Consider the following 72,089-nt stretch of genomic DNA (forward strand, 5'->3'; position numbering starts at 1 on the left):
CAGGAAAACTGAATAACTCACCAAAATGGCTGAGGCCACCACCTTACATATCCTCGTCAGCTACTGAAAAAGGAGCATGTTGGGGGTAGTGGTTTGGGATTTCAAAGAGAAGAAGGCAATTCACATGGAGATGGAAAAGCAAATGTTTGGTAAACAAATGTTTGCAATGCCTTGCAAAGCCAATGAGATGTGAAGAGGACTTTGATCAAATGGGCCTTGCTGGGTTCCTCCCTGTCTACCACACCTAGGTCATAGTTATCTATGGTATTAGTTCCTTCCTGCAAGATGCCTTCTCTCCTAAATTCTTAGGTGGTTAGAGGGAAGGTCAAAGTTTCTTCCTGAGTCTTTTGTTCTTAAATATAATCAATCCAAAGAGACACATTTTGGGGTAGCAAATTCTGCTTCCCAATAGATTCATATGTTTGAGCTAGTCAAAATAGGAGTAAAAATAACAGGACAGAATAGAGGTTACATAGAATTTTCAAATAAACACCTTCATTTATGGTACGTAGTCCAAAAATTATGGGAAGCTGAGGCCCCAAAGCATTATGTTACAATGCTACCTGGAGGTCGAGCCACAGCAAGAGGAGAGACAAAGAGGGAGCAGGGATGAGCTAACAGGGTGCAGAGTTTTTCACTCTGAAGAAGATGATTAAAGATTTAAAGGAGAAAACACCTACAACCCTTGTAATTTCATGAGTGATAAGTGTGCTAGGAGAATCTTTTGTTCTGAGATACAGTCTTTCACCCCAGTTCCTGACACAGAACTTCTAAGATTCCTTTGGAATCTCTTATTATAGGAGTGTCTTTTTGTATGTTAATGACGTGACTGGTGGCTGGGGGTTCTAGCTTCAGGATGGGGGCTGGTCTACAGGTAAGACCGAGTCATGATTAAGAAGGCTGCAACTTTCAGCACCACCACCAACCTCTGAAGAGGGGAGAAGGGCTGGAGACTGAGTTAACCACCAGTGGCCAATAAATTAATCAATCACATCTACATAATGGAGCCTCCATATAAACGCTAAACAAGGGTGTTCAGAGAGTTTTTGGGTTGGTGACACATCCACATGGTGGGAGGGTGGGGCACCCCAATTCCACAGAGACAGAAGCTCCTGTGATTGGAACACTTTCAGATCTCACCCTATGAACCTCTTCATCTGGCTGTTCATCTGAATCCTTCATAAAATGCCTGTAAATGTAAGTAGATTGTTTCCCTGAGTTCCATGAACTCTTTTAGCCAATTATTAAACAGAAGGAGGGAGTGTGGGAACACTCAATATATAGCTGGTTGGTCAGAAGTACAGGTGGCAACCTGAGATCTGCCAGGTTGTCATCTGAAGTGGGGACAGTCTTGTGGGAGTGAGCCTTTAACCTGTGGGTCTGCACAAACTTTGAGTAGTGAGGGTCAGAATTGAATTGTAGGACACCCAGTTTTTATCTGGAGAGTTGGAGAATTGGTCAGTGTGAGAAATTCCGTGCACATTTGTTGTCAGAAGTGTTGTGAGTAGAGAAACAAGTTTTCTTACATTGACAATGTAAATGCTATTCATGGTGGAACCACATATTAAACAATTACATTTTCTTTCTTGTACAAATTTTTGTTCTCTGTTGCCTTAATAATTGTCTTGTTTTGTTTGCTTTTGCTCTCAAACTCTTCATCAATGGTCTAAATCTTTCTTAGCAATTTTGGAGTCATCAGTTATTTTAAGATTTTATTTGCCTGAGAACGTCTCCCCAGGAACCTCTTGTCTTGCTCCAGTATGGACTTGTCCCCATGCTTGGTTCCCCTCCATTCTTCCTGAGACCCGCCTTTAAAATGGTCCTGGTGATCCTTTGCCTCTCTCTCATTGTGGATCTGTATTGTCTGTACCCCATGTCTTCCTTTATCATTGTATACTTTCTAGCTCTAGATGAGTAGTTCTCAGAGAAAGAGTACATAGAAAGTAAACTTTTCTGGACTTGGCTTGTCTGAAAAGTCTTAATTTTGCCCTTGCACTGAGTATCCAGATAGAGTTTTAGGTTAGAGATAATGGTTTCATTGCCTTCTAGCTGCCAAAATTACCTTTTAAAAATCTGAGACCACTTTAATTTTTAATATTTTGAATTTGGTATCCTCCTCTCCCACTTCCCTCTCTAGAAGCTTGTAGGGTCTTCTCTTTATGCTCAGTACTCTGAAACTTTATGAAGATACCCCAGATGCTTGGAAGGCCCTAATAATATGAAAACACATGTTCTTTAGTTTGGGGAATTTTTCTTCAATGATTTTGTTAATGATTTTCTGCCCTCCATTTATTATTTATTTCTTTTTAGAGTCCCTATTACTTGGCTACTGGATATCCTGGATTGGCATTCTCTTGTTTTTCACCTACATCTTTTTTTTTGCTCTACTTTTTGATATATTTTATAAGTTTTATCTCCCAAGTCTTCATTGAATTTTTAATTTCAGATGTAATGTTTTTAATTCCCAGGAGCTCCTCTTTTAAAATTTTTGAGTATTTTTTTAAACAACGTTCTGTATTTTTTTAATGGCTTTTTAAAATTCTCTTAACTCTGAGAATATTGATGCTTTTGGGAGAAAAGTTTCCTCTCCTTGTATTATTTTTTCCTCCAACTAGATATTTTGTCTGTGTTTTGGTCTTATCTTCCATCTTTTCTCAGATGTCCCAAACTCCCTGTTGTATGTTCATGTTGAGTAAGGGATGAAAAGGCTGATTGGAAACTCTGAACAAATGAATGGGACTTGTTGACCACAAGCTTTACTGTAGAGTGATTGGCTGGCCCAATTATTTGAGGCATCGGTGATATCAACATCTTTCGATCTTTCTCTTGGAATGTTCAGATTCCTGGAAAAAATTATACTTCTCTTGGAGTGTTCAGATTCCTGGAAAAAATTATACTTATCTCCTGCCTGGAGGGTGAAGACCTGGGTGCCAGTGCTCTGGAAGCAAAGTGAGAGAACAGTATTTGTTCACCTAATTTTCCTGTTTTTAGTATACTCTTCCTGCCTCAAATGTAGTTGATATACACCCAGCTTAGAGATCCTCTTTCATTCTCTCCAGGGAATACAATTCCAGTTTTTCTTAGGGTGGGCGGAAGTGTTTGCCCAGTTATGCAAAAGAGGAGAAGTGACCTGAAAATCTGAATCTTAAACTTACTTCTAGCCCATTTTTACCTATTCCTCCCCAGAAGTACCTGGTATTGCAAATCCTGAGTAAAAGTCAGGTTAGTTCTTGACTTTTTCTTCTGTTTGTGGAGGATTCAGTTTTCTCAGATCTGCTATGTTTTGATCACTCTTTCATCTATTGTCCAGCTTCCCAAATGTTTTATGTTTTCTAATTCTCCTTGTTACTGTGGATTGGAGCCTTGAAAATAAATTATAAAACTTCCTTGACAGTCAATTTAGAAGACTTTTGGGAAGGAAGTAAAGGAAGATGCATTGATTCAATCCTTTTCCCTCTTGATGACTTTTGATATAGGGCAGCAGTTTCAAATTTGTTTTTTTGAGTGGAGTCCTGTGTTTAACTGAAAACTTATACAGAAGCTCAGTCTATAAAGTGGATTAAACAGAGCTGTTCTGTTTGAAGACAGGATGAGGGCCTTTGTTTCTACTTTCTCAGTTCTCCATTTGCCTCTTCACTACTATAAGAAATCCTTGGAAAGCATGGTTTGTAATCCACTGATTTAGAAGCTGAATATGATTTCTCTCTCCAGTAGATGTTAGACGTTCAAGTGACGTTTATGGCATTATGGAAAGAGCATTAATTTATTCCTTAAGAGATTAATTTTATTGTTTTCATTTGTGCAAATAGTGTAAGACAGAGAAAAAAACGGTTCTAAAGATTTTTGAGTTGGAATACAATTGGACTCTGGACCTCATTGCTAACTTTATAATCTTAAAAATAACTTTAAAATGCTATTTTTTAATTTGATATGAAAGTGTGGAAGTTTACCTTAATATTAAACAATATTTAACTGTGCTTACACATTTTGATAATTGAGGATGCTGGAAACTCCAAATTTATTTTCAGATAGTTAAAATTGTATTTTATACTCTGTTGCTATTAGATGTAATGTTTTATCCAAAATTGTTTACCTGATTATATGAGTAAGAGAAGGTTTGTACAGTTAGAAAAATATTTAGAGCTTATTCTGTGTGAAATCATTATAAAATTTGTATATGATCCAACCTAATATATATGTGCAGTCTAGCTATTAAAAACATTGTTGTTTCCTTCCTCCTCCACCTTTCTGTGGCACAGACCATCAGTGACCTGATGAAACCATGGATGAAGGTGGTAGTATTCACACAATGTAGGTCACTCAATGGTCCGGGGAAAATGGACACCAAGATTTACAAATTCTGGAAAATGAAATCTATGTTATCACATCTCTAAGTTGACCTGATGTATTTTTAAAGGTAATAAGAAAAAATAAAATAAAAATAAACTAATGAGCAGAAACCAAAACACTCCTTTACTAGTGTAGAGAAGCAAAATGAAGGAAGTGCAAATAGGTCTCTTGAGAATCGTCCCCTTGGAGTCTGACATTCTGCTGTTACTTGTTTGACACTAGCATCATTTCATGGAGGAATCAGTCATCACCCTAAAAAATATATTGCCAGTTGTGCTATAGAAAAGGACTCACCAGCTTCATTTGCAGGAATGGGACACCTTTACAAAAAAGAAACATGATGGAACTCCTGTGAGAAACACGCAGTATTTCGATTGCTGTTGCCTATTGGAAGGACTCTGAAAACAGGTAATAGCATTGTCCTCCTTGTGACCTCTTTTGGAGGCAGACTGTGAATGGGACATGGGACCTCTGTAAGACATATCTAGTGGAGCACTGAGAGATGGATGAACAGGTTCCTGAGGATGGGTACTCTTTCAACCTTCTTACAGAAGATTGCTGAAAGAGGAGAAAACATTAACTTTGTAGAGCTGTCAACTGTAGAAAAGGAAAAGTCCTGGGAAAGACTGTTTCTGGAGAAGTGTATGCTGGGATGACTGTGCAAGTCACATGAAGGTTGCCTGTGAGCACACAAGGACACTCAATAATATGTGACCACAACAAGGTGTGAGTGCCATGGCCTCAACTAGCTTTTTGACATTATGAAGCTGGCCTTTTGCCAAAAGATTTCTAGAAGAGCCAAAATGTTGTGAAACAATCAGAAGCCACTCATTGCTGCTGTCCTCAAGAAGAAATCAGAGGAAAACATGCAAAGGACTAAACCATGTCACTGAAGTTGTGTTGCAAACCATTGATCAGATTGAACTATCTGCTCTATGATAATCTCTTGAGAGAAATGATGCAGCTCTTCAAGCAAATGCCATATTTGGGTGGTGCCAAATCTCGTTTTCCTGAGGTCCCCACCAAAAATGTTTATCTGTTTTTATTTCTCTCCAATGTTTCACACAGACCTCTCATTTGTGGAATCTTGAGTGTGACCATGTAATGTGGGATCCAAGGCCATGATCTGTAAGAGGTCATGAGGGAGGACCGTGACTCCAGGGTCCTCCCCATCTGAAAAGTGGTCTCCATCCACTGCTTCTTCACCTGCATCCCTGCTTTATTTTACCCTCCTTCTCTCTCTTCCCTCTTTCTCCTTTTGCTTTTCTTTTTGTCATGTTCATAGGCATCCCTGCCTTTTAAGCCTGCCTTAGTTGGATCTTCATGGCTTCCAGAGCCTGGATGGTTGATCGGAACAAGTATCACGTTGTGCGGTTGGTGGTGGAGGCAAAATGTAACATGCATTAAATCGCTTTATAAATGGTGAGGCGTTCTAACAGGTTGTTTGTTACTCTCCCTAGCGTTGTTATAGGATGTGACTCATCCTACACACAGCAGTCCCTCCCTGTGGGCTTGTCCTGAGCTTTGTTCTGAGCTCCTCTTGTCATTCCACTGACTATTGCTTCCTTGGCTCCTACTGTGAGGTCTGTTCTGTATCTGATCTCCCAGTTGCCCTTCTCTGTCTTTCCCTTCTTTTCATTATGACTTCTTTACTCTTTCTCATTTTCTCAGAGACTTCTTAGGAAAGGATTAATTTTGGTTTGCCAAGCACATTGAAGCTAAGGTGTTAATATCTAACAGCTTTAATATTAACATGTCAGAAATTCACGTTTTAACTGGAGACTCCTGGAACTTCAAGGTGGAGCCTGCCAGCAAAATATTAGGCATGCTGAGAGGCCAGTGGAGGAGAAAAAGGAGCCTTTTCTTAGTTCTTCCAGGACTTGTGCATGGGGATGACTTCTTACTCCACCCATTCAAGAGAGGAGTCTTAATATAATGTATACAGGCTATTGAATAAAATATTAACCCGGGTCATGAAGGGTCAGGGAAGGTTTGTGGTTAGAAGAGGGAATCAAGGATGAGGGCATTTTAAAGGGAAAGTAAGAATGAAATAGTACAATAAGAAATAAAGTGCAAAATATGGGTATTTCAATCACTACTGGAGACTCTGTTTTGTTAAAATTTCACTGCATCTGGCTCTGATAAAGAACAGGCAAGTACAGGTTAAACAAATAGAAACAAGGTGTCATTGAGCTGGGAGTGATTTGCACGGCAAGGGAAATCACAAGAATCCTATTTTCAAATCTTGGGGGACTAGGAGTGTATACTGGTAGCTAGGCTTTTGCATGAATCCAGGGAGAGAGCTTTCTGGATTTATGGTCTCAGCAGGGTGCCTTAGCCACAGAGGCTGTTTTTCCTTGTGGATGTGTTTTAGAACTTCAGAGTAGGAACTGAGTCTGCGTAGAACTTCTCTGGAGAAGATGCCCTCCCCACCCGTATTGATCTTCATGGTTATCTTTTTCCTGGAGTCACTGCTGCAATGCTGCAGAATGGCTTCATTGTTGCTGTGCTGGGCAGGGTGTGGGTGCGATGCCGCACATTGCCCACAGGTGATATGATTGTGGCCTATCTGGCTGCCTCCCAGTTCTGCCTGCATGGGATGGCCCTCCTGAACAACCCCACGGGCTCCCTTGATTTTTGTTCCAAAGTTTACTATTTCAACATCCCGTGGGACTTTATCACCAGTCTCAGTTTCTGGCTTACTGCCTGGCTTGCTCTCTTCTACTGTGTCAAAATTTCATCCTTCTCTCATCCCATCTTCTTCTGGCTGAAGTGGAGGATTTCTCAATCAGTGCCCAGGCTGCTGCTGGGATCCCTGATCATATCTGGTGTGACAGTCATCTCATCTGTCACTGGGCATAGCATTGTTCCCAGAGTTCCCATGGAAATCACACTCTGGCTGATAGAATATGGACCTTCTCTCAGCCCTTTTTTCTATCTGAAGAGGTGTTTGTGTTGTCTATTCCCTTCCTCCTGATCCTGGTGTCCACCCTCTTGCTCATGTTCTCACTGCGCCGGCACTTGTGGCAGATGAGGGACCACAAACCTGGTCCACGTGATCCCAGCACCCAGGCTCACACCATGGCCCTGAAGTCACTTGCCTTCCTCCTTGTCTTCTACACATCACATTTCCTGTCCCTTATTATTGCTGTTATGAAAATCACAAGCCTTCAGAATCACTGGCACTGGGCCTGGGAAGTGGTGACCTATGCAGGCATCTGTCTGCACTCCAGCATCCTGGTGCTAAGCAGCCACAAGTTGAGAAAGGCTCTGAAGATGCTGTCTTGGAAAGCCCTGGAGAAAAGGTGGTTCATCTCAAGTTATCAGTATCATTAACCACTTTCAATGGACAAGCACAGGAGTGTCAAGAATGCACACGGTTTATGTGTTGTCCTTCTCTCTTTTCATTTCCTTCTCTCTTTCTCACTCTTTTCATGCCACGTTAATTATTTGTTGATGCTTCCTTGTTCCTACCACCTCCTTCACTGCTCCTAGTACCTATTCTGAGTCTGAAACCACTTCAGGCTCGTATGATGGCTTTATTTCCTCACAGGGCTCTCTCACCCTCTATATGAGCAACCCTAATAATATTCTCCAAGCATCATTGTGTTCTGTACTCCCTTTACAGAGATGTGTAACGGTTGTCAGTTTTCTCTATAGTGAACCCAAAGTGTTTCTTTTTAATGGTAGCATATATTGTCCCACGCCATCCACTTTGCAACATCAACTGGCCTCCTCCTCCCTGCTCTGCTCTCAGCTCAGTCTCTCTACTTCAGCCCAGTAAAGCTTCTTCCCTCTCCTCTCGTGTTCCTCCCTCTAGCCCATGGTATTTGGTCCACTTGCAGCTTCCCTCTTTTCTTTCACCAGTCTTTGCCATTCCCTTCTTTTCTGCCCTGCTTAAGACCCATTCCACCCATGGAGCTTTTTCAGTTTGATCCCATGGAAAGCTGAGGGCAGATATGAATTTTTGGCACTATATATCCTATCCATGTTTTTTTGTGTTTACTCCATGTTGAATTAAAAGGAATTATCTGATGTTTAAATGCTTCTAGGTTTTGGCCAACAGAAGATAGAGAAGGAAAACAAAGGAAATTCGCTGCAGTTAATTTTGATAATGCTACTCTTCCTGTCCTCTCAGCCAGGAATGGACCCTGGATGCCAATGCCTAGAATAGTATTCTCCAAATCTGGGTGTTTGATTACTGGAGTGTGTGTGAAGTGATCCTTTGGATGTGGGAAGAAAAATGTTACAACTTCAATTTCCATCTATTTTTATCTCATTCTTTTAATCCCTATCTTTTAGTGTATGTTTATGATATACATAATGTAGTCAAGTAGTACATGCACTTAATTAAATAAATAGATATACATATGGTGGAATGCATATTCATAATTTTTTTTACTGATGGAGTTCACCATGAAAAAATATGGAGACCAACAGACTAGAAGAGATTGGGAATAGCACCAGACATGATTGAGAGAGATTCGTATGTTTGAGCTAACCAAAATTGGAGAAATAAATAACAGGACAGAATAGATGTTACAAAATTTTCAAATAAATGACTGCATTTATGGTAAGTTGTCCAACAATCTTGGGAAGCTCAGGCCTCAAAAAATTATCTTACAGTGTTGGCTGGAGGCTGAGCTATGGAAGAGAGAGAAAAAGAGGAGCAGAGATGAGCTAACAGGGTCAGGAGTGTTTGCTTGGAAGAAGATGATTAAGACTTTAAAAGAGGAGATTCCCAAATTGCTGGAGAGGAGCACAAGGGATTTCTCAGAGAGTAGAGAGAAGGCAAGGCTGGGTAGAGAAAACTGTGGGAAGCTGGTATTATCAAAAAGAGTTTTTCTTTTTTCTTTCTTTCTTTTTTTTTTTTTTGGCAGCAACATGAGTGAGCTGATGACTTCCTACAGGGAGGGCAATAAGAAATTGTGAGGATTGAGTCTTGAGGCTTAACCCACAAGAAGGTTGAGTAGATTCGGCAAAGGCAGGAGCATCAGGGATGTCACCTGGAAGACTTGCTTTTCCCTTTTCCAGAACTTTACTGAATGTCTTGGGTGGAGAGGGGATGGTGCTGGGACTCTCACGTTCTGCAGTATTTCCATAGCTGTTTGACTTGTGCCAGGTCTAATGGGCTTATCTCAAAAGTTCTCAATGGGTTGATGATCTCAACCTCCCTTTCCTAGGCTTTAGCTCGTAAGAGCCCAGAAATGTTTGGTGGCTCCATCTTGACCAAAGATGCAACCCAATATCTCATCCTACCTTTCAAGACTTTCTCTCCCTAGCCTACCTTTTCAGCCTGACATGCCACCATTTCCTTATGTGAATCTTCTGTGGTAGCCAAACTTATGTAATTATTCCCTAGACATAATCACACTTCCACTTCTTTTACTGATGCCATGTCTCCTTCCTTCCAACATACAAGACAGCATCTTTGTTGTCCCACAATGAAGGGGATGCTGCTGCTACTGAACTGTTCTGAGAATTCTTGGTCTGAGAATAGGATGACATATAACATTTAGAACCACAGCCTGGGAGTCCTCCTTTTTTATACCTTTGAGAGAGAGTACTGAGTTGAGTGTCGCCCGTGTAAGGAACATACTCAGTATTCCTACCTCTACCACCCTCCTATAACACATATAGACTAGCTGTGAAAATTTTAGAATTCTCAGACTTGGCTTCCACCTAAGAAGATAGATCTGAATATGAGAAATCAAAATGCCACAAATGAAAAGCACTAACAACAAAAGAATCACCATGAAACATATTGCATATTTAAATACAAATAATTACTCATCCTTTAGAATTAACTTAATCTGCATATAGAATATGCCCAGTAAATGTTTGTGGTTTATAATTAGTTCATGAAAGCACTTTGAGGGAAGACACCTAGTTCATTGTTGTAGTCACAGTACCTTTCGTAGGGTCGTAATGACGTACAGGAGATGCTTAACAGGTGGTTGTTAATTGAATTGAGAGTAACAGCACATCTTTCCCATTGTATGAGCCATCAAAAATGTAGGAGGTAGATGTAGGAGAACAATTTTGCCTGGACCTTTGTTCAAAGTGGACTGGGAACTGGAAAGAGATGCTGAGTATTCTGCATTCTATTCTCTCTTTGTGGGATTCTATGCATGGAACTGGTAGGCTAAGGTGCTGGCCAGGAGGGGAGTATACTACAAAATACTCCCTCACTCTCATGTTATTTGATCATGAGCCTTCAATATTGCCATATGTGACCCAGAACAATTTCTGCTTGCCTATTTCCCCATTACACATTAACCTGCTTACACTCACCTGGACAAGTAAGCATTCACCTGATTGCTGATTTTTTGTTTTTTTTTTGACTCTTTGAATATCATTCCTGTGGAAAATGTGACCTTTGCTTACCCCGCCTTCCTCTGGTTAAAGTAGATGGCCCAATATTTGGTGCTCTGGACTCTACTGCATCCCTGACACTCTCTTGAATTCTCCTTGGACTACTTGTCACTCCACAGGATGAATGGCATGGAAGGTAGTCATTAAAATAACAGTCGTCATAATCACCATAATTATTTCTTACATATGTACAGAGATTTACAGTTTCCAAATTACTTTCATATATATATGATCACATTTATTTGTGATCCATATCTTATAGATGAAGAAAGAGGGTTTCAGACAGGTTAAACGACTGGCCTGAAGATCCATAGATAGTGATTGTGACAAGACTCAAAACCCGGTCTTCTGACTTGAGCTAGAGATGAAAAAGATAAGAGTAAAAGATGTGTTGCCAACTACGGCAAAGACCTCTGGTCTTGGAATCAATTTGGATCTTGGTCTTTCCTCCATGTAACTGTGACTTTAGGTGTGAGTCTTCATCTATAATTTGAGGTCTTATTTCTTTCATCTGTAAGATTATTTTAATGTCTTCTTTCACTCTAAAAACTGAGATTGTAGTCTTAGATTCTAGTCTAATCCTGTAGATTAGGACAAATGATACTTTTCACATCTTACAGATGGACAAACTGAGGCACAAGGGGCTAACTGACAACACACCCACTAACTCACAATGAGGGACGGAACTTGGACTAAGGCCTGTCCTGACTCCTAGTCCGGTGTTCTTTTTGCCACATCCCATTGGTTTTAGAGCTATCATCGTTGAAGGTTCTTTTGTGAAATGCCACTTTAAAGGTCACTAATTATAAAATATTGTAAAAGAATTCATCTGCCTGATTCTACATAATTGTCTCCTATGTTCTATTTGATGATGACAGTCACCACAAGTTATAGGATTTGAATTAACCTCTTTCAGTAGAGGTTTGGCTCGATTTTCTCTCTGTCTGTGAAGGAGGTATTCTAAAAGCACCTCCTTTATAGGGTCATTGTAAGAACCAAAGACAATGGAGAACACTTAGAACAATGCCCAGAATGTAACAACCAACCAGTGGATATGAGCCCTGACTGTCTGTAGGGGATGTACCCTGTGGATTTCCTTACTGAGCTGCCAGCAGGTGTGTGGTCATGTCTTAGGTGTCATCTTAGAGAAGTATAACCTCCTGTGTAAAGGATGCTAAATGTAAGGGCCTGATATATTATCCACACCAGTATTGACATGGGCAGAGTGTAGACAGAGAAAGGGTAGGCAAATTCTCAGGCAGGAAGGTAGACTTTTGAAATTGAGCCTTAATGATATTTGCATCTATTCTGAGAAGAAGAAACCTCTTCACCCTCCTCAGATAGCCTGAGTCCTCTACTCTGTCCTCTACACTTTGGGCAGCTGGAGGGACAAACATCATACAGGACCTTCCAGAGCAACCATACAGAAATAGACCTTGAAGTCTTGGGGCCCGTCTTGTCCAAAGGAGAGATGAATGGAGACAACCTGGTTCCAGGACCTCCGGTGACTGATAAGAGAGCCATCACCTTGGCTATCATTTTATTCCTTTTGTGCCTGGTGGCAATGGTGGGCAATGGCTTCATCACTGCAGCACTGGGCATGGAGTGGTTGCTATGGAGAATGTTATCACCTTGTCATGTTATTGGTCAGCCTGTGGGCCTCTTGCTTCTGTCTACGGTGGGTGGTGATGAGTAAGAGCATTTATGTTTTTCTGTGTCCACTGGCCCTCCCATACTACCCTGTACTTCAGTTCCTAGCCTTCCAGTGGGACTTTTTGAACGCTGTCACCTTATGGTTCTCCACTTGGTTCAGTGTCTTCTATTGTGCGAAAATTGCAACCTTCACCCACCCTGTCTTCCTCTGAATAAAGCAGAAGGTGTCTGGGTTGGTTCCATGGATGCTGCTCAGCTCTGTGGGGTTCTCCATCTTGAGCACCATCCTATTTTTCATAGGCAACCAGAACTTTTTAAAGAGAGGTCTGCAATCTTGGAATGTTATCAGGAATCCTATAAGGAGATCACAGGAGAAATTCCACTTCTTCCGTTTAAAACTTGTTACCTGGGCAGTTCTTACTGTTGTCTTCCTCACTGGCATAGTTTTGTTCATCACATCCCCAAGAAGACACACCAAGAAGGCCTTCCTGACTGTCTCAGGCTTTTGCCATCCCAGTGCCCAGGCACACATAAAGGTTCTCCTGGCTCTCATCCCCCTTGCTAACTTCTTCAATCCCTACTTTCTGTCACTTGTGCTCAATGTTGCAGGTATTTTTCCGTCTCAGGAATTTAGGTACTGTGTGTGGCAGGCAGTGATTTATCTGTGCTCAGCAGTTCACCCCACCATTATACTCTTGAGCAACACAAAGCTGAGAGTGGTGCTGGAGAGGGGCTGCTCCTCAAGGCGTGGGGCATCTTGAGTTGCAATTGATGAAAAATCTCAGAGACTCTAATGCAGAAGGCATGGGCACAATGAGACATTGCTTCATTAAATCTCTATGCCATATTTAATGCTCTTTCCCTCTTTGCCACATTTAATAATGAAGAGAATAACTTCAATGAAATGGGATTTCAAGGTGACATTGAAGGTCCTGAAATATGGGCTAGTGTCACTCATTTACATTTAACAAGCATGTAGCTGATATGGCTATGTTCCTGGTGGGACTTGATGTAGCCAAAGAATCAGGAAACTGACTTTCTCTGTGATCAAATCTCTTGGTGTTTACAGTTATCCTTCTGGAAACTGGATGCAAGAATCCTGACACATCATCCAAGTTTTATCTGTTGAATCAGACTGGAGGAGATTTTTGGAACCTCACTTTTCCTCTGGCTCCATCCTGTAAACCATTTTTCCACTTTCATTTTCCAGCCATCTCCTGCAGTGAGACTCTTTCCTTCCATGCAAGAGCTCCTGGTGTCTGAATTCTCTTCACAGAGCATGGCGCAATTTGTGCATGTGTTTGGCAATGTATGTTATCTGGGGTTTGTATATTCACAGATGATATTTTGAGATCTCTCTGAATGCTAGGAGTTTATGGTTTATATATTGTTTATGTTCTCTACCATAGCCCAGTCTGTCAGTCTGTTTTGTAAATGTTAAGGTTCATGAAACCAGATGTGACTTCTTTTATGTTGCTGTTGGGACCCACTGAAGTTTTTGACATGGAGAGATTCATCTATATCTGTCTGACACTGAAGATTTAAGAAGAAAAAGACTCCTGGTTTGGTTTGGTGAAGACTGTAGACTGTTTTTCTGACTTTCTCAAACCTTCCTTAAGCTCAGTTACCTCTTGAACCATTCACATTAAGATCCCTAAACATCCCTCTACTTGCTTTAAAATCTCTCAGCCTCATTTCCTATTTTTCATCCACTCCCCTCTGCATTAGAAGACAGGTCCCTGCTTTTGGCTTTTCAAGGCTAACATTTGTCTCTCCTAGCCCCACACTCCCCTTCCTCTTTTGTGTCTCCTGCTCAGTCAAAGATTCCCAATTCTACACAAATCTTCAACCTTTCCCTCTTTATTATCCTTACCTTCTTCAACAGACGTGCTTCTTCTTTTCTGAAAAAAATCCCCTCAACTGTCTTACCTCCTCAAGTGACCATCCTGCTAATCAGTCACTTGCCAAGAGTTCCTTGGTGGCCCCTTACAATCTTCTTCTGCTCCTCCATTTTGTTGAAATGTGTTTCTAAAGGACACAAATGTGTTCCTAATCCTTAAAAATTATGTTATTCTCAGCCCTCATCCTCCTATGTCTCTGTAGTGTGTGCCTCTTTTGATAAATTATTTATTTAAAAAAACTGAGTAAAAATATCTTTTACATAAGTAATACCTGATCTTGGTAGGAGATTTTTAAAAAAGGAAAATAAATGCTACCTATACTTGCCCATCCGCTTGTCTTCTTGAAAGTCCTTTTTCTCTTGGCTCGTGTGATGCTGCACTAGGTTATTCCCTGCTCTGCCACTTCTTTTGTGTCTCCCTTACTGCCTGCTCAGCCTCCTGTACCTTGATGCTTTCCTTAGCCAGCCCTCTTCTTTCTTTGAGATTAATCTGCTTCTGGGGGTGGAGGGCTGGGTGAAATAGATGAAGGGGATTAAGGTGTACAAACTTCCAGTTATAAAATAAATAAGTCACGGATGTAATGCACAGCATAGGGAATATACTCAGTAATACTGTAATAATTTTATACGGTGACAGATCATTCCTAGACTTACCGTGGCGATCATTTTGTCATTTGTACAAACGTTGAATCACTATGTTGTACACCTGAAACTAACATAATATTGCATGTCAACTATACTTCAATTAAAAAAAGAGACTAATCTACTCCTTTTCCTTCGTGTTTACCTCTACTCACATAGCTTCAGCTATGACCTTCATGAAAATAATCACCAAAGCCTTGACCTTCCTCAAAGCTCTAAATCTATGTTTTTTCTGCTTGCTGGATATTTCCACCTGATAGTACATGAGCACTTCAAACTTAGCAAGTTCAAAATGGCTGTCCTTCTTTTCCTCTGCTTCCTCTTCCTTTCCCTCCACCAGCCTCCTCCACTGCTCAGTTTTTTCTATTTTTTATCTATTTTATCTATTTTTTCTATTATTGACATCCAGGAAATCAGGTTTACCACCTCTGAATTAATTTTCACTCCCCACTCTCCACTGAGCCCTTCTACCTAATAATCAGCTTGTCTTCAATTGCTCCATCTGAAATGTTTCTATTTTCTGTACCCTTGCTATTCCTGTGGATCCTGTTTTGGATTTAGACTGTTCTTCTCTCTCACTTGAACTGCTTAAATTTCTTCTTTATCATTTTCTCCATTACACTCTCCTCTCCTCACCCAAATCACAATGACCATTACCAGATTAATCTCCTGAAGGTATAACCCTGATCATTTCACCCACACTCTCTTTGCCTCTTGGTGCCTATCAAATGAAGTACAGGTCCCTAAGTCTGGCATTTAAGGACCTCCACAACATGGCAATACTTTTATCTTTCACTGCTTCCATTCTAGTAGAATTCTATTTATTTATTTATTTATTTTAATTTTTTGTTTATTGCAGTAACATTGGTTTATAGCATTGTAAAAGTTTCAGGTGTACATCATTGTACTTCTATTTCTGCATAGATTACATCATGTTCACCACCAAAATACTAATTACAACCCATCACCACACACATGTACCGAATTATCCCTTTCACCCTCCTCCCTCCCCCCTTCCCCTCTGGTAACCACCAATCCAATCTCTGTCCCTATGTGTTTGTTTATTGTTGTTATTATCTACTACTTAATGAAGGAAATCATACGGTATTTGACCTTCTCCCTCTGACTTATTTCACTTTGCATTATACCCTCAATGTCCATCCATGTTGTCACAAATGACTGGATTTCATCGTTTCTTATGGCTGAGTAGTATTCCATTGTGTATATATACCACAGCTTCTTTATCCATTCATCCCTTGATGGGCACTTAGGTTGCTTCCAAGTCTTGGCTATTGTGAATAATGCTGCAATGAACACAGGGGTTCATGTACCTTTGCAAATTGGTGTTTTCAAGTTCTTTGGATAAATACCCAACAGTGGAATAGCTGGATCATATGGTAGTTCTATCCTTGATTTTTTGAGGAATCTCCATACTGTTTTCCATAGTGGCTGGACCAGTTTGCACTCCCACCAACAGTGTATGAGAGTTCCCTTCTCTCCACAACCTCTCCAACACATGTTGTTTCCTGTCTTGTTAATTATAGCCATTCTGACGGGCGTGAGGTGATATCTCATTGTAGTTTTGATTTGCATTTCCTTGATAGTTAGTGATTTTGAACATCTTTTCATGTGTCTGTTGGCCATCTGTATATCTTCTTTGGAGAAATGTCTGTTCAGGTCTTTTGCCCATTTTTTAATTGGGTTGGTAGCTTTTTTGTTGTTGAGATGCATGAGTTCTTTATATATTTTGGAGATTAAGCCCTTATCAGATGTATGGTTTGCAAATATCTTCTCCCAATTGTTAGGTTGTCTTTTCGTTTTGTTGATGGTTTCCTTTGCTGTGCAGAAGCTTTTTAGTTTGATGTAGTCCCATTTGTTTATTTTTTCTATTGTTTCTCTTGCCCGGTCAGATGTGGTGTTTGAAAAGATGTTGCTAAGACCGATGTCGAAGAGCGTACTGCCTATGTTTTCTTCTAGAAGTTTCATAGTTTCAGGTCTTACATTCAAGTCTTTAATCCATTTGGAGTTAATTTTTGTGTATGGTGTAAGGTAAGGGTCTACTTTCATTTTTTTGCATGTGGCTATCCAGTTTTCCCAACACCATTTGTTGAAGAGACTTTCTTTTCCCCATTGTATGTTCTTGGCTCTTTTGTCAAAGATTAGCTGTCCATAGATGTGTGGGTTTATTTCTGGGCTTTCGATTCTATTCCATTGATCTGTGTCTGTTTTTGTGCCAGTACCATGCTGTTTTGGTTACTATAGCTGTGTAGTATATTTTGAAATCAGGGAGTGTGATACCTCCAGCTTTGTTCTTTTTTCTCAGGATTCCTTTAGCTATTCGGGGTCTTTTGTTGTTCCATATAAATTTTAGGATTCTTTGTTCTATTTCTGTGAAAAGTGTTGTTGGAACTTTGATAGGGATTGCATTGAATCTATAGATGGCTTTAGGAAGTATGGACATCTTAACTAGGTTAATTCTTCCAATCCAAGAGCACGGAATATCTTTCCATTTCTTTGTGTCTTCTTCAATTTCTTTCAGAAATGTTTTATAGTTTTCGGTGTACAGATCTTTCACCTCTTTGGTTAAGTTTATTCCTAGGTATTTTATTCTTTTTGTTGCAATTGTAAGTGGGATACTATTCTTGATTTCTCTTTCTGCTATTTCATTGTTAGTGTACAGAAATGCAACTGATTTTTGTATGTTGATTTTGTATCCTGCAACTTTACCATATTCGTTTATTACTTCTAAAAGTTTTCTGGTGGATTCTTTAGGGTTTTCTATATATAAAATCATGTCATCTGCAAATAGTGACAGTTTCACTTCTTTCTTTCCATTTTGGATCCCTTTATTTCTTTCTCTTGCCTGATTTCTCTGGCTAGGACTTCCAATACTATGTTAAATAGGAGTGGTGACAGTGGGCATCCTTGTCTGGTTCCTGTTCTTAGAGGGATAGCTTTCAGTTTTTCACCATTGAGGATGATATTAGCTGTGGGTTTCTCATATATGGTCTTTATTATGTTGAGGTACTTTCCTTCTATACCCATTTTATTCAGAGTTTTTATCATAAATGGATGCTGTATCTTGTCAAATGCTTTCTCTGCATCTATTGAGATGATCATGTGATTTTTGTTCTTCATTTTATTAATGTGGTGTATCACGTTGATTGATTTGCGAATGTTAAACCATCCCTGCATACCTGGAATAAATCCCACTTGATCATGGTGTATAATCTTTTTAACGTATTGTTGTATGCGATTTGCTAGTATTTTGTTGAGGATTTTTGCATCGATGTTCATCAGTGATATTGGCCTGTAATTTTCTTTTTTTGTGTTGTCCTTGTCTGGTTTTGGTATCAGGGTAATGTCAGCTTCGTAGAATGAGTTAGGGAGCTTCCCCCCCTCCTCAATTTTTTGGAAGAGTTTCAGAAGTGTAGGTATTAAGTCTTCTTTGAATGTTTGGTAGAATTCCCCAGGGAAGCCGTCTGGTCCTGGACTTTTATTTTTGGGGAGGTTTTTGATTACTGTTTCAATCTCCTTACTGGTGATTGGTCTATTCAAATTCTCTACTTCTTCTTGATCCAGTTTTGGAAGGTTGTATGATTCTAAGAATTTATCCATTTCTTCCAGATTGTCGAATTGGTTGGCATATAGCTTTTCATAGTATTCTCTTATAATCTTTTGTATTTCCGAGGTGTCTGTTGTAACCTCTCCTCTTTCATTTCTGATTTTACTTATTTGTGCCTTCTCTCTTTTTTTCTTGGTGAGTCTAGCTAAAGGTTTATCTATTTTGTTGATCTTTTCAAAGAACCAGCTCTTGGTTTTATTAATTTTTTCTATTGTTTTTTTGGTCTCTATTTCATTAATTCCTGCTCTGATTTTTATTATTTCCCTTCTTCTACTGATTTTGGGCTTTGTTTGTTCTTCTTTTTCCAGTTCCTTTAGGTGCATTGTTAGATTGTTTATTTGAGATGTTTCTTTTTTGTTGAGATAGGCCTGTATCGCTATAAACTTCCCTCTTAGAACCACTTTTGCTGTATCCCATAAATTCTGGCATGTCGTATTTTCATTTTCATTTGTCTCCAGGTATTTTTTGATTTCTTCTTTGATTTCTTCGTTAACCCAGTCGTTGTTCAGTAGCATTTTGTTTAATCTCCATGTATTTGTGGCTTTTCTGATTTTCTTCCTATAGTTGATTTCTAGTTTCATACCGTTGTGGTCAGAAAAGATGCTTGGTATTATTTCAATCTTCTTAAATTTATGGAGACTTGTTTTGTGGCCTAATATGTGATCAATCCTGGAGAATGTTCCATGTGCATTTGAAAAGAACGTGTATTCTTCGGTTTTTGGATGGAACGCTCTGTATATATCTACTAGGTCCATCTGTTCTAGTGTGTCGTTTAAGGCCAATGTTTCCTTATTGATCTTCTGTTTGGATGATCTATCCGTTGGTGTAAGTGGAGTGTTAAAGTCCCCTACTATTATTGTGTTACTGTCTATTTCTGTTTTTATGTCTGTTAATAATTGCTTTATATATTTAGGTGCACCTACATTGGGTGCGTAGATATTTACAAGTGTACATCCTCTTGTTGGATTGTGCCCTTGATCATTATGTAATGCCCTTCTTTGTCTCTTTTTACAGTTTTTGTTTTAAAGTCTATTTTGTCTGATATGAGTACTGCTACCCCAGCTTTTTTTTCATTGCCATTTGCGTGGAGTATGTTTTTCCATCCCTTCATTTTCAGTTTGTGAGTGTCTTTAGGTCTGAAATGTGTCTCTTGTATGCAGCATATATATGGGTCTTGTTTTTTTATCCAGTCAGCCACCCTATGCCTTTTAATTGGAGCATTTAGTCCATTGACGTTTAAAGTAGCTATTGATAAGTATGTACTTACTGCCATTTTTTAACTTTTTTTTTTTCTCAGTGTTTTAGTAGTCCTTCTCTGTTCCTTACTTCTTCTATACAGAATTGATGGTCACTTTAGTTTGACCTCTGTCTGAAAGCTGTACTCTTTAACTCCCCTCCTCCCTCCTTTTATGTTTTTAATATCATATCTAACCTCTTTTTTGTGCATTTGTATCCATTACGTTCTAATCATGGAAATAGATAATTTTTCCTATTTGTGGTCTTCTCTTTTCCCCTTAAATCAGTCCCTTTAACATTTCTTGTAGCACTGGTTTCTTGGTGACAAACTCCTTTAATTTTTGCTTATCTGGGAAAATTTTGATCTCTCCTTCCATTTTGAATGATAACCTTGCTGGGTAGAGTATTCTTGGCTGTAAGTTTTTTCCTTTTAGCACTTTAAATATATCGTGCCATTCTCTTCTAGCCTGTAAGGTTTCTGCTGAGAAGTCAGCTGATAGCCTTATGGGGTTTCCTTTGTATGTAACTTGACATTCTCTTGCGGCTTTTAGGATTCTCTCTTTATCTTTAATTCTGGACATTTTGATTATGATGTGTCTTGGTGTGGGCCTCTTTGGGTTTATCTTGTTTGGGGCTCTCTGTGTCTGTTTCCTTCCTTAGGTGAGGGAAGTTTTCATCTATTATTTCTTGAAATAGATTCTCTGCCCCCTTGTTTCGCTCTTCTCCTTCTGCGACACCTATAACACGATGTTAGTGCGCTTGATGTTGTCCCAGAGGTCCCTTAGACTGTCCTCACTCTTTTTAATACTTTTCTCTTTTACCTGTTCAGCTTGGGTAATTTCTTCTATTCTTTCTTCCAGCTCACAGATCGGTTCTTCTGTATCCCCTACTCTGCTTTTGAGTCCCTCTAATGAATTTTTCATTTCCAGTATTGTATTCTTCATTTCTGATTGGTTCTTTTTTATATCTTCCATTTCTTTGTTGACATTCTCACTGAGTTCATCTATTCTTCTCCCCAGATCAGTGAGCATCCTTAACACTCTTAGTTTGAACTCTCTGTCGGGTAGGTTGCTCATTTCTGTTTCACTTAGTTCCTTTTCTGGGGTTTTGTCCTGTTCCCTTACTTGGAATGTATTCTTTTGCCTCCTCATTTTGCCTCTTTCCCTGTGCTTGTGTCTACGTATTAGGTAGGTCAGCTACGTCTCCTGCTCTTGGATAGGTGACCTTATGTAAGTGATGCCTTAGGAGGCTTCCAGTGTGCTTCCCTCAGTTCTCAATGTTCTAGGGGTGGCCCCTATGTGGGCTACGTGTGTCCTTCTATTGTGGCCTGTTAGCTCTCCCTGTAGGCGCCCAGGGAGCCTGAGTTATGCTCCTGGCCAGCTGTTGTAATGCTCAGCTGCTTGTAGTTGTTGTGGGCCCTTCAGTCTCTTTATCAGTTGTGGGGAGCCCCAGCACAGTTGGCTGCAAGTTCTAATACCACATTTGTGTTGCAGTATTTCTTTTAAGTGAGTAGGCCCCCAGAGTGGCAGGTTGTTAGGCTCAGGGCCTTACAATTGCTGCAAGCCTCTAGCCTATTATGTCTCTTGTCAGCTCTCTGAGGATTGCAGCTGGGTGGGGCTGGCCTCAGGCACAGGAGCACCCAATTGTTTCAGGCTTTGGAAGGTGGGGCAAACCTCCTATGTGGGTCTTTGAGAAGCACAAGTCTTCTGCAGCTGACAAGCCCTGTTGCCCACAGGTCCACACACACAGTCGACACAGTCCTGCCCCGTGTGAGCGCCCTGACCTCCCCAAGCGGACCCAGTCTCTCCACCGCGGGAGCCCCACACACTCCACCACCGCCCCACACTCTCCACCCACTCCTTGTGCACACCCTGCCCGGCTCAAGTCGGCTCAGTTGCCAGGCTGCAGAGAATCCAGTCACCAATCTATGCAGGCCCACACGTTGTCTGAGGGCTTGTTGTTTCATGGGGCCAGTCTCTATGGTGGGCTGCCTGCCCTGGCTGAGCTGGATTAAATCGGTGCTCTAGCGGGTGAAGCAGACCCTGGGCTAGCAGGCCTCAGGGAGAACTCCAATGGCGTCTGTGTCAGCACGCCCTCACCGGGCCACAACAGTGGCCACCGCCAATGTCCCAGTCCCTGGAGAGGTCTCACCCCTCACCGAGATGCATTCAGGGCCTATTAGGTGAGTCTCTTGTCACCAAAGCACTGTGCACCTTTCTTTCTGGTGATTTTAGGATGCTTTCTGGAATGGGTGAGTTTGTGCGCGGGCCCTTTAAGAGCCAGTTTTAGTTTCTTTGTGAACCGGGTTTTCTGGGGGTGCTCCCCAATGTTTTAGTAGCAGGCACAGTCAGATATTATGCCGCTGGTCTCGATTGTGGTGGGTCCACAAAATGCCCACAGCGGGGGCGCTCCCCGGCTCAGGGCCCCGCGCCTCCAGGGAGGGTGCATACCTGTGAGCTGCTCCCGGAGGCCGTGAAGCTGGCGGCTTGTGAAGGCGGCGTTTTTCCTCTCCGGAAGGGAGTCTCTGCCTCTTCTACCCCAGTTAGGACTGTCCGTTGTTGCAGGAGTTTCTCTTATCCAGTTTTCAGTTCTGTCTCAGGGGTAATTTTTCCACGAGTAGTTGTAAATTGGCTGTGTCCACGGGAGGAGGTGAGTTCAGAGTCTGCCTACGCCGCCATCTTGACTCCACCTCTCCTAGAATTCTATTTAGCAACAAAGTTGGATTATCATTGTTCTGGACATATCTGGAGCGTCCCCCCTGACATGCTGAAATGTGCTCTCTTAACCCCACATCTACTTGTTAAAATCGTATTTAATTTTTTTTTCCTTTTTAACTTTTAAAGGTTAACTCAAATGGCTCCTCTTCAGGGAAGCTTTTCTGGATGCCCAGCTTTGATCTCTCTCACCTCTGAGGACACATAAATGGGTGTTCCTCAGTTGCAACATGAATTCTGCCTTGTGGTGGTATGATCTGTGTAAACATTTTATTCTCCCTAGTAGATTTTTAAGTTCTTCAAGGCATGGGCTGCCTCATACTCCTCCACGTGTCCCCTGAAGCACTTGTATATACTTGCTACATTGGACACAAGGATTCTATTGCACCTGGAACCCAGCTGTAAGCACATGTACTTTTGTGTGTGTATTTATCTCTGGACCACCTACTACATTTGGATGCTTATGTTTGAGCTGGATTTTTCTTCACTGTCTGGCCAGCTTATTTTTGGTGGTCAAACTTACGTTCTGTTTCTCTTTGACTTATGCACAACGTAGAAATAATAAATGAGTGAGAGAGCAAAATTTGCCTGATTTTGTGAGGCCTTAACCTTCTTTTTTCTTGCCCATTTACATGTTGCTAAGCAACTGTGTACAATGAGCTCAGCTCCTTCCTAGGGGAACCTAAGTGAAGTGCCTCTTCTCCTCTTTGTTACTGACCCAGTCTCCCTTTCCAAAGCACCCTCTATAAGCTACTGTTTGTTCCCTCCACACTTCACATTATTAGCCTAGGAGAAGAGAACATCTACCAGAATCTGAATGACCTCCCCACAGGAACAAGTTCCCTTGAAGCTTGAACACACAGGGAGAAATAAAAGAGAAGTAAGGTTCATTGTATTTTTAAAATATTCAGTAACATTGTTATCACTAATTTTTGCCTGTAGTCTAATTTCGTCAGGTACTAAGATGACATTAAAAACAATCATCTATGAATGCTTATTTTGTGTGAGGCATGGGGCCAGAAAAATTTATTTACTTAAATTCTTTATATACTTAATTCTTAAAATAACACTGCAAAGTGGAAACAGTCTTAGAGAAGTTGACTGAGGTCTCATGGCCAGTGAATGATGGAACTGGGAAACTTTAGTGCTATGATATTTAAAACAGTGTGGTATTGACGTAGGAATAGACAAGTACACCAACAGACAGTCCAGGTAACAGTTACATGGAAAATTGTATATGATAAGGAAAGCATTTAAAACCAATGAGGGGGCCAGCCCCGTGGCTTAGCGGTTAAGTGCACACGTTCCGCTACTGGCGGCCCGGGTTCGGATCCCGGGCGCGCACCGATGCACCACTTCTCCGGCCATGCTGAGGCCACATCCCACATACAGCAACTAGAAGGATGTGCATCTGTGACATACAACTATCTACTGGGGCTTTGGGGAAAAAATAAATAAATAAAATTAAAAAAAAAAAAACAATGAGGGAAAAGAGGATCATTTAGTGGTGTTGCAGCATATTTGTACTACAATTGGAAGAACAAAAATAAAATTAGATCCAACATTTTATTCTAAATTCCAGATAGATCGTCTTTAATCTAACTGTTATTTAATTTTTTATAAGATCCCTTTTTTGGATAATTCAATATTTCCTATATTTTATTCCATAAAATACTGCCTTTACATTTTACAGAAATTTTGACTGTTCTCTCCCCACCTTTTTGGATTTCATTGTAGAGTATATACACACCCTTTAGCTCCTCCAATCCAGAGAACCTCTGTTTTCTTAGTCCTTCTTAAGCAAGACTCAAAATACCAAGTCATATTGGAAATAATTGGTAAATCTGACTACAGAAAAATTTTAAAATTCTTTTAATGAAAAGAGTCTATAAATGTAGGGATCACTGAAGTCTTTTTCAATTTTAAAGGACAAGTATCAGATTGTTAGAAAATATTTAAACATTTTTAAAAGATAAAAGCTAATACCTCTAATATATGAAGATCTTCTACAAATCAATAAGAAAAATATAAGCAAGCTAATAGAATGGTGGCTAACTGATAAAAATAGAAAATATAGATTGCCATGTAAACATGTGAAAAGAAGCTGATCATCACTGTTGATCAGGGAAATGAAAATTAAAACAATAGTAAGACTTCTGCTATAAACACAACTGCTTAAGTCAGTGGTTTCCCCTCTTCTTTCTCTGGAAAGCACATAAACGTAACAAGAAAGTTGAAAAAACTCCAATTTTCAGTGAAGCTAGGAGACAGATAATCCACGAATATCAAATTATGTGAAATCACTACCAATCACAGATGAGATCAGATAGAATTAAGAAAGAAAGTGAAAAAGTATAAAGAGAAATTAGAGGGCCCAGTGGGGGCAGAGATAATATTCCAGCAAAAATATACACTTTCTGCAAAAAGAGATTCACCTTGAAATGCAAAAGTCCCTTAGTATGCATGTATAGTTATCTATTGCTTCATAACAAATTACCCTGACACTTAGTGGCTTAAAACAACTTTTACTATATAAACTCATAAAAGCTTCTGTAGATCAGAAATCCAGGCATGTCTCAACTGTATTTTCTGGCTCTGGGTCTCTCACAGGCTGCAGTTATCTTCAGGCGCAACTGGGAAGGATCCGCTTCCCAGTTCACTCACGTGGGTATTGGCAGGATTCAGTTCCTCTTGGATTGCTGGTGAGGCATCAGTGCCTTGTGAGCTATTGTCTGGAGACCTACTTCAGTTCCTTGCCAAGTGATCCTCTCCTTAGGGCATCTGACTTCACCAGAGTGAACGAAGAAGAGGGCAACAGAGAGTCAGCAGAAGACAGAGTGCCAGCAAGATTAAGTCACAGGCTTTTGTAACCTAGTCAATGATTCTTTCATTATTTTTCATAGTGATAACTAATAGATGTGGTCAAAATAAACAGAGGACTAAGAGAGTTATATAAAATTATGATTATAAAGGTGAGCACTAGAAAAAAAAATATACTTCGCTTACAATTAATAGAACCACAAACAAAAATGAAGAAACATACAACAAATATAAATACAATAAGAATCCTAAAAAAATCCTTTAAAAACAAAATGCAAAACAGGAAATAATGTGCCAGAACTAAGACTAAACATATTGAATATATGATTAAATAAAAATGGTCTTTACACCTAAAAGAGAATGGTCTTCAGATTGTCTCAAAAAGCAGAGCACAATTCTACAACATTTCTAAGATCCATTAAAAAAAGAAAGTTTGAATATAAAAGAATGAAAAATAGTATGTCAAGTAAATGCAAACAAAAGGAATTCACACGTAAAATGATCAAATGAGATAACAAGATAAATTTTTAATGTTGAGAGGTAAAATGCAAAATTAAGATAGAATTGGTATGAATATCTATATGACAAATAACATAGCAGCCGTATTTATAAAGTAGAAATTACAGGAAATACAAGAAAATATAGACAGAATCACTGAAAGTAGAAAACTTTGTTTGCTGACCTAAATAAGCTCTCTGAAGACCTTGGGGCATTAGCTTCGACTATGGTAAGGATGACTCCCTTATCAGTAGTGGTGACAAACTGTATGGCAACCCCATGAAGGAGATCACCCTGCCCACCAACACCAGCGCCATTGTTCCCTAGCAACATGCTCTGGCAACAAGGGACTTTTCATTTTCATTTTCGACTGGCAGCTGGATGTCAGCTCTTGGTTGGCCAAGCCATCTCTCCTGAGTGCCTCCTCTATAAAAAGAGACACCTCGAACTAAATTTGGACTTTATTCCTTTCATCTACCCTTGCCTGGAACAATAGTGTAATTAGTCTACCATTGGTTTGGAGTATATTATGTTATTTCTTTATTGGCTTATTAAGAGACATTATCCTGCATGCCATTGGCTTGTGAAACCATTACAAATCCCACAGCGAACCTGTGTTAAATAAACTATTGTCACAGACAAAAAAAAAAAAAAACTTTATATTTGTCATGCAGAGAAAAAAATAAGTATAACCAAATAATTTAGCTTTTACTGATAGATATTAAACTCTGTACACGCCCAGAAAACACAACCTCTTTGCAAATACCAATGGGATAGTCATGAAAACTGAGTTAACAAAAATTGTATAAAATATAAAACTACAACCCAGTCTCACTTATGCATAAAAAATCCTAAAAAAAACTTAGAAAGCAAAGTGCAACCATGCATTAAATGTTATATCATTACCCAGTAGAGTTTAATATAGAAATTTAAGGATGATTTAAAATTAGACAATCTGTTAGTATAACCTCTCAATTTAGTAAATCTAAAGGAAAATTCATATAATCATCTCCAAAAATGCTAAAAGGCAAGTGAAAAAATTTAATACTAGTTTTTGATGAACTCCTCAATATATAAAAATTCAATAACATGAAAAATATATCTATCTCAGCCCAAAAGCTGAAGCATATTTAATGACTCTAGAGGCATTCTTACAAAACTTAAGAATATAGAAGAATGAGTACTATCACCACTATTTATATTTTAATGGTAATAACACTTAATGTAATTAAGTAAGAGAAAGAAATTAGTTATAGACATTGGAAATGGGAGGTAGAAATATATGTTTGTATAGTTGAAAAATCTAAACAATCAACATAAAAACTACTATGAATCAAGAGGAATTTTCTAAGGTAGTGGGGTGCAAAAATAAATGTACAGAAATCAGCATTTTCTAATATTTACAAATAATCACCAGTTAGAAGATAGAATGAAAGAAAAGATTCCATTTGTAATAACAACAAAAAGACAAAATACCTAGAAATAAATTTTACAAGAAATATATAAGACCTACATGAAGGAAACTTCAAAATACTCGGGAAGACACGGTTGAAGACATGAATCAGTGGAATACAACACCATGTTCGTAGATAAGAAGACTCAGCCCCATACAGGTGTCAGTTACTCTTAAGTTAATTTCTTAACTTAATGTAAGACCCATAAAAATGTCAACTTTCCCCCTTTTTTTAAACCTATAAAAATAAGACTAACATATTCTATGGTTACTAGAAGTTGAAAGATGCTAAAAAAGAAAACAATGAAGGCAGACAAGCTCTATCTTACGTTAAAATATAGTTTGAACCTCAGTGTTTAAAAAGTCTATGTCTATACTCCAGTAGAATAGATAGTCCAGAAAGTAAATACATATTATATGGGAATTTGCTATACTTCAGTATAGATAAAAGTCATATTTCAGATCATAAGAAAATGGATTATTCAGTAACCGATATTGAGACAACAAGGAGAAAGGATTAAGGTGCTGCCATACCTCAAACTGTACGCCAGGATAAAGTCTAGATGGATCAAATATTTTAATGTTAACAATGAAACTATAAAATTACTGGAAAAAAATGAGAGGGTGAGGATTCTTTTAAAACCTTCGGATGTGGAAAATCTTTTAAGTTCATAAAAGAAAAGATAGATAAATTAAAATAAAAAATTGTGCATAGTAAAAATTCATAAGAAATTTACACAAAATATAATAAGCTGTGAAAATATCTGCATTCATAACGAAAGTTTAATCTCTAGTATATAAAGAGCTCTTAGAAATGCTAGGAAAAAGATCAACAACCCAAAAGAAAAAGAAAAAAGGCAAATAATATGAATATGTAATTCACAGAAAAGGAAATACAAATGGTTCTTATACACAGTAAAGATAGTCAACATAATTTATAAGAGAAATGTAAATTAAAACCATATTGAGATACAATTTTTTAAATATCAATTTGGCAAATCTCCTGAACTTTGAAAATACTTTTTTGCCAAGTTATTGGAGAAATATATTCTCTTATACACTGCTGATGGGAGTATAAATTAGTGTACTTTCTATGAAGGGCAATTTGTCAATATCTATCAAATTTACTAATGCATGCACCCTTTGATCTAGCAATGCCACCTAGGATTTAAAGTGTGTTACACATCTTCTCATGGGTCGCATGTCCTGCTGGGACTTGAGTCTTGTTATAGGTCTGGAAGCAATGACGGGAGATGGGGTGGGTGGTTAGTGGGATCAGCAATGGCTTGCAAGGAAACTACTAGAGGGGAATCCGTTACAGGCTCTGCAGGGAAGGAGTGACCAACCTTCTCAGATAAGGAAGGAAGAGTTGCATCTATTGGTAATGAAGATTTGACAGAATTTAGGGGTTCAGTTTTCTAGCAATCTAGAATCCAGATCTCCCCATAGTATCAAACCAAGTCTAGATTAATCCCCACACCACGTTTTTTGTGTCCAGCTTCTTTCCCTGCCCTGTCTCGTGTCTCCTAATTTCCTACAGGTTTCTCTTGAAAGCAATTCCTCAAAAAATCACTTGCACAAGAACTTCCATCACAGGCTCTGCTTCTAGAGAGCTTGATTGGGTAGTCTGAACTTCAGACTGTATCTCTCTGGTCTACACTTGTATACCCCTCTTGAAAGGTCCACATGGATGTCTAGCAGGCATTCCAAAGTTATCATATCCAAAACCCAACTCCTGGTATTTTCCCATTCCAACATTCTTCTCTCACTGTTTTTATCTCTTTCGGTATGTGGCAACTCCATTTTTCCAGTTGCTCTGGTCAAAAGTTTTTACATTCCACATGCAATCACTCAGCAACTCGGATGCTAAACCATTTAACCTGGTGCTAAGCTGTTTTTAGATAATTTGCTTCTGGGTTGGGATTCCATATGTAGCAAGCAGCTCCTTCACTTCAATCTATTGCAAGTCAACCCTCGACACAAGAGTTTGAAAATATTAGGGTTAGAATTGGTAACAACTTTCAAAATGAAGTTGTAATTCTACCACCTATCACCACCTCTGTTGCTGCCACTCTGGTGCAAGCCATATTCTCTCTTGTTTAGATTATTGCTATGACCTGCTAACTGGTTTTGCAGCTTCTATTCTCATTTGCCATTGGTCTATTTTCAACACAACTATTAGCAAGATCCTTTAAAAATATGCCATATCATGTCACAACTCTTTCATAATTCTCCATTTTCTTTTCAACCTGGAGTAAAAGCCTAGGTTTTCATAATGAACCAAAATGCCCTTTATGATTTTGTCCTCCACCCCAAGTCTCTGAAGTTGTCTCCTGCTATTCTACCCTCCTCTCACACTGCTCTGGCCACTTTGGCTTCCTTGATGTTCCTTGACTGTGCCAGGTACATACCTCCCTGGAGCCTTTGCATGTGGGGATCTCTCTGCTTAGAATGCTCTTCCCAGATATAGACACGGCTCACTCCCTTACTTCTTGCAGACATTGTCACGGCCACTCTAATCTGCCATCCTCCATACCACTATTCCCTGCCCCACTTTTTCTCCTTAGCATTATCACTATTTATTTTACTTGTTTATGTTTTTTATTGTTTGTTTCCTTCACTCTAACGTAAACCCCACAAGGCAGAGCTTTGTGTCTGTTTTGTTTCCTACAGGCAAATGACAGACACTTGATAAATATTTGTTGAACACATGAATGCATTATTTTATTATAATTAACTAGATTACTTTATTAATGCAAAAACTTATTATTTCTATGCCTGTAGAAGTAACTATGGCTACTAGAATCGGGATCATCAATTGACCTTCCCTTATAAATTCAGACACTTCCGTGATTTTTGCTAGTTTTCTGATATAACACTTACCCTTCACATTTTCTACAGCTATGAGAGAGAGGTAACTCCTGCCATGCTTCTTTCGCATTTTAACAAAAATTATTGAACATCTAGACATGGAGGTCTAGGTATATATCTCCCTGCTAAATGCAGTGGGGATATGAACGTAGGATCTAAAGATTCAAGAAATCTGCCATATAATGTACATAAACCAGTTAGAGGAATACAGACAGTGAAGAGCTAAAGGGACCATTATCAAGTACTAATAGTTCATATATGACCCTGGTACTGAGAAAATTCTGAAATGGACATTAATTAGACACAATTGTCTAGCATTATCTATTTATAATGTTTTGCTGCAAATTCTATATATCTCAAATACATGATATAGGGCTGTTTGCCTCTATCATTGATCTGTTTGGTTTTGACATTTTTAAATATCACCTTGGCCTCCTTTTCTGACTTCTTATAGACTTATGGCCTGTATTGCTGGACACTCTTGTGTGATTCACTCAGGTGAAGGAGGATAATTTTGAGATTTAAAAAAGTCACAAGAACAAGGGCATGCGTGGGAGGAGAGTTGTGAGGGGAAAAATAAGATCAGAATTGTGAAGCAGGGAATGAGCCAGGATGAGGCTTCTGGTGGTTGATCATGGGGTTGGCCTCCGTCACAGGCTGGTAATGAATTTAAGTTGCAATGGTTTGGATGGCTGGCCTTGGGACCAGATAAAAGCTTTTGAAACTGAGCTTTAGCAGTGGGCAGCTGAACACATTTTGAACTTTAGTAAGCTGAGCTGACTGGCAAGTCTTTTAACTATAAATAATCCTTGTCCAGGACTATAATGATGGAAACCCAAGGCTGAGGTGGCAGAGAACTATGGGTGGTGGCAATTTTTTTTTTGAGGACTTTTATTTTTCTTTTAGTAGCATTAAGCCATTTTTTAGAAGAGATTGAATAAACTATTTAAGATACAATATTTACAAAATACTATTCATTCTCTATTTTTCTCAAGGTGATTTTTTTTAAATGTGAAACTACTCCAGTGTCATCAGATTATTATACGTCTTACATCTGAACTAAAGGGCAATAGTTTCTGAGAGCGACATGGATTTCGGCCTTCAGGGGACACTATAGTTTTCATAAAATAGGGGATTAGCTCTACTTTTTAAGGTTGGTGGCCTCCTACCCTGCTGACAAACTCCTTGGGAGCACCGTGATTTGGGTCAGCACCAAAAGTAGGATCCATTCAATCCCGTGGGTATCAGTTACTAGGAGACTATTGTTCTTGTTGCTGGAAAGTTTCAAATGGAGAAGAAAAATAGCTGGTCCAAAGACTTAGAATTGGAAAGCATTTAGATTCTATCTCCTCTGTCTGTAATAGAGAAATTTATAAGGAAGTGAGGGACAGCTGCATTTCTCAAGTTAAAGCCAATGACTGTATTTATATTAAGTCAATAACAATCTTTTACTTCATCTGTGTTTGAAATTTTTGTTACACCTAATTATTATAGTTGGGTTTTTATTGATCTCTTATTTTTTGGGAAAATCATCACCAACCTTTAGTAGCGAGACCAGACTTTCAGGGCTCCAACAAGTAAGACTGAAAACGTCTTTGTATATAAAACATACATGTTTCTTCTCAGCATTTCCAGCTAGACTACAAGTGTTCTACTTCTGTTATCATAGCATTTGTATAAAGTCTTGCTAACTCAGTCTCCTCAAATAACCAAATACTGAAAGCATCTGTAACAAAATATGTCAGTAATGCAGTTTGTAGAAGGGTAGACACATAAAAATTAGTTTTAAAAAGGAAAAACAACTAAGCTCATTTGGTCAACAAATATTCCCTGAGTGCCCACTATGTGGGAGATGTGGGGGCTGAAGGAGACACAGTGTTTGTTCTCTAAAAGAACAACATACTTTTCTATTAGACCAAGAGCAAAGTCTGAAATTGAAGCATGAATTTAAAAGATTAAGACCTTATATTGTGTCCAGGAAATATTCTTTGAGAAAATACTTTTTATTGTGGTAAAATATACATAACATAAAAATTTACCATTTTAACCATTTTTACTTGTACAGTTCTGTGGCATTAAGTTCATTCACATTGTTATGCAGCCATCACCACTATCTCCAGAAATTTTACATCCTCCCTAGCTGAAACTCTGTCCCCATTAAACAACAACTCCTCATTTCCCCCTCCCCTCCTCGTCCCTGGCAACCACCATTCTACTTTCTGTCTCTATGAATCTGACTACATTAGATACCTCACATAAATAAAATCATACAATACCTGTCCTTTTGTGACTGGCTTATTTCACTTAGCATAATGTCTTCAAGCTTCATCCACGTTGTTGCATGTGTCAGAATTTCCTTCTTTATTAAGGCAAAATAAGATTCTACTGTCTGTAACTACCACATTTTTTTACTCCTTCATTTCTTGATGGATACTTGAGTTTGTTCCACATTTGGGTTATTGTGAATAATGCTGCTGTGAACATATGTGTACAAATATCTGATCAAGACTGAGCAAATCCTTTTTAGAATCAGAACATGAGGGGTGATGAACACTTTGTGAGGAAGAATCATTGAGGCACAATGAATTAAAGTATTTACAGATACTGATGGGTGAAAGAATAAAAAACTTTATAAAATCTTTTTTTTTTTTTACTAGAGCAGTGAAAGAGAGACACACTGCAGAGTATCTAGGCTGTAAAGAACACGAGGTCCTTCAGATATGGGGGCAGCTCAGTGGTTGCTTTGTGGAACAACATTTTAGAACCCTGGAGTCTCCCAAGAGGCAGCGCCATACGCCTTGCTACAGTGGCAGGCACAGGCACCCACACAGCCCTGCTCCCCTCTGGAGTGACACATGCCAGAAGCTCTAGTTCTCTCCCATTAAGAAGGTCCTTAAGACCACAGAGCTCGGTCAGTCATTGTCTGTCCTAAAGTCAATAGCATATTCCCTTGGGTAAAACTAAATTAAACCTTGAGATGTTTTCCTCTGTTTAACTATGTAAGTTTCCTATGTAGGAAACTACAGAGTTTCCTCTGTAAACTATGTTTAACTGAATCTCTATTCACATTTCTTTGCTTAGTTTAAACTTTGGACTCTGCTTAGGCTCTCCTGTCTTGTAGAGACATCTGGAAGGTGAATTGATTTCCCAAGGAGGATTCTGCTGACGTGTTCCTTCCAGCTTGGTCTAGTCCTGTGGTTGCTGCCTGTGGCTCTCTCTTTGACTTGCAATACTGGTGTACACTGGCCTTGTGCTTGTTTTTGACAGCATCATACTTTGTGGACGAGCATGGTTTCCTTCTTAGTTCCTCCTGGTCAGCCTGGTTCTGTGGCAACACATAACCCAGCCCTGAGAAGTGAGATTGCCAAAGCGTTAAAGAAAGTTCTTTTCTTCTGCTTTGACTTGAAATTTGTGAATGGTTTGCATCAGAACCTGGGAATTTGGAATATGCTAGTCAAGAGTCCTAACCCCAACCAGTCGTCCACTTAATCACTAATTTCCAAGATACCAGTGAGAGTCAAACACTGATACATTCACGTACCACAGCCTGTGTTCTACTATAGACGCTCTCTCCTCCTAGCAGAGATCTGGGAAGTGGAAGATATTAGGGTTCCAATTTTTGTCTGTATCTTGGAAATCAAAGAGCTTCCAAGGCATGAAACTGGTGATTATGATGAGAAGAACTAAACCAAATGACACAAGGGCTCTTGGAGAGCTGTGGTACAGTGTCTCAGAGTCAAGATCTGAATCTAAGAGTTAATTCTTTCCTGCCTCATATTTATGTTATGGCTTTGGGAAAGTCAATTACCTCACAGGGTCCCAGTTTTCTTATCTGTAGGGTGGGAGTGGAGGTTGAAATGCTCATGTTGTGATTGTGGTGGTAAGATGGTAGTGCTGGTATTGATGGTGCTGATATGTGCTTGCAAGAAGGGGTGGGGCAGATGTGCTGAAAGATTTAGTTGGACCAATTAGTCAAATGCTCAATTTTTGTATAGAAGATTTACAAGAAAGCAGTGGTAAGTCGGTCTTTGGAAGTTTAATATACAACTCTGCATAAGAGTGGGACCTTGACTACTGCTACCAATTCTATCCTGCTCTGCTCTACCCTGTCCTATGCCAGATCAATCAGTTCTTACTAGTCTCAAATCATGGGGTCTTACAGGCTAAGGTTAATGTTGGAGATAAAGTATTTAGTCTCCCTTAAATATATCACACATGATTTATTAGTTTTAACACTTTAATGTTCTTTCTTGATAATACATGATTATTACAGGAAATTTAAAAAATATATAATACTATAAAGAAGTTTAATAATCACTCAAACTTTCCTTATCCAAAGATAATCACCATTATCACTCATTGTTCCTTCCAGACATTTTTTTCTCAGATAGAATTGTATTTATATATATGCATACACAAAAATAAATAATGCTGATATCTCAGACATTTAAACAATTTTTTACAATATTAGGGTAATAAATTTACATTTTTTCACATATTATGAATATTTCCCTTTTCTGCAATGACAGACATAAGAAAACCTTTCAATAAGTATTGAAACTTTGAAATATATACATGAAAAAGCAAGAAAAATATAAAACGGTGAATGAGCAAAATGATTGTTAATTTCTCATAAAGAATCATCATTTGTTTTCACAGATGGCAGTTTTCTAGGATACCAAAATATTTTGTGGATACTTTGGCATAAAACATGAAAAAATCATAAAGCTTAGGAGTAAGAATATTTGATTCGATAACTTGGCTGAATAAGTGTTTTATTATAAATCGTTTATGGTAATTTTAAATGGAACCACGACGCAGTAAACTTGGTGATGTTGTTTCAGAATTATTCCACCATAGTGGTGCTCTCCTCTCCTAGCACCTAGCAGGAGAGTCTGGAAAAGGACAGATTCTGAACATTTTATTGCAGGCAATATTTTTATATCTTTGCTCGTTGTTTTGCAATCAACATTGTGATGACTATCATTTTAAACATTCCATTTTCTCTCGGACCAGTGCTACCCTGGATTCTCAGCCAATGTTATTCTGCATTATAACATTATGATCCAAGGAGCCTGCTTTCACAGATGTTGACTTTACAGTTACTATTTTTAACCACTACAGACAAATGTTACCTTATCTGAGACTGTCCCACAGGCTGTATTTGCTGACTCTCTGCCACTTTGGGGATATTTATTATGACCATTCCATTTTGCATCAAAAGTATCAGTAGTTCTCTCTCTTTGTTAATAATCACAAATCATGTGTTTATTTATCCTTGTTTTCATCCATCCTGTCATGAACATACATATTTGAATACTAATATAATAAACACACATCATATTGTGTTCTACATTTCTTAGTTAACATTCATTGTTATTTTTTGATTGACTCCAGTCTTTTTTTCAGCTTTATTGAGGTATAATTGATACAAATATTGTATAATTGATTTTACAACACCATTTATGGAAGAGACAATCCTTCCCCCATTGTGTATTTTTGGCACTTTTGTCAAAAATTAATTGACCATATGTGCACAGGTTTATTTCTGGGCTCTCTATTCTGTTCCATCAATACAATCAATATAACTGTATTATATAATTGATACAAAAATTGATACAAATAAAATAGTAATATTTATAAAATGTAAAATGTGATGATTTGATATAAGTATACATTGTGAAAGGAGTGTTGCTGTTGTTGAGTTGTAGGAGTTCTTTATATACCCTGGGTATTAACCCCTTATAAGATATATGGTTTGCAAATATTGTTTCCCATTGTGTAGTTTGCCTTTTACTCTGTTCATTGTGTCCTTTGATGTACAGAAGCTTTTAAATTTTAATGTGATCCAATTTATCTGTTTTTACTTTTGTTGCCTGTGCTTTTGGTGTCATATCCAAGAAATCATTGCCAAATCCAATATCATGATGCTTTTAGTTTATCATAAATTTTGAGCATAAATTATATCATCTATAAAGTGATTATGATAATTCCTATCTCACTGCTTCTTGTGAGAATGAAATGTGATGATCAAGATGAAATGCTTAGCATAACACTTGATGGACATAATAGGTATTCTATAAATGTTAGAATTTAAATGAGAATGAGATTTCCAAATTAATATATAACTGTGTCAATATCATATTCAAGCACCCACATAACAAAACAAAAAAATCTGTAAAATTTTCATCTAAACATTGGGGGATTACACAGAGACAACCACTCCTACAAATAATGGATCCTTAATGCTTTGAATAGTCTGGGGAATTGTAAGTGGAACTGGTAGGTCTAGACTTGACAAATATATGATTATAAAATGAAATGTTGTTAATTGTTAATCCCCAAATTAGAATGGTGAATTCACCCACCATTGATTTCTGATCTTCAGCCCCCTGTTCTCTGTTCTCTGCAATGTATTTCTCCATTTATTTCTGGGAGGAGAGAGTGAGCTTTCCGGTGGTCAGTAACTCATGCAACAGGTACCACATGGCATATTTCTCCTCCTTCTGCCTCTCTGTTTGGTATCCATGTCCGTGAACACTCTATGGCCATGGCCTCTTGTGAAACCACCAACATCTATATCAAAGGGACTGTCTCTTAATGCACCCAAGTCACCAATTTCCAAGATACCAGAGCCATACTGGCTCTGTGCAGAGGTGGCAAAATACTCCCCACCCTCAACTGGGTGCAAAACACCCCATGCGTGACTGTGCCGAGAGAGCCACAAAAGCAAAGAGGTGTGCTCCAAAGCAGAATTTTCTTCCTTTTGCTGATCAAGTTTCCAAAAAATGGTTTGCTGTAAACTTCAGGAAAGAGCTCAAGCACCTGATAACATCATATCAGGAGCTTTGTGATCAGGCCCCTGCCTACCTCTCCAGGATCACTTTTTGACATCTGCTCTCTCCTTCCCTTGCTCACATAACCTCTCTTCACCTCCTGTCATTCGAAACTGCCTTCAGATTTCTCTCCCTCCCTGTGCTTTTTCATGTTGTGATCTCTCACTCTTAGCCTATCTCTTTCCTTTTCCATCCTTAATTGCCTCGCTAAATCCTATGTCAAATTCAAGCTTCAAGTCAAGCCTTACATCTTTTTGCAAGACCTCCCCAAAATCCACTTTCTTTTCACCTTCCCCTCCACAACCCACTAGATTTTGGGCATTTTTTTAATGCTTTCAGAGCAGAGACGATACTGTAATGGTGAAGAGTACAAGCTTTATAGCTAGACTGCCTGAATTGAAATCCTAGCTCTGCCGCTTATTATAGGTGTAACTATGAGAAGTTACTTCTCATGTACCTGCATTTCTTTATCTGTAAAATGAGGATAACAACAGTACCTATCTCATTGGATTTCTTTTATTTGTATTATTTTTCATTTCAATGCTCAAATTTTTCCAAATTTGACCAATAGGATCCCCTAGAGGCAGCCTTCCTGTGTCTTTTGGATATGTCCATCAATTTTTAAAGACAGTTTTGTTGAGATATAGTTCACATACTGTACAATTCACCCATCAGTATTTCATTTATTTTTCTTGCCATATAATATCCTATTGAATGGATATATTACATTTTGTTTATCCATTCATCAGTTGATGCAAATTTGGGTTTTTCCACTTTGGACCTATTACGAATAATGTTACTATGAACATTTTGTATAAGTTTCTGTGTGGATATGTATTTTCATCTTGGGGGGCTATATACCTAGGAATGGAATTTCTGAGTCATACAGCAGCTATATTTAACAATGGGTACCTGCTGAACCCAAGCAGCTTTCCAAAGCAGCAGCACCATTTTTGGCAATCCCACTAGCAATGTTTGAGGGGTTCAGTCTTTCCCTATCCTTGCCAGCACTTGTTATTGTCTATCTTTTTGGTTTTAGTCACCCTAATGGATGTGAAGTGGTATCTTGTGATTTTGATTTGCATTTCTGTAATGACTAATAATGTAGAATATATTTTTTGTGTGCTTATTGGCCACTTGTATATCATCTTTGGAGAAATACCTAATCAAATCCTGTGCCCATTTTTAGTCAGCTTACATTTTATTGTTGAATTTTAAGGGTTCTTTATATATTCTGGATGCAAGTTCCTCATCAGATCAATCATTTGCAAATATTTTCTCCCATTATGTGGTTGTCTTTTCATTTTGTTGATGGTGTCTTTTCACAAACGTTTTTTAATTTTGATGAAGTCCAATTAAACTATTTTTTCTTTAGTCACTTGTACTTTTGATGTCATATTTGAGAAGGCTTTGTCTAACCCAATATCATGAAGATTTACTCTTATGCTTTCCCCTAAGAGTTTACAGTTTTAGTTCTTATATTTGGATCTATGATCCACTTTGAGTTAATTTTTGTGTTTGGTGTGAGGAAGGGGTCCAACTTTTCTCTTTTGTACGTGGATATCTAGTTGTCCCAGCACTAGTTTTGAAACTCACTGAGTTTTTATGAGAATAAAAAAATTAATATACTTAGAATACACTTAGAATAGTACATGGAGATGCATAGCAGCACTGAGTAAATATCAGTTATTATTATTTTGTTATTTATACTGAATTGCCATTGTATGTCTACCTATCTTTCTGCCACAAGAGACTACCAAATCTTTGTACCAACATGCTTGGCCTAGTGCCTGACAGACAGTATATACTGAACAGATTTTGTTGAATAGATGAATGATAAATAGGACTTCTCTGCTTAGGCAATTGATGAGTAAAGCACAGAACACACTCCAGTTTCAACAGTGACACTCTGCTCTGCTAGGCTTGAGTCTCAACAAAAAAGCCTCTCAAAGTTAGAATATGTTAACATTGTCTGCCTTAGGGCGTGTCCCCAGATAGCATAGCATAACAACCCCTGGGTGAAGATCACCCTAGAGAACTAGAATCCCTTCGGCATATTTTTCATTGTGGCGTCTCCTTCCTCATCCATCTGTTTCCTCCTCCCCTTGTCCCTGAGCATGAGTTCAGGGAATGGAATTCCTCTCTAATATCAGTCTCAGCCAAATCTTCTTAGCTGGATCCTTTGGCTTTCAACCTCTAAAAGTCGAAGGTGAAAAGTTTACTCCCAGACCCCTAACAGTCTCCATCTACATTCTTTTCCCACAAAAATCTCATCTGGTTTAATGGCTTTTAAATACCATGTTAAAGTTAATGACTCCCAAGCCTGTTACTCCAGTCTTAACTCTTCACTCAGATCTAGACTTATATTTCAATTGTCCACTTCATGTCTCATTTCAGATACCCAACAGGCATCTCAAACTTAACCAAAACAGTATTTCCCCCACAAACATATTCTTCTCTCAGTCACCCTCAACTCAGTAAATGGCTCCATAAAATTCTTCCAGTTACTGAAGTCAAATATTTAGGATCTATCCTTGGTTCCTCTCTTTCATCTCTGTATCAGGCAAATCCTATTGAATCTGCCTTAAAAATACATCAGCATTTTATCACTGCTGACTACCTCCATTGCTTCCACTTGAGGACAAGCAATATCTGCTTGTACATGATCTAATGAAGTAGTCTTTGACTGCTCTCTTGCTCCCTTGCCTCTCCCCAATTCCATTCTCTACGTAATAGCGCAGAGGAAGTGTTTAAAAACATAAATTAGATAAGCTACTCCCCTGTTTAAAACCCCCTAATGACTTTCAATTCCATTAGGAGAATATCCAAATTTCTTACCATGACCAACACGACTTTCTTGATCTTGCTTTCTAAATAACAGGATGTTAAAAGTTGAAATTTCTACCACATGCAAAAATTTAATGATATGAGATTTCAGAGTGAGTTGCCAGTTACTGATATGCAGGTTTTCAAAGGAAATGGATGTAAACTTGTTTCATAACTCAAAATCCTATGATAAAATAAAATGGTTGAGACAGTAGAAGAGAAAGGATTTAGTGAGAAATTAACATTTAGATAAAGCTATGTTGTGAGACCCATTCCATATTCCACCAAGGAGGACTAGGAATGCCTTTCCTCACCTCAAACCTAATAGTAGTTGAGAGCTTCCATGGGGCTACTCATGAAACTTACTGTGTTATTTCTTCAGTTGGGAGGCATAGTGGACTAGGGTCTTGCTTCTGCCTGGGGGATTAAGAGAGTGAGAGACCAACTGGGTAGTGTGGGTAGGGTTAGGGGACCAGCTGTGGGCCATAAGGGAGAGAACATGTGTTTGAGGGTGTCTTGAGATCTGACTAATAGGGCTGCCTAGTGAGTGTGGAAACTCCAGAAGCAACAATTTGGTGGTGAATGCCTAGGTGAGTCCCAAGGGATCACCTAAAATAGAGATGCTTTCTCCTCATTGAAGGAAAGTGCAGGAGAGAGAGCCCAGTAGAGAACCTCCAGAGCCCTGAGAGTTCCCCATAGGGGAAAGAGTCAGCATTAAACATCTGCCAGGTCTGGAAAGCACAAGGTCAGATTACTTTGGTTCTAGTCCAAGTAAGACCCTTCCTGCCCCTTTTGCATTCTCCCTCTGCATTAGCCAATCTTGGAGGTGTTGAAGCTGCAGTTATCTAGTTATCTAGTATTCACATATTGGACTGAAATATCCAATTTCTAGTTTGAGGCTGTTTTGTGGCTTGGAGTGATCATGGGATAATCTATTTGATCAGAGTGAAAAGACAAGTCATGTGGCCTGCTGGAGTTCTTATTCTCTGGCAGGAGAATTTTCCCTTGCTGAATAAAATTAGAAGGAATAGTGGAAGAAAATGAATACAATTGTGATTTGATAATATTATGAGTACAGCCAGTTACACATGGCAAAGTCTCTACTCTCTCAGGCCCTTGAGCCCACGTCACCCCCTGAGAAAGCTTTCCCCAGCCTACAGTTCTAAAGGAGCAACTCCTCCCTCTCCAGCCATTGTCCAGCAATGTTACTCTTCTGTTTTCTTCAAAGCACTGATTACTATGTGAAAGAGTCTTGTTCATGTGTTTGCTTATTGTCAGTTTCCTTCCATTGGACTGCAAGTTCCATAAAGCTGTATTCCCAGTGACTAGATAGGTACCCTGTACACATAGGTGCTCAATAAATATTTGTTGAGTAAATGAATGAATGAGTAAAAACGGTATAAAGAACATAGATCTGAGAAAAATGTATATTCACCCAACTTCAGTGGGATCTCTCTTTTTATTGTGGATTATTAATTTTAATACAACTATACATTCATGCTGTGGTGGTAACAACTTTCACATTATTTGTATGACTGATTTTCTCAGCTGACTCTTTCATGACAAAGTCACAATCTAAAAGGATACAGGAGCGTTAAAAATGTTTTAAACAAATATGGAGGAAAGACAAATTTGAAGTACTAAACAGAAAACGTTTGACTGTGGATCAACTTGAATATATTTTTTCAAGAAAATATTTTTACTTTTCAACATGGTCTCATAGGGATCTCTTTTTAATGTTGGTTTTGGAGGACAGGACTCACATATATCTTGTAAGCTATGGTATCTCAGTGCGGCAGACAGCCTCAAAGTTGGCCCCCCCATGACCCCCACCCCTGGTAGCCGCACCTTTGTGTAACCCTCTCCATTTGAGCATCTGTGGGGACTATGACTTGTTTCTGGCCAATAGAACATGGCAAAGGTCACTGAAAGGATTGTCACTCCCATGATTACATTATGATATTTAAGACAACATCTTGCTGGTCGACTCTCTCTAGGGATTGTCTTTGCTGGCTTGAGGTTCCATGTTGAAATAGCCCACTTGGCAAAGACTACGGGCAGCCACTAGCACCTGAGGGAGCCTCCAACTGACACCCACCAAGAAGCAGATGCCCTCAGTCTCATATCCACAAGGAAATGAATTCTCTCACTGGAACCATGAAACTAGTCTAAGCCATTATCAATCATTTATACCTCAGGGGCCATGAAGGATTTAAGAAAAGGTTTGGTAGAAAGGTGAACCAAGATACCTGACCTTGAAGGGGATGACTGCTCATAGGTAAGTGGGGATGTGTAAAAGGGAAACTCAGCTGGAGACAGACTTCTCTAGTGTCACTATTTTGACTAGGTCTCGGCCATATGAGTGTCTCCCTGTACTTGTTGCCTATGCACTTAATGTCCTGAGAATGATCTGATGAGGAGAGTTGTGTTTAGAGGGCCAAAGGATGGAATAAGAAGAATGGAACTCAGTCACAGAGACAGTGAAAAATCCTGCCCATTGATGCTAACCATGGTAGCACACAGGCAAAACCAGAGAAGGCAAGTCAGGGGCAGTTGGTAGGCCTAGGTGGAACTGAACCCAGGGGAAATTTGCATCCTCACTGAGCCGAGCTCACTTTTCCTCTGTAGCCTGAGCATCCTCTTTCTAAGTGAGCTCTGGCTCAGAGGTAGAGCCTAAGCATTTTTCTCATATCCCCAGGAAAGATCAAAAGAGGGGCTGTGGGTGGGAGTAAGGAGGAGGCCAGGGATGAAGGCACAGGGTGATGACCAGAGGAGGGGTCAACATGCAGCCAGGACTCACAGCCCTCTTCATGTTGCTCTTTTCCCTTCTGTTTCTCCTGGGAATCCTGACCAACGGCTTTATTGTGCTGGTGCAGAGCAGAGAATGGATGCGGAGTGGGAGGCTGCTTCCCTCTGACGTGATCCTCGTTAGCTTGGGTGCCTCCCGCTTCTGCCTGCAGTGGGTTGGAATGGTGAAAAACGTCTACTACTTCCTCCATCTGGTCCAGTACTGCAGGGGGTACCGCACGGCAGTTCTTTGGTCTACACCGGGACTTCCTGAACTCGGCCACCTTCTGGTTCGGCACCTGGCTCAGTGGCCTCTTTTGTGGGAAGATTGCTACCTTCACCCACCCCACCTTCCTCTGGCTGAAGTGGAAGTTCCTGGGGTGAGTGCCATGGCTCCTCCTGGGCTCTCTTCTGATTGCCTACATCGTCATCGTGCTCTTCTTTTGGGGAAACAACGGTATGTATCAAGGATTCTTCATTAGAAAATTTTCTGGGAACATGACCTACAAGGAGTGGAGCAGGAGGCTGGAAATTTACTATTTCCTGCCCCTGAAACTTGTCACGTTGTCACCTCCTTGCTCTATTTTTCTGATCTCGATTGCACTGTTGATTACTTTTCCGAGGAGACACACACAAAGAATGTGGCACAATGGCCACAGCCTGTAGGACCCCAGCACCCAGGCTCTCACCAGAGAGCTCTGAAGTCAATCATCGCCTTCCTTGTTCTTTATGCTGTGTCCTTCGTGTCACTAGCCATCGATGCTGCAGTGTTCTTATCCTCAGAGAGTGACTGGAACTGGCCATGGCAAATTTTAACTTACCTGTGCATGTCTGTCCATTCCTTTAACCTCATCCTCAGCAACCTCAGGCTTCGAGGGGCGTTCAGGCAGTTACTTCTGTTGGCCAGAGGCTTTTGGGTGGCCCAGGTGACAAGGTTTCCTTATCCAGACCCCTAGAAGAGACTCAAGTGAGGTTGAGAGAACCCTGCCCACTTACATGGAAATATCTTTATGGTTAGATGTCTACTGGATCATGCTGTGCTGTTCTTCCTTTGGGAAGGAGAGGAGTAGAGTAAAGTCTGGGAGCTCTGAACATGAACATTATGTCTTAGAGAAATTGGCTTTTTATTTTTTATATCATAAGTAAAACCCTCCCCCACCCACCCAGTAAAATTAAAATTTTATTTTAATTTTTATTGATTCTAATAGTAATTTTTAAAGCTTTTTCACTTTGAAATAGTTATAGATTCACAGGAAGTCATAAAAAATGTCCAGAGTTCTATGTCCCCTTCAGCCATCTTCCCCCAATGGTGACATCTTATTTGGCTGTACTACAACACCAAAACTGGGAAAGTGACATCAGTACATTACTGTTAACAAGTCTACAGATCTTATTCAGTTTTCACTAATTTTTTTAACATGCATTCGTGTGTGTTTTGATGCAGTTTTATCCCATGCATAGATTGGTGTAACTACAATCAAGACACAGAACTGTTCCATCATCACAAACTCCTTTTGCATCTCTACCTGCCCACTACCTTACCCTCCATGTTGTTTTGTTTTTGCTTTTTTACTTTTATGATAGTGGCTTTTGCCATGTGGAATTTTTGATGAATCTATCAAAAAATTTTTTTAATGACTGCTGGGATTTTGTCTCATAGAAGGCATTCCTCACTTTGATATCATTAAAAAAAATCTCCATTTGTTTTCTTCTAGCACTTTTGTCCTTTCATTTTTACATTGAAATATTTGACGTTATGAAATTTATTCTGATATAAGGTGTCATGTACGGGTAAATTTTTTTTCCCAGATGATTAGCTTGTTGCCTTAACACTATTTATTGAATAATTTTTTTCTCCATTGATTTAAAATGCTACTTTTTATCATTACTGGATTCCTGTATATATTGGTGTATTTCCACACTTTCTATTCTATTTCCCTACCTTGGTGTGAGCACCTGCCACTACCACTGCATTTTCACTATTTCAGGTTTGTGATGTTTGAATAACCAGTAAACCAGTCCTTCTTCACTAACCTTCTTTTTCAGAACTTTCTTGGCTATTATTTTTAGAATAACCTTGTCTGGTCCCAAACAAAAATCCCCCCCATTTTTTATTTTTTGAGAAAGATTGGCCCTGCACTGACATCTGTTGCCAATCTTCCTCTTTTTTCCTTTTTCTCCTCAAAGCCTCAGTACATAGTAGTACAGCATAGTTGCAGAGTTGTAGCTCTTCTATGTGGGAAGCCACCTCAGCATGGCTTGATGAGTGGTGAGTAGGTCCCTGCCCAGTATCCGAGCGGGCGAACCCTGGGCCGCCAAAGCAGAATGTGCAACTTAACCACTATGCCACCGGGCTGCCCCCCCAACCCCATTTTTTTATTAAGTTGGATCCTGTGAACTGTGTAATTTAACAAAAGGAGACGTATATATCCATGATACTGAGTCTTTATATTCAAGGATCTGGCATGCCTTTCCATTTATTCAAGATTTCTTTTATTACTTTCAGTAGTGTTAATTTTTTAAAATAAAGATTGTCTGCGTTATTGTAATGTGTATTCCTAGGTACACTGAGTCCTTATGCTTTAGTTTCCTGGTTCGTTAAATTGGGTAAGTGTGATGACCTCTGAGTAACTGCAAAGGTTGAGACAGGTAATGTAGACGCATGAAACATAGAGTCCTCAGCATCGCTTCTTAAAAGTAATTATAAAAACGTGTCATTGATACTATTTTTTGAAATTGTTTTCTGCATCATTGTATCTGCATCAATATGAAAAGAGTAGAGAAACCAGAGTATGACAAGCACTTTCCTAGTCACTGAGAAAGAGAAGTTTTTCTTTTTCCTTCTCTGACTCTTGTTTTTCCCATTTGTATTCCAATTTTTTTTTTCAATTGCCAAATAGGACAAATATGCTGTGTGTGACTGAGATAAAGATAGTCCACTCGCAGTGGATAACAAATCACTGAAAAGGGATTCAGATGCTGAAGTACCTGGAGTTCACTAGACACTCCCCAGATGGCACGACTCCAAGAGAGTAATTCACTTAAGTGGCATTGTGACATCAGCTGAGGGAGGTGAGAAAAGAGTGAAAAGTTTTTTTCTTTGAAGATGTAAAGGGGAAAGGAGGAAATTATAATGGGGATATTAAGAGAATTACTAAATATTACTTAGCTATTATCTTTAAACTTCATTTCCATATTAAGTTTTGTAAGGTTGCTACATTGGGCTGTTATACCGAGGAAAGAAATGAAAAGACTGAGAAAATGCATTGGAAATCAGATTAGATCATTGAGAAATCAGATAGACGGATGGACTCTTGACCACGTGCTAGATGTTCCTCTGCCCTCTTTGGGCAGCGTTTCCTTGCAGTAAGTCCAGTTCTGTGGTGTCAAGAAAGCTTATCTAAAATCTCTATCTTAGCAACCATGGCAAACATGACAACTCATTACTAGAGGTTTTATAAAGACATTTTATAAAATTTAAAAACACATTAATACAAATCAACATGTGTATCAAGAAGTGTTAACCTCTTGGAGAGGCCACAGATTGCTTGAGAATTTATTCAGTTAACAAATATTTTTTGCATGCTTACATGTAGACAGTGCCTTGCTGAGATGAAACAGTGAGTATCACAGACATTTTCTTCCCTCATTGAGTTGACAGTCTTGTGGGCAGTTGGGAATAAAATGTCTAGTCATACAATTGAGCACATCTTTACAAACTTGGAAAAGTGCTCTGAGGGAAGGACTGAGGACTATTAGAGTGTGTAACAGGAGGGCATGCAGAGAGTTGAGGAGACGGTGCATTGTAGAGGGATTCCCTCAGAACGTGATAAAACTGGATAAGATACCATTGTGACACAATTTCCAGGTTGCTCATAGACCTTGAAACCTGTCAATGAGCTCCAGGCAAAGAACCCCTGTTCCCTAGTGGTATTCCTGGTCATGTGATTGTGTGAAGGAAAGAGTGCTACACAGGGAGGATTTTATTCTAGAAAGAAGAGATTGGATTTTGCCCTTCTGGAGAGACAAGGAGGTCTTGCCATCAGGAAGCGTCTACCAAGTAAATTGCTAGGTGTGTTCAGAATGGATGCAGAGCAATATTCCCTCACACCCATTTGCTCTGACCCTTGTCTCTGAGTGAGTCTAGAAATACTCTCCTAACTTAGTTCCTGTTTTGGACCCTGAGGTTTGCTCTCCTGAGCTTCATGCATTGATTTATTCTCCATGAAAAAAATAAAAAAAGATTTGAAGGCTTTCCCAGGCTAGTGCCTTTGGTGAGACTCAGAATCATTGTGGTGAACATGATGCAGTTTATATAGAAACTGAAATATAGTGATGTACACGTGAAATTTACACAATGTCGTAAGCCAATATGACCTAAATAAAAATTAAAAAAAAAATAAATATAAGGAAAACAAGCTCCAAACCCTCCCTGACCATGTGGGGCCCATCTAATCAGGATTTGCCCCTTGAGATGGGGCACGAGATAAGAAAAATAGGGATGCTATCAGAGGTGACATTATAGACAACACCAAGTAAGCTCTGTGTATCTTGCTTAGTCTGTGGAGTTTTACTCAGATGACATGGTTATCTTCACATTAATACAAAAAAAAAAAGGGAAACAGAAGGCATTTTATCTACAGTTATACCCTCTGTTCAATTCTCAACTTCCAGATCTGCTCAATCATTTTTACCTCTAACATAACCCGGTGTTCTAGATAATATCTGGTCTATATCCCCCAGCTTCCCAACTCTTTTGGTCTTTGAACCCTACCTTGAACTCTACCTGTGAAGAGTGCCTATGAGTCTGCCCTAACTAGACAAAGTTGAATTATAAATAGTTGATTCACTTACTCCCTCTAAGGAAGCATAAAATAGACAGTTTGTTGGACTAAAAGAAGAAAAAAGTTGTGCTGTTCATTTTTGTCTCAATTAGTCTATCAGTCCTGGTCCAGAGGAAGAGGACAGTTTCCAGAATACCATATTCCATGTGCTATGCCCCCCATCAAAAGCTCTGCTATCTCACCATTGCCTCTAATGCACATTCCTTGGCCTTGTTTTCAAAGCCCTACTATGCACACCCCCTCTTTCCAGCCTCACCTCCTCCTCCTGATGTCTCAGAATGAAATCTTTGCTCTAACCAAACTGGTTTGCTCCCTCTTGCCCAGATAAACCTTACTTTTTTCTACCTCCACACCTGGCTTACGTCATTGCCCCTCACCAAGAATGAACCTATCTCTTTCTCCTCCCTCATCTGTCCAAATTCTACCATTTTCTGAGGCCCAATTTAATTTTTCTTTCCCTTTGCCTCCTTGAAAACCACCTGGATTTCTCCCCAGCACCGCCAGTTTGCATAGGAAGAAGTACATGGGCAGGTGCAGTCGAGCATCCAGCCCAATCAGGAGGACGATGAGCCTATTGCTCAGCAGGGTCAGCAGATAGGCAGCCCCAAGCAGTGCAAGAGCCTGCCACCTGGAGAACCCCAATAGGATAAACTTTCTGCCTCAAATCAGGTTGTCCTTCCTCGTGGAGAAAGTGTGTCAGGCTGTGAGGGGAGGAGGCAAGTTAGAGAGGCCAGAATCACAATCAGAATTCACAGTCTGGGACGAGCAAAAGACTTTAAGTAGGACTACAAGAACTAATATATTTTCTCTATTAGCCTCTGGTCTGCTTGAAGTGAGGAGTCTTTTCTGATTTTTCTTTTTATACAAAGATTCCTAACAAATGTTTCACAATAAAAAATTTTTGTTGGTCACATGAATAAAAAAAGCTTAAAGTAGTGGTCTTGAGGATTGTTCTCTGATTCCTGAGGTGTAGAAATTATGTTCTCGAATTCCCCTTTGTCCTTATTGCTCATGCTGGAACCAGTGGTTCTTCCTTCTTCTCCCATAATCCAGGCTGTGTTAGTGACAGAGAGAAAATTGCTCACTTGATTCTCAGTGTATTGATTAACCGGCTTAATCCTAGGTTTCTAAGATCAAGGTGTCATCGTAGAACATTGTATCAACTATAATTATGTCCCAGCTTCTTGAGATTACGCTATTTCCTTTCGGAAATGCTGGCATTTATTTGAATGTTAAAGTGACTACTAAAAGATGACTGCACACATCACTTACTTGCAGTGACAACATTTGGAAACTGATGGTGCCCACAGATGAAGTCAGTAAGGGAGCGCCTCTAAAACCCTTTGAGCTTTGTTGTGTGTAAACCTTCTTTCACAGCAAAGACATGTTTGCCCTTGGGACATCTCCCTATTTCCTTTATTGGGTTTTAGTCTCTATCAAAAGATAAAAATGCTATTTTTTTTTCTTAGTACAAATGTACTAAGAAATTTTAGGTCTTTATTTATTTCTTTATTAATAGTAAGTCCCTCTAGCCCCATTTCAATATCTGCCTCATGTCTCTTTGCAACATGGTGGGAGAAGGCGGTGCTATTGGCTAGTATAAGAAAAGGAGAGACCACAGGGACACGGAGAGGAGTCTGACTGCTGGAAAAGCCCATTTGGATGCCCACTAGGGGAAGCTTGAGAGGGAAGGTAAAAACTCTGACACTAGAGTTCACCTCTGAAAATCCCACAGGACCCATGGTGGATACCAGAACAGTGCTTTCCACATTGACTGCATATTAGAATCACCTGGGATGTTTTGAAAACTCCAGAGCCCAGACCACACTCCAGAGCAATTAAATCAGGACATTAGTATATTAGTAACTTTGAACGTTTCCCAAGTAATTAGAATGTGAAGCTAATTTGAGAATCATTGCTTTGGAGGGAAACTTTAACCTTATTGTTGAAGACTCAAGACATGGTTTTTAGGAGAGGAATATGTTTTGAGATAAACCTAGAAGAGTCTTTGAGGAAGAGAGATCTTTTGGGCTAAATGTCTCATTTTTCGTTTGAAAAAGTTGAGGCCAAGAGGGTTTAAATGATTTGTCTCAAATCCCACTGTGAATCAGTGAAAAAGTCCTCCTGGATATCTTGCTTTTGGTGTGCTGGGTCTCCCCTTAGCCTTAGCTTTCTGAGGTCTGGTCCAAAAACAAGGTTTTAGAATATCTTAGAGATAGAAGAGAAGAATTAGTGGATATCAAATGAGGTGGTGAGTGTAAAAGCCCTTCATAAATTTCAGAGCATTCTCTAAATGACAAGGATTTGTGTTAAGACATGAGAGATCGAATCTGACGAAATGGAAATGAAAATAATTCAACCCAAGTCCTTCTAAGAGGGTTTGAAACTAAGAGGGTTGGATGGGGGTAAAGAGGGCAGAGCAGCTGGATCCTATCCTCTGTCTCCTACCTAGGTGGAACCTACCCTCTTCCTCCTTTCAGTCCTTCTGCGGCCAGAAGGTGTCACTGGAGAAAATGTAAGAATAGAAGCTGGCTTTGGGAAATACCCAGTGGTGAAGTTTCTGAGCCCTGCACCTGTCATGGGAGCTCCTGGCTTTCCACAGAGCATATTTCCTCTGTCAGTGCAGTAAGTAACCAAGTTTCGTCTCCAAATGTGGCTTCTCAATGTCGAGAACATCAACTGAAATTCTTACCATTGAAGAGAGTAAAATTCAAAACGAGAATAACAGCAAAGAAAGAAAGCTGGAAGAAACCTTAGGATCATCATTTCAGCCTCGTCATTTTACAAATGAGGAAACTGAGGCTTAGGGAGCAGAAGTGATTTGCACGAGGTTATTCTGCTAATTGGATGCAGAGCTGGAACTCGGTCTGGAGTCTGAAGACCACAAGCCCATGTTCTTCCTGCTATATCACATTGATACCACACAGAACATGGGGAGCGTATCATAGCAGCTGGTGGGGAGCAGGATCCGCCGGAGTGATATGTGTGGCAAATTATATGATTTGATTTATGGGGGATAGGGAGTGTGTCAGGAAAGGCTTAGTGTTTAGGATGCTGCTCCTGGGGGGCAAGGTGGAGGCTTTGGATGGCCATCAAGTTATGCAGGGAAACAGGCTGAAGAGTAGTTTGGACAGGCTGGCGGACTGGAGGTCCAGTTCACCAAATCAGCGGCCCTCTTTCCATTTTATCTGTAAAAGGGAAACATCCACCCCGTACCTTATTGAGAAGATGGAGCCCGCACACCGGGACTCTCTACTTTCTCTGCAGCAGAGGTCGAGTTGGAAAAACCCTTCTCCTAAGCCTAGCTCATCCACTTCCCTTTTCTGACTTCTAAAAAACTAACTGCTTGAAGGGTAGAGGGTGTTTTATCTTATATTGTTCTGCTTTCTAGTTTCTAACATAGATTGTCATATAAAGGTAGTGGACTGACTGAATGAATGAAGGTCATATTGAGGAGTAGTCTCTTTAAAATTCATTCTCTCATCCAGGAGCTCAGTATGGAACTTTCCTATTGATGTTTTCACGAGTCTGCTCTGTGATATCGTCTCAAGAAAGACTCCACTCAGAAGAGTCTCTTGGGGGACCAAACAGGTGTTTCCTCCTGATTAGTAAGTGTCTTTTAAAAACATGGAATATCTCTTTAAAGAGATAGTGCCAAAAAACATTTCTAAATTCTAAAACTCAACCAATGGGTAGGAAAGTATTTTGGACCCTCTTCACTTTTTCTAAACTGTAACTTAATGAATTGATGTCTTCTCTGGAGAAATGAGATGTATGCACTCCTGCCATGGAGAATAGAAGAATTATTTTAGAACCAGAAGATATGTTTTAATTATTATGATTAGAAGGTCAACAATCTATGTCAATAGATTGTTGTCCCAACTATATCATAAATTAATGAAGAAGAATTATACCTCAACCAGTATAGAACCAATGTCATTGCTTTTGGTTGACACTCTCCAACTTTTAACTAGTTTTATCAAAAAAACCTCATACACAAAGTTTGCTCATTCAATGATTTTTGTGACCTTTTTGTAGCCAGGCTATGTTAGAAGGTGTACTAGGATATCACACTGCTCAACGCTAGATGTTCCATAGGTATGTGATGAGGATAAAGGAAAATGTACTAAATTATAAGTGCTAGCAATTTGTTCTCCCTCAGGAACTAAGGAGGAAGAACTCCTGAGGTTTCTCTGCTGTACCAAATGCAGACACTGGGCAAAGGGCAGGCAGATGCCTACACATGGAGGCACTAGTTAGGGGAGAAACCTTTGAGAGGGAATAGCGAAAGAAAAGGTAATTTTTTGACTTGTAAGAGAAATAAATATTTAGAGAAGGATCTAAAAGTGAGAGTTAAGAAGTTTTGACTGGGGGATGGGTCTGAGCTCCTCAGATGGGAGTGGGAGTGGTGGGGGAAAGGAGCAGGGAGGGGAAGAAGGCAGATGGAGGCTGCTGATGGTGCCACGGGGAGAAGGAGGCGGGCAGGGGCTGAGGGAGGGAGTGAGGGACGCTGATGTTCCAGGGAGGGGAGGGTAGGTGAGTCTTCAACAAAAAATGGAAAAAAAAGTTTTCCTGGATGTTTCTGCAGAGAGGATCTACAAAAAGCCAACAACCACATGGAAAGATGCTCAACATCATTTGTCACTAGGGACAAGCAAATTAAAACCACAGCAGGATGCCACTTTATACCCAGTGGGATAGCTATAATCAAAGGCACAGAACATTAGTGTTGGGAGGAAGTGGACAAATTGGAAGTCCCATTCATTGCTGGTGTGAATGTAAAATGGTTCAGCTGTGATGGAGAACAGTTTGGCAGTTCCACAAAAAGTTACACATAGAATTATCATATGATCCAACATTTTCACTCCAGAGTATATACCCAAAATAATTTAAAACAGGTTTTCATTCAGAAACTTGTACATGAATGTTCATAGCAGCACTATTCACAATAGTGAAAAGCTAGAAACAACCCAAATGTCCACAAATGATGAATGGATAAACAAAATAAGTTATTTCCATACAGTGGAATATTAGCCAAAAAAAGAAATAAAGCCCTGCTACATGCTACAACATGGATAGACCTCAAAAATGTTATGCTAAGTGTAGTAAGTCCAACACAAAAGTCACATATAGTATGATTCCATTTATATGAAGTGTCCAGAACAAACAAATCAATAAAGACAGAAAGTAGAGTAGTGGTTGTCAGGGCCTCTGAAGAGAGAGGAATAGGGAGTGACTGCTTAACAGGTGGGAGGTGTCCTTTTGGTGTGATGAAAGAAACTAGATAAACTTGAGGTTGCACAGCAGCGTCAATATACTAAATTCCTCTGAAGCGTATACTTTAAAATGGTTAAAATCGTGAATTGTATTTTATGTGAATTTTACCTCAATTAAAAAAAATTTACTAGGAATTTAAATAGATACTCCATTCCCTCCTCCTCAACCTTTTGGCATTTTCTCCACAGATTGATTATAAGTTGGTTTGTTGTCACTTTATGTTTTTTTGTGGGTAAGATAAACCAGAGATCTGTAATATTTAGGTAAGATAAAATTTATTCTGAGTTTTAAAAGTTGTTTCAAGCAGTTTTCTGGATAATTTTATCACTTCTCTATTCATATTTTAGAATGTTTAGAGCTCAGTCATTAATTGTGTTTTACAAGAGCAGAGAGAAATTATCACCAATAGGAAACTGATTGTTTCCCTGCTGACTAGCTCAGCTCACCTCTGATTGTGTGTGGAAATACCTTCTAACAAAGCGTGAGTTCTGAATATGTTCCTCAGCTTTCACAAGAGGATATTCTTAAATTTGATTGTGTGGAAAGATAGGTGTTTGAGATTCTGAACATTTGATTTTTTGGCCAGTCATTTTTCACCACTGCAGGTCTGAGAGGGAAACATGCGGAGTGATGTCCACGTGACTCACACATGGTCTGGTCCTGCTCATCAGAGCTGTAGGCATCATCACTCTGACTGTGGCTCAAGTCCCTGGTGAATTCCCCACTCTGTAGAGCTGGGCTGGACCATGTGTGAGTCACATGGGTGTCCTTTGCACCTCTGGCCAAAGACCTGTTTGATCCCATGGGCACAGTGAATTTTGTGACTTACAGTTTCCCCTCCCCTCTTTTCTCACTAATTGCAGAAAAGCTACAACATATAGTTGTAGAAATTTTAGCAAGAAAATAGACTTTCTTGGCATAAGTTTTGTGCACTGCCTGACTTCTGATTTAATCTTCCTTTCTAATTGATATGTGCTGGTATATATATGTTTTTCCATTTAATTTTCTGTAGGGTGTATGTATCTCTAAGTTGTAATTCACATTTTTAAGAATAAGGCAGGGACCAAAAATAGAGTCCAGAGGTAAAATCCCGTTACTCTATTGTCTCAAAAGATAGTAGTACAGATGGGGGTCCTTCCTCCTGCTCTCTTACACACCAGTGCACACACACATGCACATGCACACACACACATACATATGCGCACACAGACGTTATGCAGGAGGGCACACTCCAGTGTCCACTGTCTTCAGAGTGAGGCCATCTTGTGACAAAGTCACTACTAAAGCTTTGATTCAGAAGTCCTCATCAGAACTCGACTCAGAGCAGCCGTCATTTCCTGGTTCCTCAGACTATAGATGAGCGGATTCAACATGGGAGTCACCAAAGCATAAAAGAGTGCTACCACCTTGTCCTGCTTGGTTAAGACTGTGGAGCTGGGCTGCATGTGGGTAACCAAGGCCCTCCCATAAGACATGGAGACCACAGTGAGATGGGAGGCACAGGTCCCAAAGGCTTTGCGGCGTCCCCCGGTTGCACGGATCTGCAGGATGACAGCCACAATGTGGGCATAGGACAGGGAGACCAGACAGCAGGGCACCAGCAGCACCACCACGCTGGAGGCCATTATGACCACCTTGTTGAGGGTGACGTCCACGCAGGCCAATCTGACCAGTGCCAGTGTCTCACAGACCACATGGTTCAGCACGTGGTGCCCACAGGTGGGCAGGCGCATGGTGACTGCTGTCTCCACAGTGGAATTAGCCAGGCCCATGAGCCAAGAGACAGCTGCCAGCACCACACAGTGCCTCGGGCCCATCACTGCCACATAGTGCAGCGGGTCACAGACTGCTGAGTAAAGGTCATAGGCCATTGCTGCCAGCAGCAGGAACTCAGTGCCCCCCAGGGCCAGTGAGAAGAAGATCTGGGTTGCACATCGGGTGAAGGAGATGGTCTTCTTCTCCAGGAGGAAGTGCACCAGCATCTGGGGGATCCCACTGGAGGTGCAGCCAATGTCCAGCACTGCCAGGTTGCAGAGGAAGAAGTACATGGGCAGGTGCAGTCGTGTATCCAGCACAATCAGGAAGATGATGAGCCCGTTGCCAACCAGGGTCAGCAGATATGCAGCCCTAAACAAGACAAAGAGTCCAGCCTGGATCTGCCTGTCACTGGAGAGCCCCATTAGGACAAACTCACTCACCCAGGTCAGGTTGTCCTTCATGGAGGAGGTGGGACAGGCTGTTGGGGGAGGAGCAGAGTCAGTGAGGGACGACTGATGGTCTTACTTTAGGAGGCTAAGATTATGCCCTGGTCTAGGACTGAGGCTGGAATTGGGACACTTCCACAGGTTCCTTAGCGTAGGGGATCAGGGAGAATGCAATGAAGATGTTGGAGAAAGGGACATTTGGGTGCTCACACTAGACTGTGAAATTCTCAAGGGTAAAGTCCCTGTTCTGGTCATCCTTTTATGTCTGGGATCCAGCACAGTTACAGTCATAGAGGACATAATCTATCAATGCAGAAGGAAAGATGGGGGGAAAAGTGGTGGAGAAAAGGGAGAAAAAATGATTGAAAGACAGAAAAAAAGAAAAGAGACAGAAAAACTAAGGAAAGAAGGTAGGAAATGGAAAGGAAGGAAGAACCGTGGATCCCCGGGAGCAAAGGAAGGATTCTTCAGTTGGGGGAGCAGTGGGTAACGTATTCTAATCAGACAGTTGAGAACAAGACTGGTGCCCTGGGTTCCTCGGTGTTGTTCCTAAAGACTGGATTCATTTTCTCTTCATGTTTCTTCTTGGGTCTAGTTGGGGTCACTGCCTAGAAAGGAATCCTCTCATGTCATTCTCATTGTGCCCATCAGTCCAGATGACACCTCAGTCTCTTAAACCAATATCTGTTAAGCCCCTGCTCTGTGCCAGAGACTGTACTGGACATCAGACACCTGTCTGTGAACTAGAAAGACAGAGCATAAGCCCTGCTTCCTTGGCCCTTGTAATGTAATCAGGGACACATTAATAATTACAAAAAATTAATTAAGAATAATTGTGCTAAGTGTTGTGAAGGAGAAGAACAAGGTTACTAGTTGGCAATAAATTTGCAGCTGTAATTAAATTCCCACTGCAGTTATGCCTTCCTTCTCAATAATGTGCAATATATACAGTAAGTTGCAGGCAATTATTTAGATGTTAAAATAAACAAAATAATGTAATGAGAGCATTTGGAAACCAATGATACTCACATGTTACTACTGAGTATGAAGTGACTGAAATCCACTGAATCTTCTCAGAGGGAGTGAATTCTCCTTTCTCAGCTAAGATTGTGCTGGCTTATCTCCCTTCCAACATGTCGATCACCGTCTATAGAACTAGAATTAAATGACATCAGTTTTTTCTAATAGAAATGCAATCTCAAAGCACATTTCCTGCTCTTACAAAAATTAGTAAATTAATTCATTTATTAAGAATATTTATTGGGTATATGAGCCACTACGCTTTCAAACAACTTCTAGGAAATGCTGTCTTTCAACATTAGGAATTTGCGTTTAGAAAATCAGCAGTGCCACAGAATCCAATAAAAAACTTTAAAAATTGGATCTTGGTAAAGACTGTGAGAATCAAATGAGACAGCTGAACAAAGGACAAATGCAATAATACATCGGTGCTCAGAAAACCACAGTGGAGCCAGAGTCAAATACAATAGAATTGAAAAGCATCATCCAATTCAGATGTCTTCTGGCTGGGAACACTGTCCTGGGCTTTCATTGGTGGAGGGAGAGGGCAGAGAAGCTGGATGGAGCAGGCATTTCTTGCTTTCCTCTCTGCCCTAGCCTTGCAGTGGCCAGAAGCTGTCACTGCAGACACTGCTGAGAATAGAAACTGGCTTTAAGTTCTCAGGGTTGGAGTTGGGTTCTAGGGCCAGAGCAAAGTAGCTGGTGGCTGGGATTCTGAGCATGGCCCCAGGGAGCCTGGTCCTTGTATCAGCAGAGGGAATAACTCAGCTCTGGTCCACTACAATCCAGATGCTGCTACAGCATCCAGAATCACCTTCATCCCTCCCTGTTAGAGTCAGTGTCAAGGATCCAAATTCCTTCCAGAACAACCCTGTTACTATATAAGAGATAAAAATGTTAGAAATGAAAGGAACCATAGGGATCATGTGTTCTGTCCATTTCATTTTACAGACAAGGAAATCAAGGACATTATTCCAATAAATTTTTGATGTTATTTTCAGATTATGATAAACTATTGTTTAAATAGATAGCCTCATCCTCCGATTTTTGGGATGATTAGAGAATTTCATTCTGCTTTGCTTGACTTAGTGAACATTTACCTAAGCACTGAGTAGTGCTTGGTCCAGGGGCAGGTGCTGATGTAACAGGGATAAATACAGCCTGGTCTCCCTTTCCAGGAACAGCCTGGCAGAAGGACAGAAGGAGTGAGTCATCATGACCTTCTCAGAGTTTTCAGAGGAAGCTGGAATATCAAGTCTGATAACTGGAGACATAGAGTTGGACTATGTAAATATCCAGGCAGATATGTAGAAATAATAAAGTAGACGCAAAGAAACAGCCAGTGCATTTGTTTCTTGAGAAAGTAGATGTGGTTTAAGGTGTATGTATTGGTAGTAAAGAGACCTGGTTTTCAACCTGTATCAATAAACCATCTAGGTATTATTGTAAGTAACTACCTTTTTGAGACACAGTTTCTTCACCTGTAAAATAAGTTAGGTAAACAGCAAGATTTCTCCCAGCATTAGAATCTGTGACAAATGAATACACATAGGCCGTAGTAAAAGCAGTATAAAAGGGAAAAATACATTTTTCGTTATTTGATCACTGTCAGTATGCATAGTTAGTGGGACAGTAGGCAATTAGATATTACTGGTTACAGGGTTTGGGAACCAAACCATTCATATCACACATAACTGTTTGGGGAGGTGCTAATGAATGGCACCAGGTTGACTTGAAAACCAGACTCTAAGAAAATAGGGCAGGGGCCATACACATGGAAATGGGAGACCTGCTTGGGTCAATGCTGAAAGACTTGTAGCCTCTGGTACATGAACTTCTTTCCAAAGTCAGCCCCAGATCATTCCTAGAGTGGGATGACCCCTAACGCAAAGTTTTCCACCAGACCAGGGACCAAACCTGCCTTAGTTCCATTGGGATTATGCTTCTTAATGATTAAGAATGTTCACCATCCTCTTTTTCAAGAAAAGACGGGGTCTATGTCTATCTTTGGTTCTTATACCAGGCCCAGCCCTTCTCCATTCCTTCTTCTTATCTCTAACATAAAGCAGATGCCTTAAGGACAAAATAAGAACCTTATCTCTTTTACTTCCACTCTTTAGATCTTTAAATATATGTCTGTATATACTGAGCACTTCAGTTTATACTGTTGATGGGATGACTGACCAAGACCCAGGACTCTTCTGAGTGGCTTGAAAACAGTGAGTTGCATCCTCTAGGTCATGGGAAGAACCAAAGAGCCTCCAACTACAACCAGTGAGAAAAACACATAGAGGAACCCAGGGCACTGCTGGCTGCTCCTGGGGATTTGAGTTCTACCCTCTCACCACCTACACTTAACCTTCCCTATGGAGGACTCACCGAGGCTGAGTGCTCATCTCATGCACAGAACTCATTTTGGATGGGGGGCAGCACATCTGGAAGTCCTTGAAGTCCTTGAAGCAGTTGTCCTTCCTCTTCCTGGGGATGGAGGTTTTACTTTGTCAGTCTTAGGTGATAACTTTTCAGAACCTAAGAATCCCCAGAGGGCAATTACTTGCTCTTGGTGTATTCCATTACTCATTCTTCCTCCCCACCCCCACTTCTCAGCAACCACAGCTCCCCATTCTTCCAAGTTTCCTAGGGGATAAACATTCTAAAAACTTTTTATCTCAACTTTTAATTGTCTTTCTAGTTCCCAGACTAATGAGCCCTTTCCTGACTCTTTTGAGTCATTCCCTGCCTTTCAAGGATATGGCATTTTGGGGGACACCTAGCAGAAGTCAGGAGACAGGAATAATTACTCCTCTGACCTGATGGGAAGGGATTAAGATTAATTGGGTAGAAGAATAGGAATTAAAATCTCAGAGGCTGATCTCCTTCCTAAGAGAAGAAGATGAATGCATCTTCTCCCCTCTTTCCACACATTTAGTTTTAGTGACTAGTGAGTGGTGAGTAAGCTTTGAACGGTAGAAACATCATATCCATAGACTGGAAGCCATTGAGAAGTTCCAAGTTCACAGATATTGAAAGATTTCCGTAGGCTTCTTGGTGGTCTCCATTCCACGTTTCTGCTGAGTTGTGATCCTTTGCTTATTTTCTTACTACCAGAAGCTTTTGCAGCTTTCGTTAGGCTTGATTGCCAGTTCTTGGTCATCTTCCATGAAGTTTTAATCTCATCACTGAAATTACTAGAAGAACCAGAGAAAACAATGAGTCATGATGGGGTTTTATTCCTAATATTTACCTCGCCATTTCTATGGTAATAAAGCATGGGTCTTTGGTAAGATGGAAGAGACATCATTTGTAAGTAACCTATTCAAATTTTTTGCTAATGATTGGCCAATATCAGCAAGGTAAAGTTTTATTTATCTTGTAGATTTGTGACTTTAGTGATAATGGACTGGGGAACTGTAGTTTCACTTCATGGTCTTTCCTTTGTGCAGGACGTGTAGAATCTCAGGTTCGCCTCTACTCCTTTCACCATCCACCTAAGCCCAGGACCCAAAGGACCTGAAGCTCTCCCAACTTCAAAGTCCATCAAAAGCAAAAACTGATGAGACTTTCTGAATGAGAGTTGAGGCCAAAAGTTGAGAAGAGGGCAGGATAAAAAGAAGTCTCAGGGGATCATGAAGGAGAAGAGAAAGAGAGAGTGACACCTGAGAGGTGGGACTCCTGATGTATATCAAATGTATACTTGGTATAAACTGATCTAGATGATTCAAGGGTAAAAGGAAAAAATTGTTGGGTACCATCTTCCAGAGGATGTAGCATGTGATCATCTAATAAAAGTATTTCCTTGCTGGTAAAACAAAAACATATCTTTCCTACTTTTCCAAACACAGATGATATGTAACTGGATGAAAAAGTTGATTAGAAAATTGAGGTTCAATACGATCCTAAACGGCAAATTAATATACATACAGTTGGATGTATATAAATATAGAAACATAAAGAACTGAAAGGATGATCAAAAAATGTCAGTGGGTTATCTCTGGTAATAGGTTTATAGGTATTTTTATTTTCTTCCTTTTGCTTATCTATATTTTGAAAATGTCTACAATAAATATGTATTGTTTTTCTAATGTGAATCTAAATGGAATTTAAAATTATTGTTGATTAGATACATCACATTGATATAGGGATGCTGGGAAGTCAACTCGTTGGCTTACTGTCCAGCAGTACTGAATGGTCTTGGCAATAGAAGTGAGTGTTGAGAGCTGGAGGGAAGGTATAATTAAAATTCTGCCTCAGCAAAGTAGATATGACAACAGGTTTTGAATCACTTATACCATTAAAGACAAATCTGTAAATATCCTATGATGGCAAAGACTCTGGACTGGGCACAAGATAATTAGTGTCTGCTCTGACTTTGGTATAAATAGCTCTATGACTCTGAGCATGTCATTTAATCTCCCTGGGTCTCAGTTTCCTCATTTGTGAAACAGAGATTCCATTAGACCTCTAGGATCCTGCAGTTCTGGAAGTCTACGTTTTCCAGTGTGAACATTACAATATTCTTTCATCCTAGACCCTGAGGTCTGAGAGGGAGTCTGACCATCCTGGGCTCCAAACTGTGGTCTTGAGGAGGTAAGAGTAATGCTCTCCTTTGAGCCTGATCCACACGAGGAGTTTCACTGACAGAACCGATATGTTATACACCATTTGGATCCCCAGCCCACGGAGTAAATTCACTTCCTGCTGTGTCTGTGCAGCCCCAGGCCTGCTTCTTGCCTGTGTCTTTCCCTTCACTCTATTGGAATTGCCCTCCCAACACCCACTTCCCCATCCCTACTTCTCCACCCTAATATCTCCTCACTCAAGACTTTCCTTTTTCTAGGAAGAGTTTAATTCACTCCCAAGGAACTACAAGGTCTGGTTATCAGTTATGCACCTTCCCCTTTCACTTCTTTCTACTCATTTTTTTTTTGCACCATAATTAACTTTTCTCCACCTTTCCTGAGTGAAATGTCATGAGGCACCTTCTAGGAAGCAGATAACCTGGACTGATGACCTCTATACTTGACAGCAGCTTAAATAGCCTTGGATACAACTCATCACTAGTTGGCTCTGTCATAAGAAGGTCTGAATACTGCTCTGCTTCCTTCTACACACTAGGAAAAATTTAAATTGGTATTTCTGTGCTTCAGTCTTCTCTCTGTGCCAACCAACTACACAACTTGGGGGAAACACCTTAAGTGGTATTGGTGGGTATTAGAAAGAAAGACTTGGCAACTAATAGTTAATGAGTACTAAATGCTTTATAAGAACCATCTCCTTGAAACTTTATGTAATATCCTTATTATGTGCTAACATTGGAGAGGGACAGTACAGCCCACTTCTGAGAAAGAATTCTTTCTTTAATAAATTACCAGCACACACATGGAGTCCAGAAAAATCTTTATTTCAAAATCAACTTGCCTATGTGATGGGATAACAAATTTAAATACTCTCTTCATGGATGTTCAGTGAAAATGGAACTTCTTTCTTTTCTATAGTGATCTTATCTTCCTGAGTCTACATCCTAATGGGTAATATGGAAAGGGGAGAAAAGCAAACAATGTAATATGCTGATTAAAAATATCTTAGTTTCCTACAGTATAAACAGTCTCTTTTGACTTAAAATAACCTTTCCAGGTAAATATTGAATTAATGCAAAGTTCAGCGTTTGATCAGAATGGTTTATTTCTTTCTCTCCTTTCTCAAGGTGGCTTCTGGGTATAAGAGAAACACTGATACTATGGGATAATGTAGAACTTGGGATGAGGGTGTAGAATCACTCTTATTTCATGCTAGTCCTGGTGGTGGTCTCTGCAGTTCAACGGTTACTCTTATCTGTGCATATACACATGGCTGGTTTCTGCTGAGATGTGTTCCATCTGGTCTAGCCCATGGCATCTATCATTGAAGTCTGTGGCTGAGGGGTCCATGGAGTCTTTGTTGTTTGCTGTTGACTTTGTCAGGGCTCAGTGGCAATCTTTTTGTTGAAATGGTCCCACTTAGGGGTTTTCTTATGTGATTACCCCAAACACACACACACACATACATCAGCTCCAATTACTGATTGTGATTCCTTTTGGAGCCCTGGTTTAGGAAGTCTACTTTGCAGCCCTTTTTCTCTACCAGGTTCATCCTACCTTCACAGGTTCTCTGGTAGAACATTCAGCTGCCTTTTGCACCTCCCATTTGAGGCACATAGGAGCTTGAGGCATACATCCCATTTCCTAGGAGCCAGGGGCATGCCTCACATTGCCCTATCTGGCACAGTCTTCCATTACTGCTGCTCTGTTATCCTTCAACCACTTTGGAGTTTCTGGGCCGCCCTGAGCAATGGTCTTTTGCCAGGTCTCCAAATCAGCATCAGGAAAGCATTTCTACATTTGATTCTCTCCTCATCTTATCTCTATCCATCTGCAGGAACTTAGTACCTCAGAGGGGTGATCAGGACACTCTTGCCTGTCTGCTGCTCTTACATTTCTCTTCCCCTATTTATCCTCACACCTCTGCTGCAAGGGTTTACCTCCTCTAGAGAATGCAGGGACTGCCCCTGTAGTATGTCCTGAGTTCCCTGCGCTCCCAGTTTATCAAAATCTCAGTGTTCAAATCCAAAGTCTCTGGATTTTGGTTTAGGTGTCTCAGAACAACTAGAAATTTGGAATTAATAAAGGAAAAAATATATTGATCTAATACTCCCAAAGTATTATCTGTTATAGCTACAACTCTCCAAAATAGTGTCCATCTTGCATGGAGAAGCAGGCATCTCTTCTCTCCTCTGTTCAGCTCATCACACCTGCCCCCAGTGGACAGGTTGGGTCTACATTTTCAACTCCATGAATTTCTATTAAGGAGATTCTTCTAGCTCCTCTCCGCATTGGCTCCTTTAATCCCTGGGATCCATATGCAGCCCAACCCTGATCTAGCCTTCAGCTTCTTCCTCTCGGCCTTTGTCCTGGGTTACCAGTCATTCTGTTCCATTCCATTCTTCCAGGGATGGAAGTGACTGGGGCTGTGGATCCATGTGGGTAGAGGAAATGAAGGAATGCAGCCACCACAGGTCTGACCATGGGACCAAGCAGCTACATGGTAATCGGATATTGATCACTAAGTATAAGGCATGTGAAATATTTTGCTAAAAGAGACTGTGATTTTTTTGAGAGGCCCTTCTCAGCTAGAGGCCCTAGCTTGTTGAGGACCGGGCCCTAAATGGGGGACTGAGTATGTGCCATGTCCTAAGGAATGAGGAGAGGAAAACGTTACTCTGTTAAATTCAGAACAACTCTGTGACATTGGCACAGACTTGGCCAGAGCTAGATAACTTGTGAAGAATCAGCTGAGATGAAAATCAAGATATGTCTGACATCAAACTTGTGCTCTTTTCACTAGACCATGCTGCCTCCAGTGTTCTTTCCTTTCTGAAGTGAAGTGGTTGCAAATGGAAGAATGCAGAAGTCTGTTTATGCTCTGAGGTTCTGCAATTCTCTACACAGAGGTTAGCAGAAGGGCAAGCAGTATCTTTCTACTTCAGGATATTTTCCATACCCCAATTAAGCAAAGTGATGTCTATTAAAATCTGAAAGGAGCAGAGAAAAGAGTTCTGGCTGGATGTTTCCTGCTACTAGACACAATTGGCTTCCTGGCCTTTAGATAAGGAAGCTGACTTGATTTTTTCTCTAGAGTTTTCTGGCTCACCTTCAGGCCTAAACATATGCCTGAATTTTGCTCTAACATTTTGGATCTTGTGGTAGGCTAACTGATGCAGCCCTCCGACCCCCCTGCCACATATGCCCACGTATGTCCACATCCTACTTCCTGGAAACTGTGAATTTTAACTTATATGGCAAAAGGGACTTTGCAGACTTGATTAAGTTAAGGGTTTTGAGATGGGAAAAGTATCCTGTATGCTCCACGTGGGCCAAATGTACTGACAAGCATCCCTACAAGAGGGAGGCCGGAAGATCAGTGTCAGAAAAAAGGAAATGTGATGACAGAAGGAAGTGCTTGGAGTGATGTGCGGAAGGAGTCACAAGCTAAGGAATGCTGGTGGCCACTGAAAGCTGAAACAGGCAAGGAAAAGTGTTCTCTTCTGAAGCCTCCAGAAGGAACAAGCTTTGCGAATGCTTTGACTTGAGCCCAGTAAAATTGATTTTGGACTACAGACCTCCAGAACTGGAGGTTCTGTGTTGTTTTAAGCTGCTAAATCTGCGGTAATTTGTTATAGCAGCAATAGGACACAAATACAGATTCTAATCTCTTCCCTTACTCTCCTTTCCCTAGCATTAATTCACAATTAATGATGCTCCTGCTTTGTTCTCCATATCTTGCCTTATCTCACATCTGACCTCCTTCTATCTCTCCATCTCTGTCCCTCAGCCCATGGACTCTGTTTTTGGAATTGGCTGGTCATCAGCTTTCCTAGCGGATAATGCAAATGAAAAATCTTGCTGTCCTGAGAACAGGTGATTTCTCTGCTAGCTTTTACTTCCATGATGAGGGACATTTCTTGTCAGTTTAGTCTCGAGTGGCCTCCATGTGGTGAGTGTGGGACACTCTGTGCTGAGCCTCTTGACTCCCTTGGCCCTGAGCTGCGCTGTCTCAGGACACAATTCACAACAGCCAATGACGTATTGACTGTCGAGGTCCCAGAGGCATTCCACACCATGATAACTACTTAAATATCTGTCACTGAATACCAGAAGATCTTCATCCCTAACTGCCCCCTCCTGTTTCTCCAATTGCCTTGAAACTTGTACAAAGGGATAACAAAATGGATTCTGTCTCAGTTTTGTCTTTGTGTGAGAACAAACAGACCATTGCTCATACCCACACCTTCCAATGTGAAGTTCTTGCTCACTTTTGCAGAATTTAGAAGAGGTTTCCCAAAATTGATTGGTGGCTCTTGTCCCATTCCTCTAGCCCAGTATGAAAGGGTTGAAACTGAAGAGGAGGGGGAAGAGATTGGACAGAAGAAATTTTTGGAGAAAGTTGGTATTTTGTGATGTTTGTCCTCCTTCACCTCTAGGCATGAGAGATGGGAGAATTTCGCTTCTACCAGTCATTATGCACTCTGTAAGTTTGGGGAGCCTAAGGACTGATGAGAGGAGCTGTGGATAGCGAGGCTTGAGAAGGCAGAGCAGAGAGAAGGAAGAGGGCAGTGAATGGCATCTCTCCTGGTGGTACAGCAGAGATGCTCAAGGGTTTTCTTGCAGACTAGAGGTGGGTTTCATGGAAGTGAGATGGCCAGGTGTCATTTTGACTCTCCCAAAAGACTACTTGGAGGGGAAATGAGACCCTAACCTGGGAGGTGGACCCTCAGATGCCTAGGGTGGAGGGGGAAATGGTACGTGGTCAGGGCAGAGGAGCAATTGGGGAAGTGAAGTGTGGGAGATGGTTAGAAGCTTTACCTACAGCAAGGGAGCTGCAATGGGCCCAGTTGGAGAACCTCTGAGGAAACCATGAAGGTACTTCTGAGTCCCGTTGGCCAGCCTTTGGAATTTGCTCCCAAAGGCACTATTGCCAGTCAACAAAGACATTTCTCTCCCTTACTTGCGTCTTTCACCTGCTCCAACCCAGGAAAAGTCAGAAGCAGTCTAGTAGAGGCCAGGCAGAGAAAGGAGGTGAGGAAGAAGAAGGAGAGAGAAGAAGGAAGAGGCCAATCTCTCCTAATTCAAGTTTTTGGGCTAGGGGGTGAGGAGACGCTTCAACTTAGAATGAGGTTCAGAATTTTTATTTTACATTGGAATGAAATGAGAATGTTTTGGGGACTGAATGTGACTGGACATTTATATTTTCCACAGGAATCAGTACATTATGCTACATGTTTTGAATTTATTCCAAAGGTAGGGGAAGGACTATAACCACAGTGCAGGTTTGAGGGTATGGAGGTCAGAAGGAATAAAGCCACTTTCTGCTTATAGCCTGAGAATTCAACATGTTCAATAAGCCAGTTCCTCTTAGTTTCTGGAACAAAACCGATCTGAGATCTGGTGGTCTGAAATCTGGGAATCGCATCCTGGCTGTGACTTTTCCCTAAGACTCTCAAACCTTTTCAGTCTCAGATGCACACCATGTAGCAGAGGAGGTTTTCTCTACTCAGCAGACCATGGATCAGCTGGAAGCAGCAGAACCTAGTGGCTAAGTGGGCAGGTTCCAAATTCTGAATGCCCACGTCTGACTCTTGGCTCCCTACCCTGTGCATTTATGACATTGAGCAAGTGAAAGTCTCTATTGCCTCAGTTTCTTCACATGTAAAATGGGGAGAATGACAGTATCTGTCTCATGGGGCCCTGTGAGGATGAAATGAGATAATCCATGTAAAGCACTCAGCACAGTGTCTAGTCTATGGTAAATCCTCAAGGAATGGTAGGTATTTTTGTGTTTGAAATACTTTCAACACTTTCTAGGAAAAGTGCTAGTCAAACCAATGTTACAAATAGAAACTATTTTTTTCCCTTCACACATTTATTTCTATCTTGTTGAGCCATGTAAACTCAAATTTTTCTCTTTTGGAAAATATAAACTATTCCACCAGTTCTCTACATCAAATCCAAAGCATTTTATTCTGCCCTTGGGATTTTGTGAGAGATGTTTTAGAAGTACCTTTTCAGAAGCTTCACTGGTTGGAGCTGCTCCTGAAGCTCTGCATTCAATGTAGAAAGCTCCAGAGCTCCCAGTGTGTGCAGCTGTAGAGGGCATCTGGTGACAATCCCGAAGGAGAGGATAAATTTTAGCCCAGGAAGCCCTCTTCTGGCCAGGTGGGTGGGCATGGGGACACTGAAACCAGAAGGCAGGTCAAAAAGGAAAGCGAGTATAGGGGCTGGGAATGGTTATCCATGAGCAAATCTGGGTACAGGAGCTATTCACAGAGGTACAAGAACCCTTCTCATTTTTCCTGTGTTCCTGTTCACAGTGAGCTTACTGTCAGTGTCCTGAAGAAAGGGTGAGAGGGAGGGTGCTGCCTTGAGAAACTGCCTTACAGACTTCCTCCCTCTCTCCATCTATCTCCAAGTCCAGTGGAAAAAAAATCCAAAGAAATTCCTCTGGTTGCATAAGAAAGATGACTCTCCAGCTCTGCTCTTACTAGATGGGGGATCCACTTCTCCTCATCCTGAAAAAGGAAGAAATTTCTCATTTGTATCATGCTTAATTCCTGTCTAGGAAATTGATAGATGCTATCTCATGAGGAAGGAGAAAATTGAGGCTGAATCATGCCACACAATATTTGCCCAATGTCAGGTGTTTCCTAAGTCTGTCTCCAAGGGCTATGGCTCCAAGGCTTATATTAGGTGGGCTCTTTCACTTTTAAGAATTCTAGTGGGAGGAGTACTTTAATCACTATTGATATCATCTCCATCAAACATATATTTAAGTCCTACTCTATAAATTTGAGTAGCATTCAGATCAGTTGGATGATTTTGAAGGCTTTGGCTTGCGAAAGAGGAGTTTATTTAGAGAAAAAGAAGATATCTATTTCAAACATCCTTGAAAAACAATTTTAAGATACATAGGTTGTCCAAGTATTTACTCTAAATTCTAAGAAAAGCAATAAAACTATTTATTAAAAATTACTAAAGGTAGCATATTATTTTTAAAAAGCAAGTTTATAATACCAGGTTATATTTTTTATGATCTATATGTACGATTTCACTCTATTAGTCTTCCCATCTCAAAACTCCCTTACGTAACAGGAAAGAAAGGCAGAGAGCCATCCAGCAAAACAAAAACCACAAGCACTTTTGGACCCTCAATTAATCCAGGAACAACTACAGGAAAAGCAAAAACAAACATAATACAGATGTACCCAAGACCCACCCAAGCAGAGATGAAAAAGGTAGAATGGAACCTTCTTTCTTTTTATTCTACTATTCTAAACAACACTCCCCTTGCCCATAGCCTACCGCATATACATTCTCTTTCTTCCACGGTATGTCATTTCAAGGTATAAGGCTTGAGGTGTAATGCTAAAGATTTTCTTTGCCTAGAACTCTTCAAGACTGCAGCGTCTAATCTTGCCCATCAGAAAATAGCTCCCACTAATGATGCACTTAATGATAATATGTGACAGTGCCAGACACTGTTGTAAACACATTTCCTATACTAACTCTAATTATTACATCATGTGATGTGACACAGGTACTAATCAACTCCAGATTATCCAAGTAAGACTGAGAAGCCCAGAGAGGTTAGAGGAACTTGTCCAAGGTCACAGTTAGGAATCTGAGGCACCAGGATTCAGACCCAGGTAGCCTGGCTCAATGCCCCAGTGATAATCATCACACTGCCGCCTTTCTCCAAGAGCCCAGCCTTGTCTCTACAGGTACCATGTGCCAGCATGTTCAATTCAGGGACTTTATTTTCCTCTTCATGGATTTCTGATTTAATTGTAATAACACAGCATGGATTAAATTCACTCTGTTTCGCACAAGGGCAATGACTCCTTTAAGGAGCAGCTGAAGTCTGGAGACAACTTGGACCTCCGTGATGAGGCCCTAAGACCAACACACCAGGAGCAGCCAGAGGAGGAAGCAGACTCTGCAGGGCATGTGGACACTAGGAGCAGCTAAGTGGGCCACCCAATGGATTACGGAAGAGCGTATGGTTAGGAGGCCTCCCCCTCCCATTATAAGATGAAGAAGGTACATTTGCCCATTGTCAGGAGGATCACAGAAACCTTAATTCTCCACCATGAGGGATTGGAATTTCAGAAGCTCTAGGAAAAGATTTAAGTCATTAATAGAAAGGCTGACCTGTTACCTACATCTCAAATTTCTTGAAGAAATGTGGTTTCCAAAAGGGCCGCACAAATATTACCTCTGTAAGTGGACCTTAGCTTAGATGCAGGGAACTGTCTCAGCTGCAGAGAAATTTCACTGAGGATTTAATAAGCATCTTCCACATGTACTTCACCCTTCTTTATCCAGTCTGGATGACTGAGTTCTAGTTCTCTCCCTTCTAACTTGCTTGTCCTGTTACCTACCTAGACTGGGAAACTATTCATTGACTGGAAACTGCTCATACTTCTTAATAGAGCCACCTCCCCCTAGTTGGAACTTGCCACTTCAAGGAAAAGGACCTGTGCAATCAGAGTAATTGGAACTTTCCTATCTTAAAGGTGTTTACACGCTCCAGGTCAAGGCATGGGAGATAGTAGCAGCAAGTAATGTATGAGCTGTCTGAGGAGTAGGAGAAGATGCGATCTGAGACCAAAGCAGAAAGATTACACTTAAGCAGGAGGAGGACAACCTCTTCCACTGTGAAGGGCTGGAGTTACTGATATACAAGGCAGTGGTTCTCAATCTTGGCTGCACCTCAGAATCACCTAAGGGAAGCTTTTAAAAATTCCAATGCCTGACCTTCACCAAGAACAGTTAACTCAAAATCTCTAGAGATTGGGTCCAGACATCGGTATTTTCAAATGTCTGCAGGTAATTCCAGTGTACAGCCAAGTGAGAGACCCTCTGAAATAGATCTATTGCTGGGCAGAGGATCATTTCCGGCTGAGTTTGATCTGATGAAATTCCAGCGGCACTGATACAAAGAGTTGGGAGATTTTCTTGGGCAGTTCCTAGCACTCACAAATTTGTATTTAAGAAGTTACACACACTCTTAGGTATCATTTTTAGAATCCATGTTTGTATTAATCATGTTTTTTATTTTTTAATATGACTTTTTGACGTCTTGGGTGTCTTGCTGGCTGGAGAGAGCCTACTCCCAGAGCTAGCTAATTCCTGGAGATAGCAAACCAACTTCCTTTGGAGTAGACATTTCCTATGCAAACCCACCAATCCAAAGCCCACATCCCAACCACCTCTTTTATCTAGCTCTTAGGCATAAAGCCAAGTTTCCCTGTCCTATGGCCTCTGGGCCAGGTCAACTAGACTGGACAGCTAGAGACCACTCCTATATTTGTGAGACCCCAAAATTATTCAAACTATCCAAGCCTAAGCTTGCTTAAGCTTCCCTACCCTGTCTTGCCAATTCCTTCCCAGAAAAATCACAATAAAGGCTGAGGGCCATGCTCTCTCCTCTCTCCTTCTGCCTCCTGACTGACCTGGTGCTTCCCCAGGGGTCCTTCATGGTTTGGTGTGCCCCCTTCTCTTCAGAACTGTAACTAATAAACTCTTCCTTCAAAGGCAGTTGTCTGTGTGTCTGTCACCTTACCATACCTGATGAAAACAAATCCCAGGAACAAATCTTGAAACAGTGCTAAAGATTTCAGCATTTAAAACGAAAGCCAATGTTACTTCCCACTCTGGCTGGTGATTAAACATGATTGAAGTTGGTTCTTCACATTTTCTTGGTCCTGGCTGGGTCTGGCAGTCACTGCATGATCTCTGGTTGGACAGCATTTCCAGACAAGGGCTTTGTTGTTTGGCCACCAGGCCTTGCACAGGCTTTGCTGAGGTTTACATAGTTGAGTATGATGCTCTTTTCTGGGTTAGATATCTCTAACGTCATCTCTGGAAATAGTAGTATCATTTGGCACTCTTGGTCACTCCATCCTTAAAACTCTCTTTCCTTGGTTTCCATGACACAACAGTGTCTTGGATTCTTTTCTACTGTTTTGATTGCTCTTTTTAAAAAACTCCTCTATGCATTCCTCTTCCTCTGCCTATCATTTATTTTTAGTCTGAAAGCATTTATTGAATAAGTAACACATATATGTATGTAAGGAAAGTATTCAATGTAAAGAAAAAGTGTGTCTCACCTTTGTCCTCTAGTTCCTCAGATTCTTTATTTAGTTATTCTTTATTTATGTGTGTGTGTGTATAACACATATAGGACATATGCAAGCACATACAATATGCACATACACACATTATATTCCATGCGTTTTTATATATAAATGCTATCATACCATAACATTGATTTATTCACTCATTATTTCAACAATTTACTGAGCAACTACTACATACCAGACAGTTTAGGAACAGGGAATCCATGGTGAATAAAGTAGACAATTTTCATAGAGTTTATATTCTGTTGGGAGGAACAGGCAATTAAAAAGATAATCATATAATGTCCAATAATAAGAGATGATTAGAAATTAAAGCATAGTATTGTGAGAGGGGGCAGAGACGTGACAGATATAAGATAACCAGTGAAGATTTCTGTGAGGAGTCACTATTTGAGTTTCAAGACAACATCTGAATGACAAAGAGCCAAACTGTGAAGATCTGTGGGAAGAACATATTGATTCTAATATTAATGTTTCACAACTTTTTATTTTGATATAGTTATCGACTCACAGGAAGTTATAAAATTAGTCCAGAGCCCTATGTACCCTTCAGCCAGCTTCCCCCGGTGCTGACATCTTATTTGGCTGTAGTACAATATCAAAACTGGGAAAGTGATATGAGTTCGTTGCTGTTAACTAACTACAGACCTTAATCAGTTTGCACTAATTTTTTTAATCTGCATTCATGTGTGTGTGTTTCCATGCAGCTTTATCCCATGCATAGATTCATGTAACTACAATCAAGGTGCAGAACTGTTCCATCATCACAAAAAAAACTCCTCTGTGCTACCCCTTTGCATCTTTCCCCACCCCCACCCTACCCATCAAGTTTTTATGTTTTTGGTTTTTCTTCTTTACTTTTATGATAGTGGCTTTTGCCATGCAGAATTTTTGCTGAATTTATCCAAAAAAAAATTTAAATGGCTGCTGGGATTTTGTCTCATAGTTAGAAGGCAATCCTCGCTTTGACATCATTCAAAAAACTTCCATTCAGGCCAGCCTGGTGGCATAGTGGTTAAGTTGTTGTGCTCCACTTTGGAGGCCCAGGGTTTGCAGGTTCAAATCCCAGGCGTGGGCTGATGCACTGCTCATCAAGCCATGCTGTGGCAGCATCCCACATACAAAATAGAGGAAGATAGGCAAGGATGTTAGCTCAGAGTCAATCTTCCTCAGCCAAAAAAAAAAAGAAGATTGACACCAGATGTTAGCTCAGTGCCAGGCTTCCTCACCAAAAAAAAAAAACCCCAAAAACAGGAAAACAAAAATACACCCTCCTATTTGTTGTCTCCTGGTACTTTTATGCTTTCATTTCTACATTGAAATATTTGAAGCTTATGAAATTTATTCTGATATAAAATGTCATGTATGGGTAAATTTTATTCATTTCCAGATGATTAGCTTGTTGCCTTAACATTATTTATTGAATA

The 72,089-nt window shown here is 40.2% G+C and overlaps 3 protein-coding genes and 1 pseudogene across 3 annotated transcripts; 3 read left to right on the forward strand and 1 right to left on the reverse strand.

The window, feature by feature from the left end:
- Positions 1 to 6,707: 6,707 nt before the first annotated feature.
- On the forward strand, positions 6,708 to 7,686 carry LOC101397929 (taste receptor type 2 member 62-like). Its single transcript, XM_014787774.2, is given in 3 exon segments — positions 6,708 to 6,819; positions 6,822 to 7,214; positions 7,217 to 7,686. Coding segments are annotated over 3 exon segments (912 nt in total). The 5' UTR covers positions 6,708 to 6,770.
- Positions 7,687 to 12,149: 4,463 nt separating this feature from the next.
- On the forward strand, positions 12,150 to 26,140 carry TAS2R60 (taste 2 receptor member 60). The gene is given in 4 exon segments (XM_014787773.2): positions 12,150 to 12,360; positions 12,362 to 12,987; positions 25,106 to 25,316; positions 26,032 to 26,140. Coding segments are annotated over 4 exon segments (1,110 nt in total). The 5' UTR covers positions 12,150 to 12,196.
- Positions 26,141 to 42,582: 16,442 nt separating this feature from the next.
- On the forward strand, positions 42,583 to 43,542 carry LOC101397419 (taste receptor type 2 member 41-like; annotated as a pseudogene).
- Positions 43,543 to 53,987: 10,445 nt separating this feature from the next.
- LOC101397169 (olfactory receptor 2F1-like) lies at positions 53,988 to 54,926 on the reverse strand. The gene has a single exon (XM_004430803.2). The coding sequence runs from the start codon at positions 54,924 to 54,926 to the stop codon at positions 53,988 to 53,990; it is 939 nt and encodes a 312-aa protein (XP_004430860.1).
- Positions 54,927 to 72,089: the final 17,163 nt, after the last annotated feature.

Source organism: Ceratotherium simum, chromosome 1 (genome assembly GCF_057802395.1).
Source record: "Ceratotherium simum simum isolate JZ-2026a chromosome 1, ASM5780239v1, whole genome shotgun sequence".
Lineage (NCBI taxonomy): Eukaryota > Metazoa > Chordata > Mammalia > Perissodactyla > Rhinocerotidae > Ceratotherium > Ceratotherium simum.

Excerpts from the sequence above, each read along its gene's own strand:
- LOC101397169 (XM_004430803.2), bottom strand. The coding sequence starts at position 54,926 with ATGAAGGACAACCTGACCTGGGTGAGTGAGTTTGTCCTAATGGGGCTC.